This window comes from Amblyomma mixtum, chromosome 10, assembly GCF_055824585.1.
Source record: "Amblyomma mixtum isolate Tamu chromosome 10, ASM5582458v1, whole genome shotgun sequence".
Lineage (NCBI taxonomy): Eukaryota > Metazoa > Arthropoda > Arachnida > Ixodida > Ixodidae > Amblyomma > Amblyomma mixtum.
In genome coordinates, this window is record NC_143021.1 from 76,903,338 (window position 1) to 76,975,426 (window position 72,089).

Below are 72,089 nucleotides of genomic sequence, written 5' to 3' on the forward strand. Positions count from 1 at the left end.
CCATCCACAGACGAATGGCCTGACCGAACGTCTCAACAAAACTCTCGCCGACATGCTGTCTATGTACGTGGACGTTGAACATCGGTCTTGGGATGACATCCTACCGTACGTCACATTCGCGTACAATACGGCACAACAAGAGACAACGCGCATGACGCCCTTCTCTCTGTTGTATGGCCGCGAGGTGTCCACCATGCTAGAGGCCATGTTGCCCCATGACGGTCGTGACTCCGAAGCTGGTACCGAGGACTTTACTCAGCGCGCCGAAGAAGCACGGCAGCTTGCGCGACTGCGCATCCGGAACCAGCAAGGCCGAGACGCTCGGCGTTACAATCACCGCCATCGAGTAGTGACCTTCGAACCGGACGACATGGTGTGGGTGTGGACTCCGATTCGACGCCGAGGGCTTTCCGAGAAACTGCTAAAGCAGTACTTCGGTCCGTACAGAGTGGTCCGTCAGCTCAGTGACGTCACATACGAACTTCTTCCAGACGGCTCTTCTACTTCTCATCGCCGCCAGCAGAAGCCCGAAGTCGTCCACGTCGTGCGAATGAAGCCGTACTTTTCGCGCGAGCACCGCTAGCAGCCTACCGCCACGCCATAACCACATGCTTCTTGTGACCGTTCATTTTCGCACCATCCTTGCTTACGAACTGCTTATTTTCTGCCATGTTCTTGTGAACTGCTTTTCTTACCTTCTTTTCTTGCGCATGCATCGGGTCGATGTTTTTTTTTTAGGGAGGGGGGTAATGCCACGTTTCCACAAGCAGCCACTAGGCGGCTGCTCTTCGCAAGTCGCGTGCACCGCAGCCACTAGGCGGCTGCTCTTCGCAAGTCGCGTGCACCGCCGAGTGAAAGAAGAGGAAGATCGGTTCCGGCTTCCTTTGGGTGCTCTTGGCTTGTTCTCCGGTGCCGTCCACGTCAACCATTAAAGCGTTTCGGTTACGAGCCCCAACGGCTACGTAACAATATCCTTAAAGTACTCTCAAGGAAACGCTGGGGATCTGACAGAACATGCCTCCTTCATATCTACCGTTCTCTAGTGCGCTCATGTCTACATTATGGGAGTATAGTGTACGGCTCGGCAAGGCCTTCATATCTAAAAAGATTAGATCCAGTTCATAATCTAGGTCTCCGCCTTTGTTGTGGAGCATACCGAACGTCTCCGGTAATGAGCCTTCATGTTGAAGCAAATGAGCCATCACTAGAAGATAGAAGGACAGCACTTACATGTTCATACATTCTTAGAATAAGGTCGCGACCAAAACACGTGTGTTATTCAATCGTCACAATATGCCCTTCTCGAATAATATTTACAAATAAGCCCCAAGCAACCAGGCCTTTGCTAATGCGGTTTGAGGAGATCTGCCGAGAACTTGACTTATCAGAAACATTACCAAATGTGGCAGAACGGTGCGACGCATTTGGCCCTTGGTACAGTTTTCCGTCGGTCTGTGATATAAGTCTTACACAGTTCAACAAGAGACAATCTCCAGCAGAACACATCATACAAGAGTTCCTTACACTAAAGGAAAAATACGATAGCTACACGGAGTTCTACACAGGCGGATCTAAAACCACAGCCTATGTTGGAAGTGCAGTAGTGGAAGGGAACTGGGAAAAAATAGTAAGGCTTCCTCAGTGTGCATCAGTTTTTACAGCCGAGTGTTATGCTGTGTTTCTTGCTACGGAGAAAATAATAAGCAAGAACATCGAAAACAGTATTATCTATACAGACTCCCTCAGTGTACTGAAAGCACTACAGTCCAGAAATGCAGTCATACCATCAATAGGTACTGTCATACACAACATAATAAGGATCATAACACAAGGACATAACATAAAATTATGTTGGGTTCCAAGCCATGTCGGAATTGATGGTAACGAGAGAGCGGACGCATGCGCCTCTGAAGCCCACAAGGAAATACAGAAAATAAGCATGCCACATAATGATTGTATGAAGCTTGTTCAGAGCAGACTGAGAAACAAATGGCAGAGCATATGGAATAGTCAGATAAATAACAAGCTACACTTAATAAAACCAATATTAGGAGAATGGAAATCATGCACTCATCAGGAACGCTTCTTTGAAGTTATTTTATGTCGTTTACGTATTGGACACACACACCTTACCCACAACTTTCTACTAACCAAACAAGACAAACCTGTTTGCGAAGAATGCGGAGACGAACTTACGGTTAACCATATTTTAATCTCTTGTGTTCAACTAGATAAACTAAGAAAAAAGTACTTCAGTCAATTTTATAAAGAATGCATTCCTTTCCATCCAACACTGCTCTCACATTATGATGCCATTGTTAACATACCTTCTATTTTTTAACTTTTTAAAAGAAGCAGGCTTACTCGAAAAACTGTAAGCATTGAACCACTGGCTCGCTTTATTGCATGATACACCTCAGCCGCTTTCTCATTCCTGAGAAGAAGGCTGACGCTTTTATATGATTGGTTGGGACCCTCGACATCCTTGGCCAGCCAAGGATGGCCGCTGAGGTTGCCTGACCTTTTTTTTAAAGCTTTTACCATTAGCCATTCTCAAATCTCGTTTTGTCTGTTATTACTAGGTAGTTAAAATTTTTAGGCTCTTTACACCATATTTTTATTAAATCACACAGAAAACATTCCCTATTACCTTGTGTTTGGCGCATGATGGCCTTAGATGCCTATGTGCCATTAAACCCAACACAACACAGCACAACACAACGCTTCATTTTAGCCTGGACTAGGACCTGAACTTGCTGTTTCTTTTGTCGATAAGATTCCCATTTTTCGCCTATTTCCTCTTCAGATAACTGCGCCTTCTTTGCTTCTCTGTGTTCCCTTGAAGCCACCCGTCGTTGTTCGATGGCCTCCTTAATTTCCATATTCCACCAGCTTCGTGGCTTCCTCTTTCCTCTACAGCGGTTTACTCCTTTCACTTGTTTCATTTTAGTAGCGATGAGCAGTTCTAACTGATTATAATCCCACTTTGCCATGGGGCGTTTCTCGATTACTTCTTCTATTTCAGCTGCTATTTGTTCATCGTTTAATTTTGCGTTGTCTTTTTGACTTCGCTGCATTTCTCTTTTGACTAGGGCTCCCAACTGTAGACTAATACGTTTATGATCACTTCCTAGGCTGTACTTCCCCTCTTCGTCTATTTCCATTATTGCGAGCTTGCTATAGATGCCCTGCGACATTAGACAGTAGTCAATGGTTGTTTGCCTGTTACGGGATTCCCACGTGATTTGTCCCTCACATTTAGTTTCTCTGTTGACAATAACTAGGTTGTGCCGCTCACACAAATCTAGCATTAACTTCCCGTTACAATCTGTGTATCCATCCAGATCCTCGATATGGCCGTTCATGTCTCCAAGCAAAATAATATTGACACCGTCTCCAATGTGCTTTATATCGTCATTGAGGCACTTAACTAGATCCTTGTTTTCTTGCCTGCATTTGTGCGCGGTCCCTAAATAAACTACCCCTAGCCATGTCCTTTTGCCAGCAATTGTACCTGATACCCAGACATGTTCTTTGCAAGTTGATTTTATTCTTTGGCAATTTGTTCCTTCATGTATCAACATACCTACTCCTCCTCCCTTCTTCTCCGTTGTTGTTCTGTTGCACCCTTCCCAGATATAGCCATCGATTAAAGGTAGATCTTCTAGATCCCTCAGATGTGTCTCGCATAGAGCGTACACCCCCTTGCATGTTTATGTAACTGATCCTGGCGTTAAATTTCTTTTTCTTAGTTTTCTTTCTGGGCCTCTTATTGGCCATTTTGTTGGGCTCAGCCGCCATTGTTTCATTTACTACATCGCTTCTACCTACCCCTACGCCCTGAGCCACCGTGGACCCCCTAAAAAAGCTACCGCTCGGCCTCCCAGACGCCAGCCTATCTCTTCTCCTACCCTTCCACTGAAATGGATGCCTTTTCGTCAAAAGCCCTGCCCAAGCCTGCTCTGTGCACTTCCTTGTTTATGTCTACCACCTCAAATCCTTTCTCGAGGCTTAACTGCCTTATCTCTCGATTAAGATTCACAACGTCTTTAGCAACCTCTACATTCCTTCCTTGTACCTCCGGCACTGTACACACCACGATCTGCGCTTGCTGTGCTATTGCCCTTACACCGTCAACTCCCTCAGCTAATCTTTTGCCTACTTGTGCGGCGTTACCATTCAGGACATCATTTAGCCCCGCCGCTACCACTACCAAGTTACGCCTTGCAGCCTTCTCGGAAAGTTCACTTGTAGTCGCTCTCAGAACATCGTCCATTGTCCTTCCTGGAAACACCCAACTGCTACCCGCCTATCACCCTTCACCCGGTCCTGAATAGCTCTTTAGCAGCGCCCCATGTTTGAGTCACCAGCGATAGGCACTAGCCTACTCTGCCCCTCCCTCCTAACTTCAGGATCTTGCTGCCTCTTATCAGTGACTGTGACCTCATTTCCTGGAATTAGCTCGATCCCCTTCTCAGTATCGCCTTTCGACTTCCCAGCTGCCACCTGTGCGTAGCTGTTCCTGCCTGAACATGTCTGACCTACTGGCTTCTCGCTGTCCATGCCAGTGCAAGCCCCATCCACGTGGCTGGCGCTGGAATGCCCGCCATTGTGGCTTCCAATGGCGGTGTCAGCCGTTTTTGACTCCAACTGACAAAGCTGTTCTTGAAGCTTACGCTTCTCTGCCCTCTCTATCTGTAACTCTGTTTCTAGAGCATCCATCCTTAGAGCTAGTTCACTGTTCGCCTGTTCAGCCCTATCCAGGCGTGCACCTAATACGCAGAATTTGCACATAAAATCTGCGCCTTCGGCCTCCTCCACCGAATCGAACCGCGTTTCTTTTAAATTCACCGACGCCTCACACTCCGTGCAACTAACCTTCAGTAGCTTAACCATCTTAGCAACACTCGATTGCTAAGGCAATTACAGGCTCAAGACAAACACACTTGAAAACACGTGCACAAATAAAATAAAATTCTGCCTACCGCAAATGCCGATCTATCACTTAGAAAAAATAGTTATCTCTCTAAAGGATAACGCACAAAAAAGCCACTGAAAAAAAAAACCTGCCGGCCGAATATAGGTCACTGACCTAAATTCTATTCCTTAACCTGCACTTCCCCTAATATCCTAAAAAAACTAAACACGCTTTTAAAACTATTAAAGGAAAGTACTCATCTATTTTACGCAGTCGCTCTCGCAGTCGGTCCGGTCCCGGTCTCCACGCGTGATCCGAAGAGCACCTAAACCTACGTCCGCACAGCACGGCTGTCAAATCTCAGTCAGACCTTATGCAAAATTCGGAAACGGAAACGTGCTTATGCGCGCTGCCTAGCAGTGGCGACAAGAACTATATTAATTTGGACACGGCCAGATGGCGCCGGTATCACGGACCAACTTTTTCCGCAGGCCTAATCCCTTGCTCTATGATCGACTCATACTCAGGTGACAGCGCCGGACGCTTCGTTGCCCCGTTTTTCGCATCGTAAAACGGCGCGCGCTGTAAATGGGTGCAAGACGGCCGTTTTGGCATTACGTGTTCTCTCGGCCCTTCAGTGATAACGGCAGGGTTGCAGCAAAGAGGGGGGCTCGGCGGCAGGCACTCTCGCCGCGCGCGGATAGCCAGGGGTGTCTTTGTTGTGCTGATAGATGGCGCTTATATGCAGTTTCTGCTAGCTTGGCCGCCTTTCGCGTGCTCCATATTTTTCTGGCCGCACCTGTACTTTCCTTTTCCCAAGTATAATTTTCATTTTCTTCATTACGGCCCCTCTATCTCTTTCTTCTTTACCTCCCACTTCCTCTACAAACGGATGACGGGTGTCTACCCAGATATGTGACCCAATTTTCATTTGTGAATAAATCATGCTTCGCCCTGACCAGACGGTGTTCCGTCGAACCTTGGACTATATGTGAGACAGTTACTGCGTAATTTCCTTTCGTCAAATACAATTTTGATTTTCTTCATTATGGCCCCTGTTTCTCTTTCTTCTTTCACTCCAACTTCCTCCCTTCCTATAGGGTGTGGTTCAGGTGTCCACCGAGATGACAGAGAATTACTGCTCCTTTCCTGAAAAAGCGTGGCGTTCAAAGGGCAAGGCATCGCGCTGAACGGGTGGTGGCGTTCCGTGGACACCCTGGCAGCGTTCGCTGTCGCATTACACTCCTAAAGGCGGAGCTTAAGAGTCATTAATTAGCATCTGAGGACAGCGGGTGACGTTAGTCCCCTTTTGAAAAAAAAAAATGGCGGAAAAGCATTGATGGCCTTCGCAGTGACTTCGCACTGACAAAAAAAATGTATGAACAATAGAAGCGAACAAAAAGAAAGGGTGATAGGAAGCACAATTGCCCCTGGCAAAAAAAAATTCACAGGGCACTTAAGAGGGCACTTAAACGTCCCCCGCTGTTTTACTCGCTGTTTTACTTCACTCCTGCCGTAACTCGAAATTGGCCTCAATTTCGAGACTCATATCCCAGCCCCAGATGTCCCATCTGCAAGACCCTAAATACTGATGCCGATATTCATCACCTGCTGTGGCTTTGCCCGGCGCTCAAGCCAACGAGAATCCGGCACCTGGCGGCAGCGGGTCTCTCCACGATCAATCCATCATATGCCGCTTGGACAGAGGGTCCGCATCATCGCTCACTTCATTAGATCGACCAACGTTTTTTTATTCATTTAACCATCCTTTTCCTTCAACCGTTATTGCACACCCACTTTTTCCCTTGAGGAGATAAGTACCGCTAGTGTTGAGAAGTGGGTGGTGTGAGCAGCGCTGAGATTATTACAAGAGAACTCGGTGCAGCAGAAGTGAGCGCCTGTACGTAGCGTACCTTTGGCGCCGTACTCTATGTGACGGCGCACACTGTAAATGCACTGTGTTCTCATTTTAATGGGCCTCAGTTGTTAGCTACAGCTCGTACCACCCACTTCTTAGACTAAAACTCCTGTCTTAAGTCGCAGTTGCTTTTCTTCTCTAAAACAATCCAACATTCGCTGTGAAGAGAGCAAGAGCTCGAAAACATAGGGTCTTCGTTGGGGCCTCCCGCTCGCTCTGCCGTTTTCCCTTGCCCCTCTAGACGAAGGAGGCCCTGCACGTTTCGACCTTTGGCCCCTCCCCCTCCAGTTCACAGATTTCGCGTCGCCCGGGACAAGCCGCCGCTGCAGCTATGGACAAGCGACTGGCGCCTTGGGTTCGTCTCGCGCAGCAGACTTAAATATATGCGTTACAAAAGAACACACAGGCAAAACATGTAAAGAAACCGAAGATTCAACAAACATCTGGTACCAAGTGTTACGCTGCACGTCGACGTACATTGCGAGAACGTCTGCGATTGGCTTTGCTGAGTCACTGTGTGAGTCCATCTGACACTCGGTGATAGGCAGTAGTCTTGAGATGGCTCGTCTGACGCAGTCTGAACAGCTCGTAAAATGCGCTGCAAATGCGGTGCCTCTATCGGTGAGCAAGTAAAGGACCGTGCCCCGAGTCCTAAAAATAAGTGGTTCATGAAGAACTGCATAATCTCAGATGTGACACGCGGGTCCGAATCGGCTCTGCGTAATGTGTCAAGTCGTCAGTCGCAGGGTTGGGCACGGTACTTGAAGAAAGCATCTTGGATATCGATATCCGATGCCATAGAGAAGTTCCGATAATGATACAGTATACAGAATCAAAATTATTTCAGTTTGAGTTTATTAAAACGTTTTAGTTTTGTCTTTACAGAAAAAATAAAGGCCGGGGACAGGGCCGGGGACAAAAGCCACTAACCGGTACCTGGCAGGGTCCCCTGACCCATCAACAATGTTGACAGCGATGCTTGGAACATCAAATGATTGGAAGCAACCGAAATCAGTGGCGGAACAGAAAACAAAAAGCATTTAAAAAGAACAAAACTATTCAAAATCATTTCTTGGACACGTTACGCAACGTTCGTCACATTAATTGAAAACAAATAAAATTAATTTATACGAAAACCACTTATTACAAGAAGAAAAGACTTGTGCTCAACGCAGTGCGCGAAAAGAGCAGAGAAACAAGAAAGACAACTATGGCCAGCTTTTTCTCGATATAGAGAAGGCTTAAGATGGAATTGACTGTGCCACGCTTTGGCAGAAACTCATCGAAAAAGGCCTACCCACGTGATAGGCTCAGGGCGCTGTATTCGGCGGCGTCAGTGATGGTAGAGTGGCAGGGCCTTCAGTCAGAGCCGGTAACAATAGAACGTGGCATGAAGCTGAGATGCCCTCTGACTTGGACACGTGCGGAGCAGGTTTCAACCTGTCACACATGGTTGAAGGGGAGGTCCAGTGCCAAAGTCTCCCTGCTGTGCGCCGACGATATAGTGCTGTTGGCGGACTCGAGGGAGGAACTGCAAAAGCTGCTAGACGTGTGCAGCCTACAAGCCAGACATCTAGGACTCCTGTTCAGCGCCCGCAAGAGTGCAGTAATGACATGGGGACCCTGCGAGACGCAAAACGTTGGGCAGCCACTTATTGAAGGACAGGGTGATGCCATCAGTGTCTTCGTACAGCTACCTTGCCGTGCAGTTTACCGCGGTTGGAGACTGCCTCGTCGTGCATAAAAACAAGTACGTGAGAAGGCGCTGACAGGTCAGAGGGTACTAAAAGCGCGGGCGTTGTGGGCTTTCAGCCGCATGGAAGTGGTTCTGTGCCTGTGGAAGGCAGTAATAGTACCTGGACTCACCTTTGGCAATGCGCTGTGCTGTGTCTGTCGTCTTCTACCCGGGAGTTCTTAAAGCGGCGGCTACAGGAGGTGAGAAGAGAACCGTTGGGGGCCCACCAATCCACACCCAACGAGGTGGTACAGGGCGACGTCGGGTGGTCCGCGTTCGAGGCCCGGGAGGCGGTGGCGAAGCTGGTCTTTGAAATCCATTCCTGGGCCCTTGGTCCAGAACAATGGGTGAATCGGATGCAACGCTACATGGTATAATCGGGGATGACCACAAGATGGAACAAAAGAGTCGTGGCTTAGCGATCAAGTTCGAGGTCCCTTTGCCGACTTTGTGCGATCGACAAGAAGGGAACAAGCTTGAGCCGAGGTCAACTGAAAAAGCTGGTGTCAGTGGCCGAGACGCAGCGTTGGAGCGTATTGTGAGGGGAATACAGACAGCAAGAACAATTGTACGAGCACTCAGTAGGAAGTTCGCTGCTTTTTGAGGCGCGTGCTGAGGTGCTACGGACAAAGCTTTGGTGTTCAAAATACAGCGGACGAAACGCAAACGAAACAGGCGTGACGTGTGTGGTATGCCAAAAAGGAGAGACAGCACGCGTAGTTGTGACCTGTGTCAGTCGTAAGTTGTCGTACAGAGGCACAGTAACAGATTTAAGAAGTTTAATTTAAAAAAAAAAACTGGATTATATGGTTATCGATGTATTGAGATACACGGCGCTCGCGGAATCTGTGACGCTCCTATCTTGACCTTCCCGTCTCGTGATCGCCGACTCTCATCCTCTCTATTATAGTCCGCTCCTCGTTTGGGCGCTTCTTCCCAGCCGGCGCTGAAGCCCATAGATCCGGGGACCGTAGCCGGCGCTAGTTGTCCACGAAGCGCAGAGACGACGGAGCGGCTGTGGCGGCGGAGAGGTGCGCGCGCTCAGGCTAATACCCTAGCTACACGGCCGCCTTAACTATAGTTCAGTTTGCCTCAGTTAATACTAACCACAGTTGTGCGCTGTTAGACGGAGAGCCTAATCTCTGTTATGTCGCTAACCATGGTTACTGTAAACTGAGGCCGGCCACCTCAGTCAATAGCCTTGCTAACTGAAAAAAATGGCTGCCTCCATGTCGGTCGAGTGTAGTGCCACGGCGAGTGAAGCGTCCTCCCAGAAGCGTGTCAACTGGACTATTGCGACTACAGAGGCGTTGACACGAATCTGAAAGGACAACCTTAGCGCACTGCGCGCATATATAGCGCGATGGCGGACTTGTTGAACGGGCGCTTGCCGGCTGGCGAAGGACCGTACTCGGCAAAGCAAGTGCGGCAGAAGCTTGAAAACTTAAACAAGCAATACTGGTAAGCACGAAATCTTGTTTTTCCTTCTCAAGTAATGATGTTTACAGGCTATTTTGGTTTCGCGTGTAAACATTAGTTTGTGCGTGACGCGCGGCGACCGCTATCGTAGTAATGCCTAGCTTGTCCGGGTGAATGTCAACCTCGTCGCGTTCGGCAGAACACACAAATTAGTACGAGTTGCGTGTCCTTTGGTACACGTGATGCTGTGTCGTCCTGAACTAAGCTTGGCTGCACTAACCGCGTAGTACATTTCCTTTGCACCGTGTGTATTTTTGAGCCGCCGCGATGGCTCAGTGGTAATGATACTCTGCTGTTGACGCCGAAGACGCGGGTTCGATCCCGGCCGCGGCGGTCGCATTTTGATGGGGGCGAAATGCTGTGTGGTGTCGAAATTTCCGGAGCCGTCCACTACTGCGTCTCTGATAGCCTGGGCGCTTTTCGACGTGAAACACCGTAAACCAAATCAAAGTAAACCGTGTGTATTTTAACGTTTCATCGTCAGCGTGCGAAGGACCGACTTCTGCACTGGCACAAATGACTTGCGCCAGCAGCACGCGCGTTTCCTTCTTGATGTCACCATAGCAGGTGACATCAAGAAGTACGAGTATTCTCACCTATAGTAGGTGCTCAACAACGTACCTTTCTGATAGCTGAAGTTAACGTGCTTCATTTACACGTGCCAATACAGGTGCTACCGGAGCCATACAGCTTCATTTGCTGAATGTGTTCAATAGCACGAGCATCACCTTTCCTCTATGTTTCTCTCTTAAAAGTATGTGCACCTTGTGTATTTTTGTAATGCAGTTTCGTGGACTAAAACACCCTTTCTTTCTAGGAAGCTGAGGCAATCTGGGTCCACAACAGGATCTAAAGGAGTGGAGTGGCAATTTTAAGGCGGAAGCCTTTAATGCCTCATCATTGTAAGCAGGAGTTGTCGACAGAAAATGTCACGCTTTTCAATTGGTCGAAACGGCCGTGACGTCACAGGGCGCGAATTTCAAATGGGGCCAATTGTACTTTGGCTAGTAACCATGCAACCAATTAAAGGGATCGTATAGTGATGCTCCAACTAAGAGGGACTGAGTTTAGTTAATTGGTTAATTAAATCAATTAGCCTACTAAGATAGAGAAGAATAAAGAGGTCAGAAGAGAGAGGAAAAGAAAAGAATATAAAGAGCCGCGTAGCAGTAACAACCGCGTCCGCAAAAACAGACGCTGCCGAAAAAAAAAAAATAACCGGCCGAAGCCTCGTTCGCTCCACCACCACCTACTTCTCCACCCTGTTTCTCGTTTCATATACATTGTGTGGAACATCCCAGACAGTTCCAACATTTGAGAGGTGAATGACAGAACGCGATGGATAGAATTGCAATAGTACAAATATCAAATAGCTTAATTAACCTTTCTAGTCAGACCACATAAATCAATAAAACCGAATACGGAATTGATAGAGTTGGGGAATCGAACCAGGGTCTCCGGAGTGCGACATGAGCACGCTAGCCACTCCGCCATGTCAGCTGAACGGTTTGGAATGAACAAAGGCGCGTCTAGCTAACGGCGTCTTCGTTCACTCCCATCTTCCCCCCTTCCCTTACGGCGAGGTTCAGGTGTCCACCCAGATATGCGAGAGATAGAGATACATTTCCTTTCCTCAAAATAAATTTACCCTCCAGCAAGGCGTAGAACCGAATGGGCGATGGCGTTCTGTGGACTCCCTGGCAGCGTTGCAAGACGCTGTCGCCTTCCACTCTTAGAGGCGAAGCTCAACATCTTAACCACACATCAGTGACACAAGCAGACAGCCAATGGACGCGTCATTCGCTGGCAGCACTTGAATCATCATTCACAACCACATTCGTGGCAGAATGTTGTACTCAGGCTTTCGCCTTGCACCACTTTAGTCGCCAAAGTGGCTCCTAATTTTTACTGGCAGCTCCACTCCTTTCTTGGCACACTGCCAGTAAACGACAACGATCTAGTGCAGGAGAGTGTGCAGGTAATCTTTTATTGTTATCTCTAGCACAGGCTAGCCTGATAGAAGTGCAGTGAATGCTCTGTGCCTGCTTTCCATTCCAATGTGGAAATACCTTTTAGAAACTACTACATAGTCTTTCAGAAATGGCATGGAAAAAGGAATAAACAGAGTCGAAAGCAATATCATGCATGTAAACATGCCTTTGTTTTTCCATATGTGTTGTACAGTGTCGGGGCTTACAAGGATACAAGAAAGGCTAATTGATGTCCATCTAGTTTGCATCGGAGCACTACATGACACCAAAAGCAAACGACACAAACAATGCGAAGACTTACGTCACTCAGAACTTGATGTGTTTTTATTAAAGAGATGAGCACGCTCGAAAGAGATAAGCATATGAACATAACAGCAAAATATATATCAGCAAGAATACATGGAAGAAATCGTACTTGTCTAAAACCCAACAAAAACATTGAAAACCAAAGTGACAAATCAACAGTTGATAAGGAGGACCTTGAGCATAGTTCTGTAAAGTGTTTTGAATGCCTCCTTACAAAACGGTTTTTGCGCTAGAACATCATCACACAGAATAGAGAACTGAGCCTATAGGCACAATGTGCAATGCACCTCGAAATGTGACGGCCCAAACCCTTTCAGTGAAGCTTCCTATATGCTCTTTGAGGAGAACAGTCGAAGTACAAAAAATTCATTGCGGGGATGGGACAGCGCACTACCGACATATGAGCAGCATATGTAGCAGCAGGTCACAATGAAGCAATCTGGGTCACGACAATTCATTTTTGCATAACATGTGGCAGCCGTGTTGTGTTCAGTGTAAACCTGACATGGTATTCCAGCACAAGGATTTGCTCACATTCAAATATTAATAGAGGTGTTCTACAGAAGGACAAGAGGCAATGCAAAAATTGTACGCCGTAAGACAGAGTTTGTTTTCACAAATGAGTAGGAAGCTCTTGTATCCTCCTGCGATTTCTATTCCCGTGGTTTTCTAGTCTGTGATCGAGGCTTTACTTGCGTACTAGCCATCATATTTAGTTTAGTGGCTGACATATCTGTGCCATTTTCTATCTTGTTTTGCTCCATTCACAGATGCCAGACGATCCACCAGAAAATGGAGACGAGGTTTTATACCTTGAAGTCAGCCAGCCAAACTCGCACCTTACATCCGAGCAGTCTCCAATTCCCTGCGCCCCGGAAGAGACTACTGAGAGTAGGGCAGGCACCGAGCAAGCAGGCATTGAGCAGGGGCCGAGTGGAAGAAGCAATTCTAACATTCGCAGAAAGCGGCCTTCCAGCTCACTGCTTCGTGAACTCATGGCTGTGAATGAGAAGGCCGAGGAACGCGCAGCCAAGGCTGCGAAGGAAAGCAGCGAGCTACGAAGGCAGCTCATCGAGCTTCAGAAAGAGAGCAATGAAGTTCAGAAAGGGATGCTACAAGTGATGAAGCAGTATTTCGCCTCAAAGGAATGTACAGAATAATTTATTCCGTCTTCTCTGTATTCAGGAGCAGAGACCTTTGGGCTAGTTGGTTCATAGCAGACATGTACAAGCGCAAAAAAACACGGACAGAGAAAGAGACTTGGACAACACGAGCGCTTAGTTCCAACTGAAGATTTATTGACACACAAGCCCAATTATATACACCTTGCTGCATGACGGCGAACTGATAGCCCTACCGACATCACGTGGCCGCTCCCAAATACGTTATTTCCTTTTTGGTCAGTGTGACAGATGGTGCGCTGACGGATCCTGCGTCAGCGCACCATCTGTCACACTGTCCTATAGTCAAGAGCCCCTCTAATTCAGCAGACACAGTATATATGTATATACACGAGATGACTTCACAAGACAAGAGTACGAGACAATCCACAAAACCGAAACAAGAACTGAAACAAGCACGGAAGACACATAAACCACAATACAACAGACCCCTTCGGTCTTTAGGAATGTCGTAAAGGCTGCACTATGGATCACTCAAGACGGTTCACTCTGCAGCAAGGTGCTTCGCCAGGGCGTTTCGTACAGCCGCACCCGAAGGCTCCTGTTGACTGCTTGTGCAGGAGGGCTGTGGTCGTCGTCTGTCCGCGACGTGCACAGCATCCAGCCAGTTCATGTTGCACCTGTCGTTGAGCTCTTCACACATGTTGTGGAGAACGCAGCCGCAACGAATGACCTTGTTGACGTTGACTATGTCGCATTCAAGGCCCTTCAACAAAATCCGGAAACGAGCTTTGAGCCGCCCGAAGGCATTTTCGACTACACGCCTGGCACTCGACAGGTGAAAGTTGAATGCCTGCGCAGCAGAATCGGAAGCACCATAATGAGGGTATGGCTTCATTATGTTGTGTTGTAACGGAAAGGCTTGATCAGCCAGGAGGAGAGGACCAATCTGTATTTCTTTGATGATTCTTGCTTCCCTCTTGAATATGTCGCTTTCCATAATTTTCGGCAGCTTGGACTGTTCAAACACGCCTGCGTCATGGTTCCTCCCAGGAGACCCGGTGTTTGTATATAAAAACTTGTACCGGTGGTCTGCAACAGCCAGAAGTATGGTGCTGTACCAACCTTTATAGTTGTAGTAATCGATCGCATGATCGGTAGGTGGACACACTTCAATGTGGCAGCCGTCCAGTGCTCCAATGCCTTGAGGGAAGCCTGCCACTGCACCAAATTGTCGCAGGTGTTCGGCCACTTCGTGCGCCCTCGGCATTCTCACGAACCGAGGTTCTAGGAGCCGCACAACTAGTTCGCAAAACTCCTTAACAATTATGTTCACTGAGGAACGACTCACTCCAAAGACATTCGCAACAGTTCTTTCTTCAGCGGAGGTGGCAAGGCGATAGATGGCAATCGCCACACGTTTGTGTAGCGGTATTGCTCTCCGCATGTTCGTGTCGAGCCGCCTCATGCTCTCGCACGCATTTAAAATGTATTGCAATGTACATCTCGTCATCCTGAAATTCTCCCTGAAGCCACTCTCTGGGAGGTGCGGGAGCGTTTCCTCATACCACGACGTCCCGCGGGGGTAGGGCCACACACTGCGCTCACGGGAGCACAGCCTTGCAGCCAGAGCTTGGAGGCGCCGGCACGTACTCTCGGCTTGCTTTTCCTCTAGTTCGCCTAGAATGGCCGGCTGCCACAAACGCAGCTGCCGAACTTGCACTTGGTAAGTTGTTGTTGTTGGTGTCCGGCACAGGCCTGCTGTGAGCCATCGCGGTATGCACGACTTGCCGCTGACGCACAGCACATTCAAATACACTAGATATAGTAAAAAAAAACACTTGACACAAGAGAAAAATTGATAAAAATAAGAGATGGAAATACACTTAAAATACACTTAAGACACGAGCAAAAAGATTAACTGGAAGAGAACAACACAGCACGGAGCGACGAAGCGAAGCAAAACAGGTGGATTGACTTGGTTTTTGCATCGGCTGCGGAGTTGACTGCACACAATGTTGTAAAACTATTTTCATGTTCTGTTTGAATTTCAGCAACCTCCGGCAACAAATGATGTTCCACAGACGACACCAAAGTTTATTAGTAAAAGAACTTCCTAGCCTTGTGTTTCCTTACAATTTTTTTATATTGCTGTCACAAAATGAGTCTTATAAATGTTTTTTGAGCAGCAGCCACGTGACCAGCGCCACTGCACAAACTGAGGACAGGTTTTCCCGTGTAACACCGCCGAACTGAGGTTCGTGACAACCATGGTTAACTCCGCCTAACCATAGTTACGCGTAACAGTGGTTAAGCCGGCCGTCTAACTAGGATATAACACGACCGAGCCTCGAAAACATTTTGCATCCTCCCAGTGCCGTCGATTCACGAGGCGTTACTTGAGGACGTAGTCCTCGAGCTATTTTGAAGGGTTTCTTGACCGTCTTGCGAGATCTCCGGTGTCGTGTGAAGTCGTGAGCCTAGAATTTTGTATCGCATTTGAGCCTTGAATGTATCGCACTTGTCCCTTTCGTGCGGCTGGACGGTAATTGCTGCGTAACGACGTTTCCTTCTGTTTACTTCACGAGCTTCTTTGGAATCCACTCCAAGCTGTGGACGCCATTTGTACACGGTTCAATGTAATCATACGGTATGCATTCGCGTCAGTCGATTCCCACTACTGCGTTGTAGGGAAGGTTTTTCACGACTTTGACCACGATTGTTGCTGAGGCTGCACCGATCGTGATGCTTGATTGCATGAGGTTCCGAAAGGTCCATATATATAGCAGAATGTCTTTTTCTTTTGCCGCTTCGAGGTTGTGCTATAGACCAGAATCCAGAGCCGCTCCTGGGCGCGGCCATTTTCCGCCGACTGGTAGCCGCGGTGCGGGCGTTTCTTTGGGGACTGCGGGGCTGCGGCAGCTCCGCGAAAAACATTGCCGATCATACTTCCGCAGCGTGGCTGTGTTGCAGGAAGTATTCACGTTATCAAAGGGAGCACATTGATGCGTTTTAATGATATTTAGTTTGACATTCACGTGAACTGTGCTGACGCTTAGAACGCGCTCGTGCTTATATCGCTACCTTGTTGGTGCTCCACTGCAAAAAAAAAACTTTTTTATTTATTTATTTAGCAAATACTGCCGGCCTGTACAGGCCTTAGGCAGGAGTGGGGTACAAACATATTGATAAAAATGACAAGCACATTGCAAAAGAAGCAGATAGCGAACAGAGCAAAAACCAGAACATACAACATAAAATCGATTACAAAGACATAGAACATATGATGACATAGAACATGGGCGCAGGGTGCCTCTCAAGCTGCATTCAAGCAGCTTTTTTTCCCTGCGCCCTCTCCACTCCTGTACCACTATGAGCGAGAAAAAAAAACATCGAACCTGGCAGCAAACGAAGGCATCGGACTTGGCCCAAAACAAGGATACATAAGAGCCCTATACATCCTTCAGAGCGCGTAAAAATAAATTCACCGATTCGCAATTGACAACATCAGCAGGTAAACCATTCCACTTAATTATAGTATGGGGAAAGAACGAATACTTAAAAACATTAGTTTTGCATGAAAACGCGGCAACTTTCTTAGTATGGTAAGAGCGTGTAGGGTGTCGAGATGTGTGCTCAACTCAATATTCCTTTCTCTATTGTTAGTTTATTGTGATAATGCAGGTAGAATAACTTTAATTTTCCACGATGACGACGCATGGCCAGGTGTTCAAGTCCTGCGGTTTGCAGTAGGGCTGTTGGGGAAATATTCCAACTGTAACCATTAAAGATAAACCTAGCAGCTTTGCGTTGGACATTTTCTATTTTAAGTTTGTTACTTTCGGTCCAGGGATCCTACACTGCCGCAGCATATTCCAACATTTGCCGAACAAATGTTTTATAAGCTTAAAGCTTTATTTCTTGTGTGCTTGTGCCAGCGTTCTTCTCAACCCGCCGCGGTGGCTCAGTGGCTATGGTGCTCGGCTGCTGGCCCGAAAGACGCGGGTTCGATCCCGGTCGCGGTGGCTGAATTTCTTTGGGGGAGAAATTCGAGGCCCGTGTACTGTGCGATGTCAGTGCACGTTAAAGAACCCCAGGTGGTCGAAATTTCCGGAGCCCTCCACTACGGCGTCTCTCATAGCCTTAGTCGCTTTGGGACGTTAAACCCCATAAACCAAACCGTTCTTCTCAAGTAGTGCAGTTGTCTTAGAGCTTTTTTTTCTATATACGATATGTGCTCGTTCCATCGAAGGTCTGAGGCTATCTGAATTCCTAAGTATTTAAAAGCGTTGACAACTAAGAGGGGCTCATTGGCTAAGCGGTATGTAAAACTAAAAGGATTATTTTTACGTGTCACAGTCATCGCTACTGTCTTGTTGGAATTCAAAGTCATTTGCCACGTGGAGCACCATTTTTCTACTACAGACAGTGAATCGTTTAAGAGGAGTTGATCTTCAGGGCTAGAAATTTCTTGATAAAGTATGCAATCGTCTGCGAAAAGCCGTATTTTAACATACGTTGTGAACTATGTCATTACTAAATACTAGAAAGAAAAGGGGACCCAAGACTGAGCCCTGCGGAATACCGGATTCTACTGGGACAGCATCAGAGAGGACACCATCAACAACCACACTTTGACGTCTATGCGAAAGATAGGCTTCGATCCATGAGAGTAGGCACTCGTGTTTCAGTATAAGTTTTAACTTCTGCAATAATTTTTGATGAGACACACGATCGAATGCTTTCTCGAAATCAAGAAAAACAATACCAACTTTATTATGCCTATCTAGTGCTGCCGCTAAATCGTGGACTGTTGCAATAAGCTGTGTTACTGTGGAGAGACCGCGACGGAACCCGTGCTGGCGGTTATCAAGAATGTGGTTCTCCTCGAGAAAGTTAGTCAAGTGTTTTAGATGATGTGTTCAAGCAATTTTACTGAAGTGCCCAAAAGAGAAATTGGCCGGTAGGAAGAAGGTGCTGATTTTGTTCAATACCAAGTATTAGGTGTGCGGCTAGCATGCAGTTACAATTCCCATGCACTCTTAATCCTTCGGCCATAAAATGTCACCCACAAACAGGGCTTTCTTGTCGCATATGCGTGGTGCGCCAGTTTGTCAACAAATTACCGCTGTGAGTTTAACTGAGTCGCAGCGCCAACAAAAAACAAAATTTGTCATGGTTTATGCAACCTGGTGCAAAAAAACGTACTTTTGCTCAAATTATCAAAGCTTGAATAGGTATTAGCAGCGAATCCAGCTTTCATGAATTCTGAGGTCCGAAGTCACGTTCATTCGGTAGCTCTCCAAGCGTGTGGCAGCGTTGCTTAGGCGTTTGGCTAAGTGTGAATGAATGTATTAAAATCCCGCATATTTTCCTATGATTAAGGTAGATAGCAAAAGCAGAAAGACACTAGGGTAAACCCTTTACCCCCCCCCCCCCCTTGATCCCTATGACATGCGTGCGGAAAGAGCAACTGAAATCGGTAGCGGTCGTGCTTACATCCTGTGCATGAAATGTGTTTAATGGAAACTAGAGCAAGCTCAGCGCAAGGAGTTGATCGAAAACACGCGCTTCGTCGGGACAACCTTCAGTCTGCACCACTGATTCAAATCAATAAATCCACATTCCTGCGCCTAAAAATATCATAGATGATAGCGCACGTAAAAGACGGCAACAAACGACACGCCTGCGCAGAAATCTGCTTAGATGTGCCGGTTTCCAGTCCGTACGCTACCTGGCCGACTACTCCGCAGGAAAAATCCTTGCTGTTTGCAATACTATTCCAGGATGGATGGATGGATGGATGGATGGATGGATGGAGCGCCCCCTTTGAAACGGGGTGGTGGCAATTGCCACCATGCTCAGCTTTTCTTTATTTATTATTTTTTTTGTTTACTGTGTTGGCAATGCTCATTAAGATTCTCCATCACCTTTGCCTACGGTTTCCTACAATTCTAACCCTATGCCACATCTCTGCTTTTCAGCCACCAATCCTCCAGAATTTCCCTGAGCAGCGCCGCCGCACCAGAGGCTCGGTGGAGCAGCGTCGCCGCTGCGGTGCCAGCGTTTAGAATCCTGAGCCAGCAGAATATCATCATTGAAAAACGTAGCGCGAAAAACGAGACACAGAAAACGTGATGACAGGACACGAGCGCTAATGATCAATATCATCACGGTGGGCACAAACAACGCGACAGACGCGCACTGCCTCGCCGCACTTACATCCAAATGAACGGAAAAAAACTCGGAGATGTCATGTTAACGACTAACTGCGCGGAAGATAACCGCAGTACTGTCTGGTAGAGGGAAAATGTGAGTAGTGACGCACAGCACATACCCTCATACGTTATGATGAAGCAATACAACGACATAAGCGAACACGTAAACATGCATTCTACGCGCGGCGTCGGCGCGACCCGCAGTCCATCGGTCCGCGCGCGCCGATAGATGGCGACTGGTGTCGAGAGTAGGGGCGCGCCAGCAGCCTGCGTGTGAGGTAAAAAAATCTGTAAGGAAACTGCTGAACCAGTGATTTTTACCAGTAAGGAAATTATTTTTCCTCGCGATTCTGCACTTGCTCTTGCCTCATTGCGACGTGCTGCAGATTTTTTTTTTTTCGCTCTTCAGTTCTCGTGTCTGGTTGGGAGCAATCTTTGGCGCGTTATGTCCTTTCCGATTTGCACCCTGCGCAGATGTCTAGCGGTAGACGTTGGTGCTTCGCATACCTTGTGCTCGTGGCTTCCGTTGAATTTTTGTCGTGGAATTTTAAACTCTTAGCGGATGCTTCGTGTTTGGTGTTATCCTGTGATAGTCCGGCATCTCGTCGAACAAGCTGTTGAACGTAGTGCAAGAACTCACTTATCGTTCCGCGGCGGAGATCATGGAAGGCTGCCAGCGTGGGCTTTGCACTGTCCGATCGCACACCCTAAATGAGCCAGTCCACCCCATCGTCGTCGGAAAATCCATTTGAGCCACGTTTGATGTGTTGGACACGGGCCTACATGTGGTCAGTCATGGTCTCGTTGCATTCTTGCGTCTACTGAAGCAAGCCACCGGCAAAATAGTAGTGGTTTATCGAACTCTTCCTTCAGCGCTGTCACCCAGGTCGTCTTACTCGATTGTGTGTGGTTTGATGCTACGATGATGGGTGTCCTCGGAGTGGAGATATTGTCACGTTGTAGTGACGGCAGTCCAGTGGTCAGGAAGACACCAGCCAGTCTTGGAAACGAAGCTCTTTATTTGGGCTGACTTGCGCCCGCAAAATAACTGAATCACTCGGCGGCGGCGTAAGCGACAAACGTGCTTGTCGGTCGTCAAACTACGAATGTCCGCCGCTCGCGGCATCGCTCAATTTAAAGCCGGCAAGGAAACTTCCAGGTAACAGGTCAAGATTATCTACGGTAATCTGGAAAAACCTAGATGCAGCCTTTCATGGCTGCCAATAGTCGAGATTAGTCTGGTCGCTTCTCGCATCACGAACAAAAGTGATAACGACCCTTTCCTGCTGCCTTGAGCGTGAACGAACAAACACTGCAATGATACGTGGCATTACCCCCCTTCCAAAGAAGCATCGTCTCGATGCATTAAAATGAAAATAAACACGGACAATGAAAACTTCGAGTCCTTTAGCGTTCATAATATTGTCACGTTGTAGTGACGGCAGTCCAGCGGTCAGGAAGACACCAACCAGTCTTGGAAACGAAGCTCTTTATTTGGGCTGACTTGCGCCCTCAAAAGAACTGAATCACTCGGCGGCGGCGTAAGCAACAAACGTGCTCGTCGGTCGTCGATCTACGAATGCCCGCAGCTCGCGGCATCGCTCAATTTAAAGCCGGCAAAGAAACTTCCAGATAGCAGGACAAGATCATCCACAGTAATCTGGAAAAACCTAGATGCAGCCTTTCATGGCTGCGATCAATCGAGATTAGACTGGTCGCTTCTCGCGTCACGAACAAAAAATGATAACAGCCCTTTCCTCCAGCCTTGAGCGTGAACGAACAAACACTACAATGATACGTGGCATTACCCCCCTTCCAAAGAAGCATCGTCTCGATGCTTTAAAATGAAAATAAACACGGAAAATTAAACTTCGAGTCCTTTAGCGTGCATAATATGGCTTCAGGCGTACGACATGTACGACTTCCGGGCGTGGGCGGCGTCTCTGAGATGCTGTCGTGGCGTCGGGGATGACTTCATAGTCGAGGTCACCGATGCGACGGAGAACCCTGTACGGGCCAAAGTAGCGTCGCAGCAACTTTTCGCTCAATCCACGGCGGCGAACTGGCGTCCATATCCAAACCCGATCGCCTGGCTTGTAATGCGTGTCTCGTCGGCGCAGATTGTAGCGTCGGGCGTCGGTGTGCTGCTGGTCTTGAATGCGAAGCCGCGCAAGTCTTCGGGCTTCCTCAGCGCGATGAAGGTAGGCGGCGACGTCGAGGTTGTCTTCGTCGGAAACGTGCGGGAGCATTGCGTCGAGTGTTGTCGTGGGCTTATTTATTTATTTATTTATTTATTATACCCTCAGGGTACAAATGTACATTATAGAGGGGAGGGGCGGATGCAGAGGCATACACAATTTACACAAAAAAGTTATTAGTAAAAAATATATACAAACTCTGTAAAACCAGTACAAAAACGAAAGTAAGCATACAAAAAGAATGAAAAAGAACAAAGATACAAAGAGTAAACTACGACATCAGTAACGGTGTTAATAAATACAGAAAAATATGGCAAGGAAAACAAATAATAAACAAGTAATGCAGTTCCTAATAAACAAACAATCGTATTGGGAATATGAACACCATCTATGAACGCCATGATGATGATATGAGCACTAGCTATGAAAAGAAACTGTGTAATGCTGATTTAAAGTTCTCAATTTCAGATATACTTGTTAGTGATGCTGGTAGGTTATTCCAGTCATTGCTTGTCCGAGGAATAAACGAGTATGAATATGCAAGCGTATTTGAGTGTGGAATATGTACCTTTTTGCTGTGGTCACGGCGAGTTGAAATGTATGACGGTGGTTGAACCCAAAGATAGCGCAAGGTTGTGTTATGATGGTATATTTTATGAAAGAGAGACAGGCGAGATAGCTTTCTTCGTGTCGATAAAAGTGGTAGTTGTAAGTAGGTTTTCATATTAGTAACACTAGCGGTCCTTTGGTAGTTGTTTAAGATAAACCGGGCTGAGCGATTTTGTATTGCGTCAAGAGAATGTATGAGTGTTACGTGACCGGGATCCCAGACAGATGACGCGTATTCAAGTTGTGGACGAATGTAAGTTGTGTACAATAGTAATTTTAATGATGATGGTGCAAGGCGGAAATTACGGCGTATATATCCAAGGGTGCTACTGGCTTTAGAAGTGATATAACTGACATGCGATTTCCAAGATAGATTATTGGTAATGAGAACTCCCAGATACCGGTATGATGTCACCGATTCTAATGAGACGTTATTAAGCATATAAGTGGGACTTATGTGGTTAGTGCGAGATACCCTCATTGATTTGCATTTGTTAATATTTAATTCCATGCACCATGTATTACACCATTCCACAATATTATTGAGGTCATTCTGAATTAATAAAGCATCTGAAGCATCAGTTAGTTTACGGTATAACACACAGTCGTCTGCAAAAAGACAAATTTTGGAAGAAACGTGAGAAGGTAAGTCATTTATATAAATCAGGAATAAGAGAGGACCTAGAACCGACCCTTGCGGAACGCCGGATTGAACTGGGGCCGAGGGCGAGTTCACTTCATTAGTGGTTACAAACTGAACGCGGGATGCGAGGAAAGCATTAATCCAGTCAATTATTGCAGGGTCTATGTTTAGGAAGCATAGTTTATGAAGAAGTAGTGTATGGTTAACTTTGTCAAAAGCTTTGGAGAAATCGAGGAATATGCAATCAATTGAAAAACCACTGTCTAGATAGGCATGCAAATCATTAGTGAAAGAGACTAGCTGAGTTTCACAGGAGAAATTTTTACGGAATCCATGCTGCACACTGGAAAAAAAGTTGTTATCTTCAAGAAAGTTAACTAGATGCGTGTATATAATGTGTTCCATAATTTTACATGGTACGGATGTAAGGGAAATGGGCCTGTAGTTGAGCGGATTATGTGTTGGACCTGACTTGTGGATGGGGATTACTTTTCCAGTTTTCCAATCATGAGGTATACTGCCAGAGTTATACGACTGAGAAAAAATGCACTGTAGTATGATTGAACAGTATTCCACGGTATGTTGCAAAAATTTAACATTGATCTCGTCGACTCCACAAGATAATTTGGGTTTTAATTTGTTTATTATGGCTTTGATGCCAGTTGCTTCAAATATTATGGGTTCCATGAGGTGATAATTGGTAGTATTTATAGCTGGCATCTGATTGGTAAGCACAGGGGATGAAAATGACTGAACGAATGTGTTGTTAAGTACTTTGGAACAAAGGTGAGGCGGTACTGATTCCCCGGAACTTGTGAGTAGTGATAAGCCGTCCTTATTAGTACTTCCTCGTATAACATTCCAAAAACGTTTTGGATTAGTCTTTAATAATTGTGGAAGAGTAGTGTTCAAAAATGAAAATTTAGCTGACCTTAAGGAAGTATTATAAGACTTTGCCGCTTTTTTGTACGCTAGCCAAGCTGTCGGTTTTGAAGACTGTTTAGCTGAACGGAATAAACGCTTTTTTTTGTTGGATAACCTGTTTAAGTATGTGTTATACCAAGGGGCTTTACTGTTGGTGTAGGCGGTTCGAAGGGGGACGTGTCGGCTGATTAATTCTGAAATTTTTTCTTTGAACATGCGCCAGTTAGTTTCTATGGGCCGATCCTGACAGAGCGGCAAAAAAAAACATCTAAAAAAGAGCAGAGTTCACTGTTGATGGTGGTGTAATCAGCTTTGTTATAATCACGAAATTTTCTTTTCTGTCGGCTAATTTTTGTTTGAGTCACAGTTAGCGTGAAGTGTAATATATCATGATCGCTCAGCCCAGGCAGGTGTGAAACCGCGGATAAGTTATCCGCTGATGACGTAAGAATAAGGTCAAGCAGTGATGATGTATTTTGCGTTACACGTGTGGGAAGACTAACAATCTGTGATAGGCTGAAGTCTGAACAAATGGAAAGAAACAAGTTGGATTCAGCGGACGAAGGGGTAGAAAAGGGATTATGTGACCAGACAATATTCGGAAAATTGAAGTCGCCTAAGAGCAAGATTTCAGCTGCAGGGAAACGGGTGATAATCTGATTTAAGGAATCGTGTAGGTTATCGCAAAATGATGTGTCCGTCGAGGGGGATCGGTAACATGCACCTAGGATTACTTTTTTAAAATTAAGATTTATGCAGCACCAGATTAGCTCTAAATTCGTAGCAATAGGTACTAGAAAGCAGTCAATACACTCATTAATAGCAATTAGGACACCGCCACCAACTCTGCCTGTTCGGTCACTCCGGAAGACAACATACCGCTTTTCACATTTAAACAATTCATTATTCGTTATTTTGCTATTTAGCCAAGTTTCTGTTAATACAATGATATCAGCGTTGCAGTCATCGATCATAGCGCATAACTCATCCTTTTTGGGATAAAGACTACGAATGTTCGAGTACAGGAGAGAGTAGTCGAAGCTTTTCGAAGCGCCTCCCCTCTCGTGGTCCTATCTTTTCGATCGCGCGCGACCAGACCGGAGAGGTCGGTCATGAGCCTCGCTTGAGTTTTCAGTAGTGTTTTCAACTGTGTCTTCAGTTGTGCCTTCAGAGGAATTACCGATTTCGCGGATAGTACCCCGATTCTCGTCATATGTGTAGCATTTTCCACCCAGAAAAAGTTTTTTATACCCAAGTTTGAAAGATGTGCTGCCCTTGGAATTACCATACTCTATTAATTTTTTTCTGATATTGCGCGTGGCTTGGCAGAAGTCTCCACTCATTCCTTTTCCTGTATTCTTCAACAGATCACGTTTTGAAAAGACTAGTTCTTTTGTTTTGTAGTTTTGAAAACTTGCTACAAGCGGACGGGTTTTCCCGGTTACGAAACGCCCAATTCTATGCGCGCGCGAAATGTCTGACTGACTGATATCAGTGTTCATGGTATTGTTTATTAAGTCTAGAAGTTGTTCCTCCGACTCAGACCACGTTTCTTCTGCGCTGTGAGATATACCATAGAAAACCAGATTGTTCCGCCGAGATCGGTCTTCTCCGTCATCAAGACGGGATCGAAGTGCGATATTTTCATTCTCGAGGCGCTCTACTGTGGCACGCAAAGCGTTCATGTCCTGCTGCCAGTGCTCGAAAACTGATGTCTGATTTTCCACTTTTTGCAATCTTTCTTTTATATCTGACATCGCTTCTGAAACGGATTGCTGCTGTAGCTTGAGCTCCGACATACTTTCCAACATAGTTTTTTGCGCTACTTCCACTCTTTTGGAACGTTCGTTCATTTCCTTCATGGTTCGTAAAATCTGCGCAAGATCATCAGGACCAGGATTACTCTCGACGTCCCCACTGAGAAGGAGTAACAATGAGCACAAGGGCAAGAACACTGCTTCTGGGCACGGAAGCACGATGACAAAGCGGTCGTCTGACTTCAAGCAGGGAAATGGTAATTTGGAAAGATAACTAACCTGCAGGACGAAGAAAGGTGTGCATAAGCTTTTCATCCTTTCCTTCATCGCGCCTCCGTGCCCACTGACGAGTGAATGCTCGATGCCCGGTTTTATCCGTTCTGAGGGTGATGACGTCGATGTTGCGGCTGCGCAGTGTCGGAGGTCCAGGGGGCGTGTGGTGGATCCGGACTGAGCCGCGAAATCATTTGGCAGCAATGGCGGTTCTGGAGCACAGGCGGCGTCGCAAGATCCGTCCGCCATACCAGCTGGAATGGGGTAAACCTGGTTGTCTCCTGGACGGCAGTATTATAAGCGAAGATCACGTAGGGCAGGATGGAGTCCCACGTCTTGTGTTCGGCGTCGATGTACATGGAGAGCATGTCTGCAATGGTCTTGTTCAGACGCTCTGTGAGTCCGTTGGTTTGTGGATGATAGGCAGTGGTCCTCCGATGGCTTGTCTGGCTGTAGTTTAAAATGGCTTGCGTCAGCTCCGCTGTAAACGCCGTTCCTCCGTCTGTGATGAGCACTTCCGGGGCGCCGTGTCGCAGGAGAATTTGTTCGACAAAAAATTTTGCGAATTCTGTTGCGGTACCACTAGGCAACGCTTTTGCTTCGGCGTAGTGGGTCATGTAGTCGGTGGCCACGATGATCCACTTGTTTCCTGATGAAGAGGTCGGAAAGGGGCCGAGGAGGTCCATCCCGATTTGCTGAAAGGGCTTAGTTGGCGGTGGTATGGGGTTCGCGTTTTGCGTCGCTGACACTCACGGCACGTTTTCACGTAATGGCAAACGTCGGTAGCTAGCCGCGGCCAATAGCGCTTCTCCTGGATGCGGTGCAACGTGCGAGCAATCCCGAGATGTCCTGCAGTCGGCTCATCATGACATGTCTCCATAATTTCTTGCCTGAGATTTTTGGGCACGACAATAAGATGCACTGTCCTGTTCGGCGCGAAGTTCTTCTTCAGGAGGACATTATTGTGAAGGAAGAAGGACGACAGTTGCCGCTTGAACCCTCGGGGAGGCGATGCGGTCTTGCCTTTCAGATAATCAACTAGGCTTTGCAAGTCAGGAGCCGAGTGCTGCTGCTGCGCGAAACTGCTGGCGCTTATCGGTCCTAAGAAAGCGTCGTCTTCTTCCTCTTCGAGTGCTGCGTCGACAGGAGCTCGTGACAAGCAGTCTGCATCGGAATGCTTGCGGCCAGATTTGTAGACTACAGTTATGTCGAATTCTTGAAGACGCAGGCTCCAACGAGCAAGGCGTCCGGAGGGATCTTTCAAATTGGCCAGCCAGCACAGAGCATGGTGATCGCTCACAACCTTGAATGGTCGTCCGTATAGGTAGGGGCGAAATTTGGACGTGGCCCAAATAATGGCGAGACATTCTTTCTCTGTTGTCGAATAGTTGGCTTCGGCTCTCGACAGTGAACGGCTAGCGTACGCGATAACTTTCTCCTGTCTGCCATTTTTCTGAACGAGGACCGCTCCTAAGCCCACCCCGCTTGCATCGGTATGAACTTCGGTTTCGGCGTCTTCATCAAAGTGCCCGAGCACAGGAGGGGACTGTAAGCGGCACTTCAACTCGTTGAAAGCTTCCTCTTGTGGCGTTTCCCATTTAAAAGGCACGTCAGCCTTGGTAAGTTGAGTCAAAGGTTCAGCGATGCGCGAAACGTTTTTGACGAATCGTCGGTAATAAGCGCACAATCCAAGGATTCTGCGTATAGCCTTCTTGTCATTAGGCTGTGGAAACTCTGCGATCGCAGCCGTCTTCTGTGGGTCTGGGCGAACTCCATCCTTGCTTACGACGTGACCAAGGAGCAACAGCTCCTCGTAGGCGAAGTGGCACTTCTCTGGTTTCAGTGTAAGGCCTGAAGACTTGATCGTTTCCAGCACTATCCGAAGCCTTCTGAGGTGGTCTTCAAAGTTTGAGGAGAAGACAACAACGTCATCTAAGTAGACTAGGCAAATCTGCCACTTCAAGCCTGCGAGCACCGTATCCATTACTCGCTGGAACGTCGCTGGGGCAGAGCAGAGGCCGAATGGCATCACCTTGAACTCGAAGAGTCCGTCTGGCGTGATGAACGCAGTCTTCTCGCGATCTCTTTCGTCCACTTCAATTTGCCAGTAGCCGCTCTTCAGGTCCATAGATGAGAAGTACTTAGCGTTGCACAGCCGGTCCAGTGTATCGTCGATGCGGGGGAGGGGGTAGACATCCTTCTTCGTAATGTTGTTCAGGCGGCGGTAATCGACGCAAAAGCGAAGGGTGCCGTCTTTCTTTTTCACTAGGACGATCGGTGCTGCCCAGGGGCTCCTGGATGGCTGTATGACGTCGTCACAAAGCATTTCCTCAACTTGCTTGCGGATAGCTTGGCGTTCTAGCGGCGATACGCGGTAGGGGCTCTGTCGGAGTGGTCGTGCGTGTTCGTCTGTGACAATGCGGTGCTTGGCAAGCCGGGTTCGTCGCACATTCGATGCTGATGAGAAGCAATCGGTATACCTTTGAAGAAGACTGCGTATTTAGTCTTGTCTGCTCCGGGGTAATGCCGGGTTGATGTCGAACGTGGGTTGATGGCCTTGGTCAGATGGTTCTGCGGGTTGGTCGGGTAGGGCAAATACGTCTCTGATGTCTGCCAGCTCGTCGAGGAAAGCGATCGTCGTACCTTTGTTTAGATGCCGATATTCTTCCGTGAAGTTGCTTAGCAACACCTGGGCTTGGCCATTTCGGATTTCGGCGACTCCCCTCGCGACGCCCAATCCTCGATCCAGGAGTAACTGGGTGTTCCCCTCGATAACGCCTTCGGCATTTTCGATGTCTCCAGTACCTATGCCGACAAGAACACTTGATCGGGGCGGCACGCTCAATGCTTCATAGAGGACGTTTAAGGAAACGTGATGAGTGGCGCCCGTCGCAACAGGTACGGCTTTTTCCGTGGAAAGCTTGATCGACTTAGATCGAAGGTCGATGATCGCCCGATGTTCGTTCAGGAAGTCCATTCCCAAAATCACGTCTCTCGAGCATTGCTGTAGGACCAGGAAAGTTGTCGCATAGGTTCTCCTATTTACAGTAACTCTCGCGGTGCAGCGTCCTGACGGCGTAATCAGGTTGCCACCTGCGGTGCGGATCAGCGGGCCATCCCAGGTTGTTGTTACCTTCCTGAGTCGGACAGCGAGTGGGCCACTCATGACAGAGCAGTCAGCTCCCGTGTCCACCAAGGCAGTAACCGCGTGACCGTCGACCGTAACTTCAAGGTCACTTGTTCGCGTTCTCGTATTGTACGTTGTCTTCGGTGTCCGATCTCGGCTTCGTCGAGTAGTGAGGCTGCGGTGGGCGTACTGCGACGTTACTTCACTGGACAGCGGTAAAAGCTTCAAGTCTGGCCGCGTCGTCGTCGTCGTCGTCGTCGTCGTCGGTGTCGTCGTCGTCGGTGTCGTCGTCGTCGGTGTCGTCGTCGTAGTTGAGGCATGGTCTTGAGTACTCGTCGATTGAGGTTCTTTGTCATTGCGCTTAGAAGCAACCTCACCTCCAGAGGCTGCTTTATTTAGTTTAACCTTCGGGGGCTGGGGGAGCGTCCACGCACGGCGTAACCTCGGCTAGGAGAAACAAAGCGCGGGGACGATGGCGACGGGGAACGTGATAGGCGGCTCGGCGATGAGTATTCTTCCCGACGTAAAAACTCCTCGATTTCGGCTGGTCGCTGGCCGGGTCGGGGTCGTGGAGCGTCGTAAGAGAACCCTCGGATGCCCAGTCTTCTGTATGGGCAGTGCCAGAGGACGTGACCGACTTCGCCACAGTGGAAGCATAGTGGGCGGCGCTGGTCGGGAGTTCTCCACTCGTCGCATTTCCTCGGCTGCGCACGTCGCTGTAGGATGGGCGGGTTGTGGCGAGTGGGCGGCTGTCCAACGCAGCTGGCTGAGGGCGATAGGGGCTTGGGTCCCGTCGTCGAGGTGCAGGACGGAGCACAGCTGCGGCGTAAGTCATGGCTTGGGGCTGCAGAGGCTGAGTGGGTGTCGGCGACACACCCAAGGCCTGTTGAACTTCGTCCCGGATTACGTCAGTAAGTGATGTAACCTGCGGCTCCGTTCCATTTGGCAGCAATCGTCGGAGCTCTTCTCGTACAACTTGGCGAATAACCTCCCGCAGGTTATCGTTGTTAGCGGCGTCCAGGCAGTTTGCTGAAAAAACGCGCTGCTGGCGCTCATATTGGCGGGCTCGGGCGTCAAGAGTTTTTTCCATCGTGGAGGCCTCTTCTATGAATTCCGCCACGGTTTTCGGTGGGTTCCGTACGAGGCCGGCAAAGAGTTGTTCTTTAACTCCTCGCATAAGCAGCTTGACCTTTTCTTCTTCCTTCATATTCGAGTCGGCACGCCGGAAGAGACGCTTCATCTCCTCAGTGTACACTGCAACGGTCTCGTTTGGGTGTTGTATGCGAGACTGTAGCAGCTGCTGGGCTCTCTCCTTTCTCACGACGTTTGTGAAAGTCTTGAGAAGCTGCTCTTTGAAGGTTTCCCAATTCGCGGGGCTGGCTTCCTCATTCTTAAAGCAGACTCTTGCTGGTCCCTCCAGGGCAAAGAACCTAAATTTCAAGGCATCGTACCAGTTGTTAAAGACAGCCACAAGGTCGAACTGCTCCAGCCATTCTTCGGGGTCGGCACCAGGCAAAGCGTCGAAGGTTGGTGGTACCCGGGGCTGCTGCAGAATGATTGGGGTCGTCGTCTGGGGCACGCTCATGGTGGACGTTGCTGCTGGCTTTCGCTTCCGGGTAGGGTCCGGCAGAGTCCCGAACTCAGGTGCGTCCCCTAGCAGACGTCGGCTTGCGCGGTGGACTGGAGTCAGGTCTTGCGGTGAATGACTCAGAGGGCTTGCGTCACGACTTGTAGGGGGTGTCCGGAACATGAAAGGCTACCCAGCACCTCCACCAGATGTCACGTTGTAGTGACGGCAGTCCAGTGGTCAGGACGACACCAGCCAGTCTTGGAAACGAAGCTCTTTATTTGGGCTGACTTGCGCCCTCAAAAGAACTGAATCACTCGGCGGCGGCGTAAGCAACAAACGTGCTCGTCGGTCGTCGATCTACGAATGCCCGCAGCTCGCGGCATCGCTCAATTTAAAGCCGGCAAAGAAACTTCCAGATAGCAGGACAAGATCATCTACAGTAATCTGGAAAAACCTAGATGCAGCCTTTCATGGCTGCGATCAATCGAGATTAGACTGGTCGCTTCTCGCGTCACGAACAAAAAATGATAACAGCCCTTTCCTGCAGCCTTGAGCGTGAACGAACAAACACTACAATGATACGTGGCAATATGGCTTCAGGCGTACGACATGTACGACTTCCGGGCTTGTGCGGCGTCGCTGAGATGCTGTCGTGCCGTCGGGGATGACTTCATAGTCGAGGTCACCGATGCGACGGAGAACCTTGTACGGGCCAAAGTAGCGTCGCAGCAACTTTTCGCTCAATCCACGGCGGCGAACTGGTGTCCATATCCAAACTCGATCACCCGGCTTGTAATGCGTTTCTCGTAGGCGCAGATTGTAGCGTCGGGCGTCGGTGTGCTGCTGGTCTTGAATGCGAAGCCGCGCAAGTCTTCGGGCTTCCTCAGCGCGATGAAGGTAGGCGGCGACGTCGAGGTTGTCTTCGTCGGAAACGTGCGGGAGCATTGCGTCGAGTGTTCTCGTGGGCTTCCTGCCGTATACCAGCTGGAATGGGGTAAACCTGGTTGTCTCCTGGACGGCAGTATTATAAGCGAAGATCACGTAGGGCAGGATGGAGTCCCACGTCTTGTGTTCGGCGTCGATGTACATGGAGAGCATGTCTGCAATGGTCTTGTTCAGACGCTCTGTGAGTCCGTTGGTTTGTGGATGATAGGCAGTGGTCCTCCGATGGCTTGTCTGGCTGTAGTTTAAAATGGCTTGCGTCAGCTCCGCTGTAAACGCCGTTCCTCCGTCTGTGATGAGCACTTCCGGGGCGCCGTGTCGCAGGAGAATTTGTTCGACAAAAAATTTTGCGACTTCTGTTGCGGTACCACTAGGCAACGCTTTTGCTTCGGCGTAGTGGGTCATGTAGTCGGTGGCCACGATGATCCACTTGTTTCCTGATGAAGAGGTCGGAAAGGGGCCGAGGAGGTCCATCCCGATTTGCTGAAAGGGCTTAGTTGGCGGTGGTATGGGGTTCAGGAGTCCGGCTGGTCTAGTCGGAGGCGTTTTGCGTCGCTGACACTCACGGCACGTTTTCACGTAATGGGAAACGTCGGTAGCTAGCCGCGGCCAATAGTACTTCTCCTGGATGCGGTGCAACGTGCGAGCAATCCCGAGATGCCCTGCAGTCGGCTCATCATGGCATGCCTGCGTAATTTCTTGCCTAAGATTCTTAGGCACGACAAGAAGATGTACTATCCTGTTGGGCGCGAAGTTCTTCTTCTGGAGGACATTATTGTGAAGTACCAAGGACGACACTTGGCGCTTGAACCCCCGGGGAGGCTAGGCTTTGCAACTAGGATCAACTAGGCTTTGCAACTCAGGATCCGAGCGCTGCTGCTGCGCGAAACTGCTGGCACTTACCGGTCCTAGGAAAGCATCGTCGTCTTCCTCTTCCGGTGCTGCGTCTACGGGGGCTCGCGATAGGCAGTCTGCATCGGAATGTTTGCGGCCAGATTTGTAGACTACAGTTATGTCGAATTCTTGAATACGCAGGCTCCAACGAGCAAGGCTACCGGATGGATCTTTGAAATTGGCCAGCCAGCAGAGAGCAGGTGATCGCTCACAACCTTGAATGGTCGTCCGTATAGGTAGGGGCGAAATTTCGACGTGGCTCAAATAATGGCGAGACATTCTTTCTCTGTCGTCGAATAGTTGGCTTCGGCTCTCGACAGTGAACGGCTAGCGTACGCGATAACTTTCTCCTCTCTGCCATTTTTCTGAACGAGGACCGCTCCTAAGCCCACACTGCTTGCATCGGTATGAACCTCGGTTTCGGCGTTTTCATCAAAGTGCCCGAGCACACGAGGAGACTGTAAGCGGCGCTTCAGCTCGTTGAAAGCTTCCTCTTGCGGCCTTTCCCATTTAAAAGGCACGTCAGCCTTGGTAAGTTGGGTCAAAGGCTCAGCGATGCGCGAAAAGTTCTTGACGAATCGCCGGTAATAAGCGCACAATCCAAGGAATCTGCGTATAGCTTTCTTGTCACTAGGCTGTGGAAACTCTGCGATCGCAGCCGTCTTCTGGGGGTCTGGGCGAACTCCATCCTTGCTTACGACGTGACCAAGCAGCTTCTCGTAGGCGAAGTGGCACTTCTCTGGTTTCGGTGTCAGGCCTGACGACTTGATCGTTTCCAGCACTATCCGAAGCCTTCTGAGGTGGTCTTCAAACTTTGAGGAGAAGACAACAACGTCATCTAAGTAGACGAGGCAAATCTGCCACTTCAAGCCTGCGAGCACCGTATCCATTACTCGCTGGAACGTCGCTGGTGCAGAGCAGAGGCCGAATGGCACCACCTTGAACTCGAAGAGTCCGTCTGGCGTGATGAACGCAGTCTTCTCGCGATCTCTTTCGTCGACTTCAATTTGCTAGTAGCCGCTCTTCAGGTCCATCGATGAGAAGTACTTAGCGTTGCATAGCCGATCCAGTGTGTCGTCGATGCGCGGGAGGAGGTAGACATCTTCGTAATGCTGTTCAGGCGGCGGTAATCGACGCAGAAGCGAAGGGTGCCGTCTTTCTTTTTCACTAGGACAACTGGTGCTTCCCATGGGCTCCTTGATGGCTGGATGACGTCGTCACGTAGCATTTCCTCAACTTGCTTGCAAATAGCTTGGCGTTCTAGCGGCGATACGCGATAGGGGCTCTGTCGCAGTGGTCGGGCGTGTTCGTCTGTGACAATGCGGTGCTTCAAGCCGGGTTCTTCGCACATTCGATGCTGATGAGAAGCAATCGCTGTACTTTTGAAGAAGACTGCGTATTTGGTCTTGTCTGCTCCGTGGTAATGCTGGGTTGATATCAAACGTTGGTTGATGGCCTTGGTCAGATGGTTCTACGGGTTGGTCGGGTAGGGCAAATATGTCTCTGATGTCTGCCAGCTCCTCGAGGAAAGCGATCGTCGTACCTTTGTTTAGATGCCGGTGTTCTTCGGTGAAGTTGGTTAGCAGCACCTGGGCTTGGTCATTTCGGATTTGGGCGACTCCCTTGCGACGCCCAGTCCTCGATCAAGGAGTAACTGGGTGTTCCCCTCGACGACGCCTTCGGCAGTTTCGACGTCTCTAGTACAGTATTTTCCGGTGTACAAGACGCACCCTTGTATAAGACGCACCCGCCATATATGCAGGGCGTCATTGAAAAAATTGGTATATAAGACGCACCCGTGTATAAGACGCACCCCCATTTACCCAGTTAGGCTAGTGAGGCTTAATTAAACATGCTTATGCGACCATTACGCCATACCAGCCCACGTTTTAGCACAAAAGAAAAAAAAGCGAAAGAACTCTTTGTCCATAACAATTTATTTTTATATAAAACCTTCAAAGTCTTCATCTTCGGATGCGCTATCGAAAATGCAACGCATCTCAAGCATTCTCTTCGCACTACGTACTTGGAAAGGGTGACTAAAAAAAACATCGGCTTCTCTTGGCTTGTCTTGACAATGGCGAGAAGCGCGACTGTCGCTATGTTTTGTCATTTCACATTACCTTTGCTTGGGGCCTCCCAAACGGCCGCGTGTTTAAGATCCCGGAAGTGGTCAACCACGCCGTTTCATGATAAAGTTCACCTAAAAAAGTTGCGCACGGCGGTCCCCGTATTGAAGTATTAACCATGTTACAACCGCGTTATTGGTAGTAATATTTTTTCGGTGGAAAAAGCTTGAACATGAATCTGAGTAATTTCTGAGCTCGCAAAAAAAACCCGGAAAATTCGCATATAAGACGCACCCTTGTATAGGACGCACCAGCAAGATTTTTCTAAAAGAACCGCGTCTTATACACCGGAAAATACGGTACCTATGCAGGCGAAGACACTTGATCGGGGCGGCACGCTCAGTACTTCGTCAAGGACGTTTAAGGCAACGCGATGAGTCGCTGTCGTCGCTGCAGATATGGCTTTGTCCGTAGAAAGCTTGATCGACTTGGATCGAAGGTCGATGATCGCCCGATGTTCATTCAGGAACTCCATTCCTAAAATCACGTCTCGCGAGCATTTCTGTAGGACCAGGAAGGTTGTAGCATAGATTCGCCCATTTACTGTAACTCTCGCGGTGCAGCATCCTGACGGCGTAATAAGGTTACCACCTGCGGTGCGGATCAGCGGGCCATCCCAAGTTGTTGTCACTTTCCTGAGTCGGACAGCGAGTGGCCCGCTCATGACTGAGTAGTCAGCTCCCGTGTCGACCAAGGCAGTAACCGCCTGACTGTCAACCGTAACTTCAAGGTCACTTGTTCGCGTTCTCGTATTGCACGTTGTCTTCGGTGTCCGATCTCGGCTTCGTCGAGTAGTGGGGCTGCGGTGGGCGTACTCCGACGTTACTTCACTGGGCAGCGGTAAAAGCTTCAAGTCTGGCCGTGTCGTCGTCGTCGTCGTCGGTGTTGTCGTCGTCGGTGTTGTTGTCGTAGTCGAGGTATGGTCTTGAGTAATCGTCGATGGAGGATCTTTGTCATTGCGCTTAGAAGCAACCTCACCTCCAGAGGCTGCTTTATTCAGTTTAACCTTCGGGGGCTGGGGGAGCGTCCACGCACGGCGTAACCTCGGTTAGGAGATACAAAGCGTGGTGACGATGGCGACGGAGAACGTGACAGGCGGCTCGGCGATGAGCATCCTTCCCGACGCAAAAACACCTCGATTTCGGCTGGTCGCTGGCCGGGTCGGGGTCGTGGAGCGTCGTAAGAGAACCCTCGGATGCCCAGTCTTCTGTATGGGCAGTGCCGGAGGACGTGACCGGCTTCGCCACAGTGAAAGCATAGTGGGCGCCGCTGTTCGGGAGTTCTCCACTCGTCGCATTTCCTCGGCTGAGTGCGACGCTCGTACGTCCGGCGGGTTGGGGCGAGAGGGCGGCGGTCCAGCGCAGCTGGCTGAGGGCGATAGGGGCTTGGGTCCCGTCGTCGAGGGGCAGGACGGCGCACAGCTGCGGCGTAAGTCATGGCTTGGGGCTGCAGAGGCTGAGTGTTTGTCGGCACCACACCCAAGGCCTGTTGAACCTCGTCCCGGATGACGTCGGTGAGCGAAGTAAGCTGCGGCTGCGTTCCCGTTGGCAGCAATCGTCGGAGCTCTTCACGCACAACTTAACGTATAACCTCCCGCAGGTTATCGTTGTTAACGGTGTCCAGGCAGCTGGCTGAGAAAACGCTCTGCTGGCGGTCGTACTGTCGGGCTCGGGCATCGAGAGTTTTTTCCATGGTGGCTGCTTCTTCGGCGAATTCCGCTGCGTTTTTCGGTGGATTCCGTACGAGGCCGGCAAAGAGTTGCTCTTTAACTCCTCGCATAAGCAGCTTTACTTTTTCTTCTTCCTTCATGTTTGCGTCGGCACGCCGGAAAAGACGCTTCATCTCCTCAGTGTACACAGCAACGGTCTCGGTTGGGTGTTGTATGCGAGACTGTAGCAGCTGCTGGGCTCTCTCCTTTCGCACAACGTTCGTGAAGGTCTTTAGAAGCTGTTCCTTGAAGGTTTCCCAGTTCGTGAGGTTAGCTTCTTTATTCTCAAACCAGACTTTTGCTGGTCCCTCCAAGGCGAAGAACACGTATCTAAGTTTCGTGGCATCGTCCCAGTTGTTGAAGATAGCCACACGGTCGAACTGCTGCAGCCATTCTTCGGGGTCGGCGCCAGGCGAAGCGTCAAAGGTTGGTGGCACCCGGGGCTGCTGAAGAATGATTGGAGTCATCGTCTGGGGCAAGCTCATGGTAGACGTTGCTGCTGGCTTTCGCTTCCGGGTAGGGTCCGGCAGAATCCCGAACTCAGGTTCGTCCCCTTGCAGGCGTCGGCTTGCGCGGTGGACTGGACTCAGGTCCTGCGGTAGATGACTCAAATGGCTGGCGTCACGACTTGTAGGGGGTGTCCGGAACATGGGAGGCTACCCAGCACCTCCACCAGATGTCACGTTGTAGTGACGGCAGTCCAGTGGTCAGGACGACACCAGGCAGTCTTGGAAACGAAGCTCTTTATTTGGGCTGACTTGCGCCCGCAAAATAACTGAAACACTCGGTGGCGGCGTAAAAAGAGAAGTTTATTTTTTCTGTTTTAACATAGAAAATACAAAACAAAACAGATGAACTTAATTCTCTGATCAGTCAAGCACATGCGCAGTGACGCATCACTGAGCACGTCAGTAATGCAGTAAAAATGCCGATACTCGACCGCCGCGCAGGACGATAAAGTATGTCGACCATTTGCGCAAGAACTCAGCCTCGCTCATTGACAGAGCGTCCATGCATGCTTGTTCAAAGAGGCGCGTGCGCAGGCGCTGCAACATTGGGAACATTGTTCTTTGCGGACGCCCATTTAAGGATGCCACTCCACGCTGGCGCCACAAAACAAACATGCCGACACACAAGAGCATATTTGTGAACAGCTCGCGTGAACTAGTGCGCGCTTCGAGGCGGGTTAAAAACATGCGTGACACTAATGTCCAAAAGGTGCGCGCAACTACACACTCAAACATTGCGTGCTGCAAAGTTTCAAGCAGACCGCACTGCGGGCATCGGGCGGAGGGCGCCACGCCCCACGCCGCAAGGCGGTCTCTTGTGGGCAGGACCCGCCAGCCTCGCAGCCAGCCGAAGTCTCTGACATCTGCAGGAAGCGTAGCTGAGGTCAGTTGGCGCCAGCGTGCCCGTCTCGTTTTCTGGAGTTGTTCGCGGGTCAGCACAGCGACCGTTAGTGCTTCACACATTCTGGAGGGCGGGGTTTCATCAACATCCAGATCGGGCACGCTGGCAGTCAACGATGTCAGTGTGCGACGCACATTAACGAAAAAGGCCGGCGGCTGCTCGGCTGTAGGGCCAACCACGTGTTGTGAAAAAAACACGTTACGCGCTGTACCCAGAAAATATGTGAGGAGTGTTCTCCCGGGATAGTCTGGGTTGCGTACAAGATCTCGTACCCCTCGCAAGGCGAGCACATTGCACATGGTGCGGATACAAGGTATACCAAACCCACCCATGTACGATGGAAGGCGCATGAACATTCGTGACACAAGTTCGGTTTTGCCCGCCCAAACGAAAGAGCCACAGGCCGAGGTTAGCCTGCGCGCAAACGTGCGCGGTGGGTTTGCGACGCGGGCGACAAAAAAACATGCGGCTAGGATTGTGGACTTAACTATATAGCAGCGCTCTGCCATTGAAAGGCGGAAAGTTGACGCTACCGAGAGGCGTTTCTCAGCGTTCGTGCGGAGGTTAGTCCAGGTTTCGCGGGCTACTTCTCCGCTGGCGAGGAATACTACTCCCAGGACTTTCACTCCCTGAACCCACTCCACCTCACCCGCAAGGTTCGGTGTGAAGGTGCCAAACCTTAGTGCCTTGCTCTTTCCCCTGTTCAATAGGGCCCCAGATATCTTGCTGTACTCGAGAAACAGCCGCGAAAAAGCGGCGTAGCTATCCTCGTCCTTGAGGAAAAGCGACACGTCATCGGCGTAGGCCGATACCTTGATTTGGCCCTGGCCAGGCAGAGGGAAGCCGCGTATGGATGAGCTGTCGTTAATGCGCCGGATGAGTGGATCCAGGCACAACACGAAGAATGTTGGGGAGAGAGGGCATCCTTGCCTTATGCCCCTGGTGACTGAGAAGGGAGCGCTCTGGTGGCCGTTTACGGAGAGACGAGCATTCAGGTCTGCGTAAAGTAAGCGCAGCCTGCTGACAATTTGCGGAGGGAATCCGAAGGCTTCAAGGACTCCGAACAGGTACGAGTGTTCCACCCGATCGAATGCTTTCGCCTGGTCTAGTGAAACAAAGCACCCGCTGAAGCCCGTCCTGCTGGCAAATGTGAACAGGTCTCTAGTGAGTGCCAATGCATCAAACACAGAGCGGTCAGGGACGCTGCTGGTTTGAGCCCGGTGGATTAGGTGAGGTAGGATCGTCCGCATTCTTGTGTTCAGTAAAGATGTGACTATTTTGTAATCTGCGTTTAAGAGGCTTATGGGCCGCCATGCTTGCGGGTCGGAGGGGTCACCGCCCGCTTTCGGAATGAGTATGATGCGACATTCGCGGAAAGAGTTTGGACGTAACCCATCCGAGAGGAAGCCGGTGACCATCTTCAGGAGCGCTCCTTGGATCTCGTAAAAAAAGTTTGAATAAAAACTTGTTGGAATGCCGTCTGGACCGGGGGCAGAGGCTGCATTCATACTCTGCAGGATGGCGTGCAGCTCTTGGCTTGTGGCTGGTGCGCAAAGGTTTTCATGCAGCTCTTCAGCTACTCGTGGCAAGTTTCCAAAAAAGCTTTGTAGAAGCCCGTCATAAGCATCTTGAAGATTTAGCCAACTGTGCGTAGAGAACAGGTTCGAGAAGTGACTTGCAAAGATCGTGCAGATATCGGACGCGGTTTTGCTTTTGGTGCCGTCTGGGAGTGTCACGAAAGGCACAGTAGCGGGCGCTAATTCCTCTGCCGTGCCTGCGCGTACGTGTCGTAGCACAGCCGGGTCTGATATAGGCCGCCCGAGCTGGTGTGCACGACTAGCTGCCCGTGATGACTGGCAGAGCAACACGTGGTAACGTGCTTTAAGTAGACTCAGGTAATCGCTCATGGCAAATGTTAAGGGTGCTCCCCTTTGCACTATACGGATGCGCTTGAGGGTGTCATTCAGTGCATGAGTTACCCGGCGTCTGCGGTCTTGACCGGCCGCCACCAGAGTTGCCTGCCAACGAGCCTTGAGTGTGTCCCATGAATCAGTCGCAACGAAGCTCTTGCACGATGCTGCCAACGCCGTACGCAGCGACGCCACGCTTTCCGGGTCCGCCAGTAGGCTCGTGTCCATGCGCCACGTAACAGTACGTGGGGTGTCCTCACCAAAGTCGAGCCTGACTGACAAGGGGTGGTGATCGGAAATCACCGGCGTGCCTGCAGGGAACGCGGGAACTTCGCAGCTAACGACAAAAGAATCGAGCTCTGGTGGAAAATAGAATTTGTCTATCCGACTCGCTGACTGTGCTCTCTCAAACGTCGCTCCAAAGGCATCCCCGTGAAGCTGCACCCACGCGTCAGACAAGCGGAACTGAGTCACGAGATCGCGGAGCGCGGGGGCACCGCAATAACGGCGACCGTGACCCTGTCCGCGGACGTCACGGTCGATGTTAAGTACACAATTGAAGTCACCGACGATGAAAGTGGGGTAGGGATCAAGGAGGAATGAGTCGAGGCGCTCAAAAAAATCAGAACTACTAGTCTGCCGTGCTGGCGCATATACAACCAACGCACGTACCCGCCGCTGGTTTAGTGTGAAGTCGACCGCAAGAGTGCGGCCGTCCAGCCCGAAAGTGCAATGAGCACCCGCGCGCAGGCAGGGGTTTAAAAAAACGACACCAACACCGCACATATGAAAATCAGTCAACGAAAAATAAGCAAAAACAGAAAACCGGGTGGTGAAATTAAGCACATCAAGTGAAGTACGGAAGTTGCATTCCTGTAAAAACAGGATGTCGACGCCCCTAGCCCTGGCAAAGTGCATCACCTCTCTCTGTCTGTCTACGGATTGAAATCCCCGAACATTCAGGGAGAGGAGATGCACAACCGCCATGACTGCCAAGAGCACCGACGGCATAGCATACAACCTAAAGAGCGCTGCCATGGGCGGCGCTTGGCGCGCGCGGCACTTTTTTGCTAGAACGTTCGTTAACAGTCCCTTCGGATTCCGATGATTGGGGGTGGGCACGTTTGAAGTCTGGTCGGGAAAAGTCCATGTTTTCGGGGCCGTCGGCGCTTGTGGCCTCGCTCACCGGTTGCTGCGTGGTCTTGGCGACGCTCGCAGCTGAAGCCGATGCCGACGCCAGGGTCGCTGATGGGAGGGTGTGGCTGGCTGGTGACGGGAAGCGCGCGTCGTCCGCACCTCCAGGAGTCGTCGGTCCTGACACCTGGCCGCACGTCAAGTCGCCTGTCAGGCGAAGCGGCGTGACTTTGTCCGGTACGTCCACCAGGTCGCCCGACGCCACGCTCGACTCATCGCCGCTGCTGCTCTCGGTGTTGAAGGAAGCTGTGCGGGGTAGCGGCGGCAAGGGTTCCGCGAAAACAGCACCGAACGGCTCCACCTCGTTTGAAGGCGTCCCCTCGAGCTGCTCCTTCACGGGCACCTCCGTCGCGGGGGCGGGTTCGGGCTCCCTCGGGCGGCTGGTCGTTGGGTGCTCGTCGGCAACAGGCGTCCGGACGGTTGGTGGGCTCCGCGTTTCTGCGGCCACGTTGTCCTTACTCGGTTCCTTCCTCGAGGCGGCGGCCGCCGCATAGGACCGTGGCCGCAGGCAGTCCGCTGTGGCGTGGCTTCCACCGCAGCGCCTGCAAGCCGCTCCGCATCCGGCCGTGTCGTGGCCGAACACCTCGCAGCGAGCGCACCGCGGCGTTCGACACGCCGCGCCGATGTGGCCGTCCTGCCCGCAGCGGGAACACACCTTCCGGACGCCTCGGTAGTCAAACATGACGCGGTGGCCCTGGACGGTCAAGAAGTTCGGCACCGCCTGCTTCATCTCGATCCGGACCACGCGCGTCCCGTTGCCGACGTGACGACGGCCCTTGAGGACGGGGTGGGTGATGTCCAGCACCTTGCCGAAAGAGCTCAGTGCCGCTGCCAGCGCCGCGTCTCCCACGAACAGCGGCACACGAAAAGCCGTCACGTGGACCATGGCAGGACCCACGCAGGCTACTGGGACGGAAGTGCCGTTCACGTTGAAGGCGCCTTCCACGAGCATCTTCTCCGCCGCCGCAGCCGAGGCCATGGCGACGCAGAACTTCATGCCTCCATGGTGCTGGAGGCTCTCTAGCCCTTTCGGGCCGACAACCAACTCGATGCCGTCGACGATGTCGTCAGCTGTCGCGTCGGATGTAACTGTGAACGAAAAACAGTGCGCCTTTGGGGGCGGCGCACGGAACACCGGAGGGGCAGCAGGTCCCGGGCCTCCCATGACGTCACGGGCGGCCGACTGGGCTGCTGCTTGAAGGCCAGGAAGTTGCCCGAGCACCGGCAAAGGCACGGCGCCTGGGCTGGGAGGCTGGTTGCGGATCCTCGGGGTCGCAGTGGATCCGAGGCCCGCCTGCACTTGTCAAAACTTCTCAGCAAGCCAGCGCCGAAAAAACTTCGCTGGTTCTGGACGAGCTCGGGCAGCAACAAACGTGCTCGTCGGTCGTCGAACTGCGAATGTCCGCCGCTCGCGGCATCGCTCAATTTAAAGCCGGCAAGGAAACTTCCAGAGAACAGGTGAAGATCATCTACGGTAATCTGTAAAAACCTAGATGCAGCCTTTCATGGCTGCGAATAGTCGAGATTAGTCTGGTCGCTTCTCGCGTCACGAACAAAAGTGATAACGATCCTTTCCTGCTGCCTTGAGCGTGAACGAACAAACACTCCAATGATACGTGGCAATATTATTCCTGCGTTCAAAGTTGCTGCGTCAGTCCATCGACTCCACTGCGATTTTCTAATCTTGAAAGTTGTCGCTTTCAGCTACGGAGTAAGTCGGTAATGTTCCTGCTAAATCCGGCGTTGTCGTGATTTGAAGCGTCGTGCTGTCGTTAAGCGCAATATATGATGTTCCCATTTGTCGTTCTAGGAGTCGAGCCATCATCTGTAATGCAGTGTTGAGCACACGAGCTCTGTCGTTGCACTTATGGATCCGGCTTTTATAGTTCTCGTTTCTGTGCGCGGTGAGTCTGGCGGACTCGAGAGTCCGATTCCGAATGAATCTGCACGCGGGGTTTTCATTCCGAAAGTACCCCGAGGTCGTGTTGCCTGCAACTTGTCTGTGCCGCTTCCAGCTTCGTCCGGTATCGGCGTGGAGAGAGAGAGAGAGACAGGGAAAGGCAGGGATGTTAACCAGAAAGGATTCCGGTTGGCTACCCTGCACAGGGGAAGGGAATGAGGGGATTAAAGAGGGAAGAGAGAAGGAACGGGAAATAATCACAGTCTGTCAATCAAGGCAGTCGCTCTCAAAAAGCGAAAGAGTGTCTTGTAAGCCTTTATTTATTTATTTATTGTTTCCTCAAGGGTCCACAGGGGACATTACATGAGCGGTGGGCAAACAAAAAAGTTAATACGACCACGGACCGAGGATCTTGGCCTCTGTGAAAGGGCGAGGGTCCAGGCGGTCCAGAGCACATCGCAGCTTATGTCTTTCGGCTACAAAGGCAGGGCACTCACACAAGATATGGGTGATTGTCTCATCACAGGTGCAGTTCAGGGTTCAATGTCCTGAGGCGACGGTTGCACAACTCTCCAGAGTTCCATGCTGAAAGTGTGAGCTTCAGCCTCAAGGAACGAAGCCCACACGCTGCGTCAGCTCTCGTTACGGGGATATTAACGGGGATTCCGTCATTGTGGGCAGAACGGGCAGCTTCGTCAGCCTGGTGATTGCCATGAATGCCGCAGTGGCCCGGCAGCCACTGGAAAATTATGTCATGCCCTTTCAATGTGGCGTCATGGTACAGCTTGCGGATTTCGGCAACGAGTTGTTCGTGTGACCCACGGCATAGTGCAGTTTGCAGGCCTTGAAGGGCTGCTTTAGAGTCGGTGAAAACTGTCCAGTCATGTGCAGATTCCTGACTAATGAACTGAACTGCAGCCCGTAGGGCAGCTAGTTCTGCACCAGTTGCAGAGGTGAGATAGGTAGTCCTCACCTTCATTAAAATAGACCTAGCCGGTATCACCACAGACCCAGCAGAGCTTGTTGAAGTCACTGAGCCATCTGTGTAGACATGTATGCGGTGTTTATGGTTAAAATGCAAATGATGCAGTGTCAGTTGCATGAGAGCAGGCAATGATAAATCAGATTTCTTATTAATTCCAGGAAAAAATATGGCTGAGGCTTAGCTAAGGTTAAGCCTAGTTAGATGCGAAGCATATTGATGGCTAGGCTTGGTAATACACGGCTTTCCTTGGTTGAATACTTGGTCATTTTAATACAACCACTAGAAGTGTAGCAAGGATTGCCGTGGCAGCTATATACGGGATCATCGGTGAATTCAATGCAGAGTGTACAACCGCTGCCCCAGCACCGGCTACAACAGCATTCTTGGCACCCATTGAAAGTACATTCGAAACACCCTTAGTTATTCCACCACCGCCACCATTCCCTATAGACTGCATTGATGTACCCCCAGCAGCAGCAGGCAGCGCCTCTGATGTGGAGCCTCCACCGCCGCGGCCGACCGCGCGAGCCGGCAGCCCATCTCTCCTCTGCTGTGACGTCATGTTGTCACGTGGTCAGCCGCCGCGCCTCTGATGTGGAGCCTCCACCGCCGCGGCCGACCGCGCGAGCCGGCAGCCCATCTCCCCTCTGCTGTGGCGTCATGTTGTCACGTGGTGTCACCTGGTCACGCTAAAGGTCAATGGTAGCTCCACCGCCGCGCTCGACGGGCTGTAGTGTAGCTCTAGTAATATGCTTCGCATAATAGATAGGTGCACCCGGGGTTCATGGAGACTCCATATGGGTGAGCATGATCTTGATGGGTGGGCGAACTGCGAAGGAAGATAGGCACGGTGAGCTTGAATTACATTTGCAAATGCAGTATGTGGTCTGAGTACGGGAAGAGCTGCAAGATGATGACTCGGAACTCGCGTGAGGTGCCGAATGTGTCTTCTCATGGTTTCAACAGCAATGTATGAAGTAACAGGATGGTCCCCAGCGACAAGAATAGTGGCTGCCGTTGAGCCACATTTAGGTAGCCCAAGGCAGATTCATGGAGCTTGCGCTTGAACCCTTTGAAATGTCTGAAGGTTTGTCTTTCTGATATTGTTTAAAATGGGAAAGCTATACCGCATGTATCCCAGGAACAGCGAACGGTACAGTTGAAGCATCGAGCGTACAGATGCACCCCAGGACTTTCCCCCGAGGAAGGAGAGAAATTGAACAATCGGTCAGTTTCTTTCGCATGTCGTAAAGATGGGGACTCCACGAGAGGTTCCCATCGATAACAACGCCAAGGAAGTGATGGTTTTTCTCATAGAGAATGGCGTTGCCATTAATATATATGGGGTAACTTGTCATTTTTTTCCGCGTGAACGCCACGAGGGAACATTTCTCGGTTGAAATATTTAGGCCCTGCTGACGAAGGTATAACGTCCCTGTTGAAAATTCCAGCAAAAGTCTTGCTGCATTTTACGCTGGTCACGTTGGAGAAAAGGTGGGTCGATTGGAAGTGTTGGTTTCCACGTTGGAGAAAACGGTGGGCCGTATGGAAGTGTTGGTTTCCACGTTGGGTGCTGGTGGAGCGAATGGGAGAGATGGTGGATGCACTGATGGCGACGTTGGGCCACCCTGGATTGAGTGGAAATTGTGGTGGCTGCACTGGCACTTTCAGTAAACAATATTGGGCTGAATGGAAACCTCGCTGAACACTTCAGTGAACACGATGGGACGGGATGGGCTTGGTGGTATCGATCGTGATTATCTCGATGGGCCTGGCAGGCAACACTGGACTATGTGGAAACCACGGTGGGAGCCTATGGATGTGTACAGTCGCGAGCAAAGAATATTAGCACAGATCACTGGCGATCAGAATTCGTATATCTCACCACGCGGCGCTGCGGTACGCAGAACTGCCTAACGGGCCGTTTCCATGTTTGCAGCCTAGGGGGGAAGGGCAGGAAGTAAGCTTTATCAAGCGTGCACCGCCCGAGCGTTGAAGTGCCGACCCTACGTGACTGTGCTTGCGGAATTTATTTTGGCTCGGTTATCATGAGCAAAGATGGCTTCTTTTTATTACTGTTTTTTTATGTCCGCGAAGGTTTGTCAAAAGGAACTCGCGGGAACAATAGATGATAGCGCTACTTTTAGTCAGTAATTTTGCTGTCCGTGGCAGTCCGCTAATTTGCTGTCCGTGGCAGTCCGTGGCAGTCCGTGGCAGTCCGTGGCAGTCCGCAGTAATTTTACTGTCCGTGGCAGACCCCCTTAATACTGTAGAATGGGAACGGCCCGGCACTCTCGTTATCAGCCTCTCCGCCACCCGCAGTGCCAGGCGTTGTCATTCCGGCGCTCTGGTGTTCCGTCATGTGTGCTAATCTTTTTTACCCGCGACTGTACCTACTTGTTTGGCATGGCACAAACCATGGCTGCATTTGAATGGTCGATGCTGGGCAGCAGATACTGCATGCATGTGCCAAAATGAAACTCATCAATGCACTAACAATCTCAGTGGGTCAAATCCATCAAACGTACACTTGGCACTTTATGCTGTTAGAATAAAAACTGCAAGACAAAATTCTCTTTTTTACACGTGCATTTGTTGACTTGACAATTTCACAAATTTTTTTTTAAAAAGTAACGACTTATATACTTGGGCTTAGATTATCATTAGCAAAATATTTGAGAAAAAGTTTAACTTCATTGTTCACAAAATAATTAATTGCAGGTTTGCAGAGCCCTGCATGCCTGAATCCGAACACTCAATTTCATTCAGAAAATTTTATTGAGCGTGCACTTCAAGACATTACTAATTCAATTAACAAATTGTTAACCACATAGCTGGCCACACAGAAGCTTCTTTGTAGAAGGGTTACGAATACAAATATATACACAGAATATTTCTACAAGGCTGATTACAGCCCTCTTATACATGCACCTTGGTACACAATTACCAGTACGACACTGTTTTTCAAAATAGAAATGCAGATATATATAAACACAATATGAGGATCTAAATTACACACCATATTTCATACTAAGAATTGATTTGGTTTTTACGTTGGATGAGAGAACTCCACTATAGAAAATGCACACCTTCACTGTAGTCTCAAGAAAGCATATACCATGGAGGTTGTTCTGTCGACGCGCGTTTCAACGCTGCCGCCTCACACGTCATGCTGCCGATCAAACAGCGTCACCATGTTTTTACGACAACCTACTCTCTACGACTGCTACGTTGGGTACTTTGTTAGCCTTGCTGATCTCCCATCAATATAAAAAAAAACTTCCCCATACAAACAGAAATCGGCATGTAATTTCGTGAATGAGCAAAGGAGCAAGCGATACTGCCGTGAGAGCTCATGCATTTTTCAACCGCAGCGCAAGCAACAGGTCGTTAATTCGCGCGTTTCTACCAGTGGTAATTGCTCGCAATCGCTGCAATTTCTGTGGATGCCGATACGGCCGAATACCTAATAAAAATACCAAAAATAAAGTAAAAAGTAGGATACAAGCTTTTTCACAACGAAACCGAAACAGAAACTGGTTATCACCGCCAGGTGGCTGCCGGTAGCTGTTTTTCTGTATAGCCCTCATGGCGGTTCCGGTGCTGCGTCGCGTGCGTCGCGCTTCGGCGCTTGCTACAATAGACGATATGCGAAATTGCCTGGCGGTCTGGCAACACCGCGCCCACAACTTCCGGTTTCCATCTTGGCGCGGTCGAGCTCGTCAAGCTGGTGCATCGTTTGCTATGCGTACTTTCTTCTTGCGAGTGGAATTTCAACAGGCAAGCTTCAGCTGCTGCGTTGTTTTCACAGCTGATCTTTGAATTAATGTAGGTGCTTTCAATAAGCGCCAGCTTACTCCTACCGCGTCCTGAGCTTCGCTTGAAGTCTGGCGCTGATGATCGCAATAATCGGCACTCGAAAGTGGGTTGGAAAGTCGAACCGTGACCGTGTGCTGTTGTCGTTTTAATGCTCGCATTAAAGCACCAGTTCAAGCATCACGCATTATCATGGCTATTTTATTCCCAGGTGGACGTGAATTCATCCGGTAGGGTAGCGAACGGTTATTTTGCGGTGAGTGCGCACGTGTGTTGACAAACTTCTGTGATAGTGCGAACTTTCGTTCGCGCCGACGCCAGGAGCTTCGCGCATTGCAGTATAGTCACACAAGACCCTCGACCAGCTGCGTAATTCGATTCCTTTACTGTAATGTGCAATGCGCATCTGCGGTTTTCAACGTCACCGTTTCAGAGCCCGGCGTCGGTTGATATTCGCCGCAATTCGTTGAAACCGCGTCTTGCTTAAGACGCAGTTGAAGCGAGTATTGCGATGTTGTCAATCGATATTACCAAGAGGAAAGTGAGCATATATAATTAAAAATGTAAGCAAAGACGCAGTTTTTTTTTTCAGATAAGCACTGAGCTACCGCGGCGGCTTGATTAGAGAAAGATCGGTTTGGTTTATTGGGGTTTAACGTCCCAAAGCGACTGAGGCTATGAGAGACGCCGTAGTGGAGGGATCCGGAAATTTCGACCACCTGGGGTTCTTTAACGTGCACTGACATCGCACAGCACACGGGCCTCTAGAATTTCGCCTTCAAGAAATTCAGCTGCCGCGGCCGGGATCGAACCCGCGTCTTTCGGGTCAGCAGCCGAGCGCCGTAACCACTGAGCCACCGCGGCGGGGCTGATTAGAGAAAGAGCGTACAGCTGTAGGTGCCTGCACGGACTCGATACGCTGGTCAAGTTGTGTGTGCAGGGGCGAAATTAGCATGTTCGGTTGCTTCCGAAACTTAATTAGCTTGCTCCAAAACTTGGACAAATGGCTTTGTTGCGAAGCAAGCTGTTGAAGCTTGCCACAACGATAATAAAATCTGATGGCCTGAAGCGTTTTCAGAAAACTGTTGCAGGAACTTTCTAGCTTAGAAATGCGTCCCTCCTTCATAATAAAGTAGCTATATTATTCGCTTCTTTTTTTATTTAGATTTTCGTCGCCGCAGATATGGAAGGTATAGGAATCCTCAAGAAATAAAGCATTCGCACCTCAGTTTTTATACGTAGGGTGTATTGCTTCACAAAGACTCCTTAACGCGCATAATATATGCGTATGGTCCAGAGAGTTTGCTCGCCCTTCTAAAACTAATTGAACACGGGAAAAACTTAACTGAACACGTAGCAAACTAAGCAGTAATCGGCATATGGTTCTTCGAGTGAACTTATTTCGCCACGGCACGAGCGATTGGCCCGCTCAAAAAAAATTACCTTCTCTATTACGTTGTTCAAGTATGCGTCTATATATATTCACGCCCGACCGGGGAGTTGATAAATGCACGAAATCGGCTTCTAATTTTGATAAGAGACAAGAAAGACTGTGGTCCTTATTTTAATTTAAACGCAAATCACCTCGAGAGATTTGTCAAAAATCAGCGCAGAAAGCGAAAGCTGCGCACTGATCCGCGTGCTGACATATGATACCTCGCATGGCGTTTTGTGTTACTAAAACGTTGGGACGGAGTAAAAAAATAGAAAAGCGAAAAGCTGGAACGCACCTAGTTCTGGCACGCATCGTAGTGTCTTTTCACAGTGGAGAGGGTAGCGCAACACTGCATCGGCATTTTACTTTTCAAACGAAGCGCAGCCGTTTTAACCCAACGCTGGGCAGCGGTTTCGTTTTCTGTACCGTGCCAACATGGAGGACTTAGTTCTCGGAGCGTCGAGAGATGGCGCTGCGCATTTCGCATATCGTCTATTCGCTACTTGGATTGTGAGCCGTTGTGAACTGTGTTGTGGTTTGCGTGTGTTTCTTCTTGCACAAGGGTGCACAATCGCGCAGTGCTGTCGGCGTAGCCTATTCGAGGCAAAGGGTCATTTTTCTGGTCTCTCTTAACTTTTCAGTCTGTGCGCTTCTTTGTGTAGTCCAGGATGGGTATCCAGGCACAAAGACGCGCGGCCAGTGTCGCGGTTGAAATGTTCCAAATAAGGCCTGGAATATTTTCTTCTGTGTGACTACGTGGTAGAGTGTGCCGGCTACGCAGCACTCGTGCAGCACTGGTTGCTGTAGTGCCCGTGACACGAAGGCAAACAGCGTTCTGCACGACTACGCAATCATCTGAAAAGGTAAGCAGTACTCGTGCATTATCCGAAGCATATAATGCTGGAACGGTGACCTGTCGTACTGCTGCGGTATTCGTGTTCAATGCTATAAAAAGTGTTTAAGGCGCTTTTGTTGTCGCCGCGGTGAGTTGTTCTGCCAAGAATTGTCGCAGTCGGTACTAGTTTTGGCAAGAGTGATTGTATACGCACGACGTCGTGTTCGCCAACCGGAAGTTTGTACACGCACGATGTGATATGGTTACGCCATCTGACGAGACGAATATCAACTTTGTTTCTCCGTTGCCTCCGTGATCGGCTCCGGATGCTCGCCGCTGTTTTCTGTTCTATCGCGGAGGCCACGGTCCCACCGCTCCGTCCCAGCCAGTCATATGAAACTCCACACACTTTGCAATTACGTAACGTCCTTGCGCTCGCATTTGTGTGGGGTTTTTTTTAGTTTTCTTTTACCTAACTGCGGGCCCGAGAGGAAAGGCGGAGGGAGTGGTGAAAAGTCGTCCGCTTCTACGCAGCGCGTTTGAACTTGTTTGTTTATGTCAGTCTTGCTTACAAAATTGTCAGTCCAATGTTTCCACTGCTACCACAGCCTTGCTGCGTCCGCACTCTAAGAACTGCTACTCCTGCATTAAGAGTAAAAGAGCCTCGCTACTCCTGCAGGTCTCAATCTACTCTCTCTACAAACGAGAAAGAGTGAAAGGTCCTGTTCACTCCTGTTGACAAAAGAGTAAAATGGCATTTCCACTCCTGCATACCCCAAGGGAGTTCAGTGCTTGTTTTACTCCTCCGCCCTTACAGCCATACAATCGTAAGGGCGCGCTAGCTTCTCGGGGCCGACCTGCCAGCCTGGATGCCAGCGTCAGAAAAATGCACTGGTATTGTTTGTTCACGACCAAAGCTCTGGCATAGAGTATCATTAGCCAATGTCGAGTTGTTGGTAGAAGCGATAACAGCCATACAAATTTCCTCCCATAGCCGCTTTGCTGCTGCTCTGGAGTTCGCCTGGCCTCTGCTATAGCTCCGCTCCTGAAGGGGTCGCGGAAACCGAGCATATATTTATTTCCCTATGACGCGGGGTTCAGAGTAAAACGGTGCCGAGGGTAGCACCTAAGTGCTGGCCAGTTTCGAAGCGCATTCAGCTACAGCATCTATGTGAAATCGGCTAGGTTTAGCGACGACAAGGGCAGCCAGCGAGCAGCGCACAGTTCGTCGCCCGGCGCGATCGCGGGCGCCGTCGTTGCCGAAAGCTCGGCTCGCTCAATGATTCGCTCCGTAGCTTGCGAATCGCGCACGCAAGGCTGGAAAATCGAGCAGCGACTGGCCTGCGATTGAGCGAGCCTTTATGCCCACGTTTGCAGCACAGGTGAACAAATTTAGCACACATGTATGCATGGAATATCGGCGGCGTTGCGGCGATTCTTAAGCTCGTCCTCGACGCCATCATCACCGTTCGGGTGGACCCGAACATATCTTTATTTCACTACGAGACATAGTTCACAATAAAACGTACTTACAATGCAAAGAGTAGCACCTCAGCGCTAGCCAGTTTCAAAGCGCTCTCAGCTCTGGCATCGAAGTGAAACCTCCTAGGCTTAGCTACGAATACGGCAGCCAGGGAGCAGGCCGAAGCTCGTCGCGCGGCGCGCTCGCGAGCAGCGTCATAGCTGAAAGCTCGGCTCACTCAAAGATTGGCTCAGAAACTTGCGAATTGTACTCGCAAGGCTGGCAAATCGAGCAGCTAGCGGCTGGCCTGCGACTGAGCGCACGTTCGCAGTACAGGTGAACAACAATTAGCGCACGAATGCTTGGGATACCGGCTGCGTTGCGGCCACGTTAAGGCGATTCTTAAGCTCGTCCTCGACGCCATCGTCACCGTACGTGACACACAGGCTGAGAACTTGAATTTGAGTACGTGCTAAAGTAAGCTGCTCGTATTTCTCGGAACAATCTGAACTCGAAAAGACAGTTGCTTCTGTCGGCTTCCATGCATGTGGGCTCTTGCTAGTGAAAGTACACTCGAACAGGATGCGGCGAGTGCGGGCCGCTGTTGCATATAAGCTAAAGTGTGAAGCAAGTATCGTCGTAGTTCCGTAACGCAGTTGATATCACAGTAATCCGCTTGTACGGGTCACATTTAAGCTCTGTTTCATGTAGATCTCCGTCGACCATGCCAGTGTCGCGTAGAGTAATGCATCGCAGCTGCTCTTTGTCCTACCGTTCGCGTCGAACATATCCTTGATATGGACCAGTTTGCGATACGGTGCGTTTCTTTGCCTTTTTTGTCGCATTTAAGGGATTTTCGCTGCCGTCAATCGAAATTGCATTCCGTCAACAGCGTCGTCTGCGCCGTCGTCTGCTAGGACACCCGGGGATGGGACCACAGGATCGCAGCTTCTACAAACGACATGTCAGCAAAAGTATCTAAAAGCGCTTTGGTATTCGCATTTAATAAAGAAATAAAATGAAAAAATATAATTTGTTTTTGCTGCGAACACAATTTAAATATTAGTAATAAAAAAAGCGCATTTGTAGGTTTTTTCAACGAAGCAAAACTGCAGCCGTCGTCACGTTTTGTGTTACTTGGGTTTTCGTAGCATTGTTTGAGTGCTCGTGCGGTGGACGTGTATGAAGAACACAAGTGTGCTTTGGAAACCAACGAGGAGAATTACGCCCTGTCAACACTGGTGATTTTGAACGGGTAAAGCCCTGAAGAAAGGTAGCGCTACGACTTCTTGTCATCTGGAGAGGCAACGAAGAAGAATGTGCGGTTTTGCTAAGCCTTGATGAGCCGTCTGAACGGTGAGTCCCGTGTACGTTTCTTTACTTCTGATCTCTATTCGCACGCGTTATTAGTGTGCGCCTATATAGGGATGGCAGTGCAGGCAGTCTGCGTGCGGTTGCCTCAGCTATAATGCGTTAACGGCGATTCACACGACGGTCCGTTCGCCCGCGGCCCGCGCACTACGTATTCATGCGTCACCACATTGAGAGGCGCGCTGTCGGCCGCGGCAGCGGGCGAACGGAAAATCGTGTGAATCGGCCTTTACCAGAAAAGAACGGGCGTATAGGCCGCATGGCAACTGTTGCTGCATAGTCTCTATCTGCGTTTAGTACTCGGGTGCCGCGGTAAATAAAAATGCCACCAGTTATCACAACAGAGTTATGCGGTCGCTTGCTAGCGCTGCGAAAAACAACAATGTTTACTACATTCCAATAGCATAGATTTGTGCTACATAGGAGAGGATGATGAGCGTGCAGTGCCACGTTAGAGAGCGCTCTTGCTAGGCCAGCTGCGGACAGACAAGGGGACTGACAACGGTCGAGTTGCCTCGCGGCTGGTGCCCGTCGGATTGATTTGTGCTACTTAGAAGATGACGATGAGCGGCAGTGCCGCGCGACAGAGCACTCGCGCTAGGCCAGCTGCCAACAGACAGTGCTCAGTGTGTGTACTCGTGGGATTAGTGCTTACGCCTTAATATTTGTCATACAATTTTTTCGGGGACAATGATCGCGTGTAAAAGGCTGGGGCATATCCCTTGCCTAGTCATTTGTAAATTTTTATCTGTGCTTCCCCATGGAACAGAATTTGACACAGTATTATGTCAAAGTTAGATCGTTCTTGCGTCTGCCCTGAGGTGTAGGTGTCGATGCTTCCTCGCCTTCAGATTTTGAGAACTGTTTGGGATGCAACTGCGCACTTATTTAGGATTTCAAGCTTTTTGCTATATCCCTCGTTTGTGCGGCCCGCTTTCAAGTCGTTCACTATATTGGTGATGGTTTGTTATTGATTTTCCCTTTCTCTTATTTATTCTTGGTTGACTGCCACCAGCTGTGCTGCCGGCGATTCTCCGCGCTCGGAACTATTCCCAGGCACGAGACCCTACCCACAGACCTCCCTGCACCACACTCACCAGTTTTCTTCGGTATTTTTTTCCCTTGCTCTTACTTGCATTGCCACTAGGCAGTTTTTATTTCTGTGCAGATTTGTTAAATGCAATACCAATTTTCGTTTCATGCTGTGATGTGAGATATCGTGCTTCTTGCTAATGAATGCATGCCTTTTCCTCTCATCATTTGTGCAAAGCAGACGGGTCTACTGGTCGCTACGTTCAATTTAAAAATACCTTCGGTGCTGCTGCAAAGCACCCTAGTAGTAATAAAATCCTGTGCATGCTATATTCGAATAGTTACGCTCTTTTCATCATGCATAAAAATAGTGGTATTCCAGCCTGCTCATCTTTCTATGCGGGTGTGACAGTCATGTAAATCTACTGAAAAAATGTATATCGGTGTATCACATAAAATCTGTTCATTTCTTTTGTCATGGGCCCTCTCATTGCTTTTTGTGTTCCTATGTTACTACCTTATTCTAATTTATGAAGCAGTAGACAATTTCTTCTCTTGTCATTCATGACATTGTTACGGCCACTGACAACAGTTGCTCTGACATATTTATTTGCAGTTGCCAGCTGCCAGTATCTACTGGGCCATTCGTGCTTCCAGCTTTTGGCTGTGCTATCTCTCCTCAGCTGTTTGTGGTAGGTATTGTTTTCCAGTGATGCATACCTTACCTGCCTATTTAGAAAAATTTCGTAGACATAGGCTCACAGCCGGGTTTAGAAATGCATGCAGAGCTCTACGTGCACTTAGCAGCAGTACCTCCCTGTATAATCACATGAATCTGATCCTGAATTACGTGAATGTAATTACATGATCTGTATGAAATAGTCGCTCATGAAGCTTTTGACTGCTGCTGTTAACATAATGGAATTTACACTGCTTCAGGTGCAGAGACTATTTCACACATGTTGCCTCTTATGCATATGTGCCCTCTGAAAGGGCGAACATATTCCTTTATCCCTTTAAAAAACATTGTGTTCTATCATGATGCTTTACCGGTATTTCTGGTGTATAGACCAAAATGTCACTCAGTATTGTAACATGAAGCGGGAACTCAGTTTGTCCAATGTTTTAGAGGTAACATGAAGCGGGAACTGAGTTTGTCCAATGTTTTAGGGGTCCTAAAATATTGGACCAACACAGTTCCCACTCGAGTTATTGATCACTTCGCTCTCGCCCTACCATAAGCTTGCCGTCCAGGTTGGACAAATTGATAGAGCGACTGCTCCAGTGAAGTGGTGGTTCTGAGTTCGAACACCGGACCAGGACGAATCTTTAACTACGAAGTTTCTGTGAAAGCTGTATAGCTTTCCTTTGTAGCCATTTGGCTGTGCTCGAGCGGATGTCAATGAGTAATTACTCCTTATTACAGATCTTTTGTCAACGCCAAACTGATTCAGTAGCAACAAATAGTAGAAGGGTAAAAGCATGCTGCTCCCAAAAATTCGTTAAGCATGTTATAAAATGTATGCTGTATTGTTTTAACTGCTGCAAAGAAATAACTGTGATGTTAGATGCCCAGCCCCTATTAGGTAAACATAGCTCGCAATTAACACAGTGGATGGAAAAGAAATATGGACTTCAACCCTCACGACGACCCTCACCCCAGTAAAACAAAAAGTGCCAGTGTTGCCATACTTGAGAGCTTTGCTCTTTAAAATTGCAGTAGACTGCTACTCAAAGTTGACAAAAAAATGAGTCGTTTTCTGCATGTGCATTCCACAGTGCTGGTGCCATTTTCACTGGCCATTGACATTCAGTCGCATGATGTGCACCCCGCTCCTCGAGTTGATTTTGTTTGTCTTGTGAACCTGCCGTCAAAATCAGTGCAGGATAATGCTTCCCCAGTTGATCTGCAGTTAACCTTGTCCTTTGCCAGCTGCTGTCACCCTTTCTCCACAGAGAAGGGCGGTGGGAGTCCAAGCCAGGTGGAGTTGAAATATTTGACTAGTAGTGGACAGGGATTCTGCGGTTTGTTGAGTACACAGGCAAATTGGAGACTTATGGAAGAATTTTTTTACCAGCCAAAAAAGACGCATACACAAGAGAGAACCGCACAGGACAAGGGCTGGTAAAAGCCGTAGTCCTCTGTGGTTCTCTCTTGTGCATGCGTGTTCCTTGGCGGGTAAAAAAATTCCTCCGTAAGTCTCCAATTTGCCGGTGTCCTCCACAGATTGGAGGATCCCTGTCTGTTACTACAGGTTTTCCCACTGAATTTAATCCTAGTGCCAGCATAAATAATCTGAGCGCCGACAGATATAATCTGCCTGCCATGTAATTTAATCTCAGTGCCATGCACTTAATCTAAGCGCCAGCGTATTTAATCCAAGCGACAACTCGAGCAATGGCATCGCCAGCCAATTTAATCCTAGTGCCAACGCAAATAATACAAGCGCCAGCTGTTTTAATCCAGGTGCCAACCAATTTAATCCGCATGCGGAAAACGAATGCGGTAGAAGATTCCAGAGCGCAGAGCACGAATGCCAGAAATAAAGCGAAGTTAAGATAATTTCTGAGACAATGCAAGCCTGTGAGTCACATCTTCTTCACCTCTTTATAATGGCACATACCCACGTGGGGGGATTGGCCAAGGTGTAGTGGTATACATAAGAAAATTTTCATAGGATTAAACATGAATTTTGAAAAATGTATTCATGAAAAACGACAGAAGAATATTTGAAGTGAAATAACAAAGAACATTTTGGCGAGAATAATAATAATTAAAAAAAAAACAAAAAAAAACTCCGAGACTTTTAAAGGAGTTAGCAAATCAACCTACCAGTTGCAATTATGTAATCATGTAGATTCCCACAAATTGAACTCAAAGCAAATCCTTTGGCGCTCGCTCCGAACGATAACAACACTGGCATAGATAACGGGAGCCCTAACCTGGAGAGAGGGACCTCCAGGTAAATCTTTCTCTGAAGTGCGAACTTTGGACAGTAGAGCAGGAAATGGTCCACAGATTCAACGACCCCGCATGAGTCACATAGGTTTGTTGGAGACCACCCACATCTGCATAGGTATAAATTTAAACTGGGAATCCTGCACCGCAGTCGCGTCATTGATACCTCACACTGCCTGGTTTTACACGAACGGACGTTCCATTTATACGCTAAGTGCTGATAATCGGCAGTATTTAGTAGGGGATCGCGTAACCTGGCTGATATGTGTTGGAACCGCTGAAACCTGGAGATCGCCAGCAGACTGAAATTCGGGACGGGATGCGTTACTGGCCCGTCAAGAGCTGACCTTGCTAAATAATCAGCCACCTCGTTGGAATGAATGCCTGCATGACCAGGAACCCAGACAAAACGGACCTCCTTTAAAGTGGAGTCACATTCTTCTTCTTCTTCTTCACCTCTTTATAATGGCACATACACACGTGGGGGGATTAGTCACATTCTCATGAACGATTTCGTTTTCTTCGCATACCTTGCAACATCAAAGAGCCACTGGCAGCTGTTAAACCTCAGTATTTGATGCAACTCTTGGGGCTTGTGACTGTCGTGTATTAATTAGTTGGGTAAGCACCGCTGATTATGGTTTGGTTTGGTTTTATGGGGTTTAACGTCCCAAAGCGACTAAGGCTATGAGAGACGCCGTAGTGGAGGGCTCCGGAAATTTCGACCACCTGGGGTTCTTTAACGTGCACTGACATCGCACAGTACACGGGCCTCTAGAATTTCTCCTCCAAAGAAATTCGACCGCCGCGGCCGGAATCAAACCGCTGATTATGGGTTGTCTTATGCGCTGAATCTGCATGCTAGTTACAATTACGGCCTTCATACTGTTTTCATATTACCGGCCGTTTTCATGCAACCGGTGCGAAATGTTTTCGGGAGGCTCTGATAAAGATTCAACACCACTAGCAGAAACAAAAATGGAGTAGTGTAATACAGAGTTCTTCCAGGTGGGACGAGTCATAGAGCCGGAGTAACGGTTCTTCACTTTACGGTTTATTTAGTTTTAAAAGGGAAAGTGAGCGAAGCTATACCGGAGCTTACAGCCTAGGTCAAGAATAGCTACTGGCGGCTGCCTTATAGCGGTGTTAACAATCTAGGTAGTACAAGCACAGAAGGGGCCGTCTTTGAAATGCAGTTTTATTTTCTGTAGGACATTAGGTGGCGCAAAGTGTGACCTCACACTTTTTACATGTCATCTTCACGCAAAGCTGCTGGTATAAAAGAAAAGTTATGGCGGTCGAAAGCAGCGCACTCTTCTCGTTGTACTTGCTGCATACAGTGTCGAGCAGCGTCGAGCAAAAAACTGCGCCGGTGCTCCCTTTTAGTCAGTCCGGGCGGAGTGGAGAGCGCCAAGTCTCTCCGCTCGCTGAGGAAAGATTTGACTTCAGACTTGAACTTCGAAAACACTTCCTCTATAGGGTTAAAAAATGGGCTGTAAGGAGGCAGCCTCTTGATTGAGTGCAGCTGACTGGCCAGGATTGCCTGTTCCGCATGGCTGTGAGCGGGGGTATTATCAAAAATAAAAACGGCTTCTGAACCAGGCTCTTCACTTGCGACACGGGCTGATATATCGCTCAAAAATTCGTTAAGAACGACCCAGTGAACCTTGTCGACAGCCGTCCAATGTATGACACCATTTGCTGACATACAGGCGATAATGTTAAGGTTTGCGCCTCTGGTGCCAGTCGTCGTCTGCACTGTAGGTTGCCCCTTAACCGCACGGCCGAAGCACCTTGAACACCATATGTTATAGTTGGTCTCATCAACGTAAAACCTGCACAAGTGGGGTCCTTCAGACTGCAGCCACTGCGCATATGCTTTGCGGGTGCGTTTCACGTCATCTCTGTTGCGGTCGATCGACCTCTGAGTCACCAACTTCATAGAGTAGCCATGCGCATCCAGTAGGCGATCAATGCTGCTTGGGCTGATGGCAATTCCGGGCAATTCTTCCACCGCCTGCTTTATTTGCTTTAGCGTGAAAGCAGGGTGGTTGTCCACAATATTTTTGAGAGCCGCTACAACCTCATTTCCGAATTTCTTCGACGTTCCGCCTTTCTTCAGCACCTCTCTATCGGTAGCTGCAATGGACCTTGCTGTCTTTAAATTGATTCCCAGCGAGTCGGCCATTTTTTTTTCACATCTCCTCCACGCCTTGACACATCGAGAATTCTGGCCCTGTCATGTTCAGAGACTTTGCTGTTCTTTCTTCTTGGTTCATCTGGGGGCTTCAATGGCGGTCCTCGTTTTCGGTGTAAAATTATGACGTAAGAGCACGGCTCATCGGCTTCCATGGAAGAAAATACTGCGCGTTAATATCCATGCGAGATCAAGAAAAAGTCATACACTATCACCTGCTTATAGTATACGAGTGCGTACCACCACCGTTCGGCTCTACTCCCTTGTGCAAATTCAGCCACAATGCGGCACACACAAAGCCGTCTGCTTTGAAACTTTCTTGTCTTCTGTGTTTTTAACAATGCTCTTTTACGTGCCTGAGAAATAAATCTTATTTCTTGAATGAGCAGACGACAATCCACAGGAAATGAAGGCGCAAAACTTGCCATCTGCTTTAGAACTTTCCATCATTGGCTGTGTACCTTTATTTCACACGAAACTACGTAGGGCTAATCTAAGGTACGGTTTATTAACACTTTCTTTGACTATCTCACAAAATAATCGCATCTTTTATTGAAGACAGTGGATTCAATGTTCCATTATAAACAGTGTGTGCATTTGTGCCCTCCTCCGTTCTATGGTCCTAATAAAGAGCCAGTAAGCCATAGCACTGAGCCCCTGTGCAGCTTTTTAATGCTGATATTGTGCGCTTTAAACGGCGCTTTAAAACACTTGTATCAAAGCAGTGTTGGTTATAATATTGATGAAAGCTATGCAATATGTGGAAACTTCGCGCAGGCATCGCATGGTTTGAAAAATTATCTCATCTTTATTCCTGGCATTCGTTTTCTATGCTTTGGAGTCTTCTACAGCATTCGTTTTTCGAGTGTGGATTGAATTGGTTGGCACCTGGATTAAAACAGCTGGCGCACGTATTGTTTGCGTTGGCACCGGGATTAAATTGATTGGCGCTCGCATTGTTTGAGTTGGTGCTTGGATTAAATACGCTGGCGCGTCGATTAAATGTTTTGCACTCGAATTAAATTCATGGCAGGCAGATTATATTAGTCAGCGCGTAGATTATTTCCACTGGCACTAGGATCAAATTATTTGGGAAAACCTGTAGTCAAATTTCACTACTCCACCTGGATTGGACTCCCACTGCCCTTCTCAAACTTTTGAAATCCTGTTGCCCTAGCAGATCATCAGCTGTCGGTTGTATTACTTTCGCTTCAGTGAAATTTGACATGTAGCGGACAGGGATCCTAGAATTTGTGGAGTACACAGGCAAACTGGAGACTTATAGAATTTTTTTACCAGCCAAGGAAGACGCATACACAAGATTCGTTGTCTGTGTTTCACAACTGAAAGTTCTAAATGCGTGCAAAAGTGTATCATGCATTCGCACGTATTTTGAAAACTCAATTTTTGCAGCATTAGGTTTTCGGAATTGGAGCTGTAGCATTGCCGCCACAGAATCCCGCTCGTTAACAAAGCGCACACTTATTTGCTAGGTATATATTCGGTATACCGCAACCAGTACACGTCACTGTTTGGAAGGTTCTGTCGTGAAATTTCTGATTGTGCAAGGTAGCTTTTCTTTTAAATTCAAGCGCTCTCTATTTGCGTTTTCCTGTGCATATTCATCGGTCGTTTCAATTCGGAAGTGTTGGTGCTGCAAGACGTGCATACGGAAGCTACGTTTGTGCACAAAGCTCCTGAATTTTTGAAAGCGCAGCTCTGACAGTTCTCGTTGTCATAAATAAGTACAAAGCAGCCTAATCTTTTTGGACACACCATTTCATGCTCTTAGCTGTTTCTGAGAAACAGGCTGCCTTTTTTTCTGTTTTTGGTGTGAAACATTCCTAACAACTTCTTTCTTTCTCGATGCACAGATAGCCTATGCATACACCGGCAGCTTGATTGCAATATTTAGGGCAATATTTATAACAGGTGCAGTGAGCCTTGGTGCATGTGGACAGAAATTAAGCTAGGGTGGGGTGGGGTATTTTCGCACAGGGTAATGTTATGCGGAGGGTTTGGCGTATTGAAACCGAGTCTTTCTGAGCTCTTATTAGACGTCCCAGCACCAGGACAGTAGTTGAGGCTTTTCTTCTTTGTTGTCTAGTCAATGGTTTCCATCACATAAAATACCCTTAATTCTAGCTATCCCGTGGCCGTCTAACAGAACGATGCAGATATACTGAAGTGATCAGTGTTGCATAAAAGTAGTGAGAACATTGCAAATGCAAGACAACTTCATTGGTTTGCAGTGCACTAACGTGGCAGTCATAGAGAATTACACATTACATTTGCAAATCTAAATTGTGCATAATAGTATGGACTGGCACGTAATGTGCGAAGTAATCACAGTTATCTCGTTCATGCCAAATGCTAGTGTCAAACATTGTCAGTATTGCATATTTATAAAGAGCAGGCATGCTGCGCCTAACTTGTCGTTGGATAGATTTTATTACTATGAAAGCAAAAAGTTTACACATGGCTGTCGTGTTCTTGCGTGGGAAGTAGTATTACCTTAAATGAGTATAAACACCAAATTTTTGGTTATGTGTGTTCTTTGTAGTGACGTGCTGGGCATTCGTATACATAGAATTGTTGCATAGTATTCGTCTCCAATCGCTAAATAATTACAACCAGATTTCTTTTCTTCCCTGTTTCAATAGCATAGCAATTGCTATGACATCAATGTTCAGTATAGGTTATGGAAGGCACAAAAAAGCTATGATATCGCTACTTCATCGTTTTAATTAGTTACAATGCTAAAGCCAGCCTGCCTTAAGAGTCGGAATCACAATGAATGACGAAGCCGCAATTATATTGCAGTTTTCCTCATGCCTCCCCTGGCTTATGCCTGGCATGCCTCCCCTGGCTTTAAGGTAATACCTTTGATGCCATTGCCATTGCTCAGTTTTTAAAAGTGAAGCAGGAGAGAGAAGATATTTAATTACAAATTATTTAGCAGTCATAGGCGAATACTGTGTGGTTATCCGTGCATAGTAATGCCTTATGCATCATTAAAAACAAAAAAAAAATGTGCAACTGAAATTTGCTCGGCTGCTGACCCAAAAGACGCGGGTTCGATCCCGGCCGCGGCGGCTGGAATTTCTTTGGAGGAGAAATTCTAGAGGCCCGTGTACTGTGCGATGTCAGTGCACGTTAAAGAACCCCAGGTGGTCGAAATTTCCGGAGCCCTTCACTACGGCGTCTCTCATAGCCTGGGTCGCTTTGGGACGTTAAACCCCATAAACCAACCCAAACCAAACTGAAATTTGTTGTCTGCCTCTTTGAGATGAAAAATTTTGAATTTTTCCTTCACTATTTTAGAGCATGAAATTCAGTTAATGGTATCTGAGAAACAAAAATTGCAACAGCCATTTCTCTTCAGCAAGAAAACTGTCATTGGTCTAAGTGTTTTCCCGATTCAAGGTTACCCTATATTTTAAACTGCACAATGTATTATGTGACAAGAACCGTCAAGCACAATAGGTGTGGTTTTAGAAATGACTGGAAGTGATAAGAGAATACATTTACTTAGAGCAGGTAGTGACCGCTGATCCGGATCATGAAGAGTAATAACTAGAGGAATATGAATGGGGTGGAGTGCATATGGCAGGTTCTCTCAGATCATGAATGGCAGTTTTTCAATACCCCTCAAGAGAAAAGTATACAACAGCTGTATCCTAGCGGCATTCACCTATGGGGCAGAAACGTGGAGGCTAACGAAGAGGGTTCAGCTTAAGTTAAGGACAACGCAACGAGCTATGGAAATAGAAATGATAGGCGTAACGTTAAGAGATCGGAAGCGGGCGGAGTGGGTGAGGGAACAAACGCGGGTTGAAGACATCCTAGTCGAAATCAGGAGAAAGAAGGGTGCTTGGGCAGGGCATGTAAGACGAAGGCAAGATAATCGCTGGTCCTTAAGGGTAACGGAGTGGATTCCAAGAGAAGGCAGGCGTAGCAGGAAGCAGCAAAATGTTCCATGGGTGAAGGTTTGCAGGAACACGGTGGACATAGCTGGCGAAGGACAGGGTTAATTGGAGAACATGGGAGAGGCCTTTGCCTTGCAGTGGGCGTAGTCAGGCTGATCATGATACTTGCAGAAGAGCTTGCTCATGTTAAAATTTTCATTTGGTAAATATGTGCTTGTTTTACATGCACACAGCTTTTGAAAGGACTAGCATAGTGATAATTGTATTGGGCTTCATAAAATTGTAGCTCTGAATGAAGGTTTGCAATGAAAGGTGTCTGCACTTGGTCACAATATAGGTACACACTAGTGGCGACATGACACACACGATCAGTACATTCTAGTTGTATTCTTTCTTTTTGTTCATGGGGTTATATGCAGGATAGTATGAAAAGGGCATTGGAATTGACTCTTACTTGCATTATTTTCATTCATGTTTGCAGGCACCCGGAGAAATGCACGCATAGCCAAAGCTCCTTCACTCAGCCGAGCAAGCTACGGCATCATCCAGCATCTTAGTTTCTTTTGAGCGCTTACAGCTCACTGCGGTGGATTTGGTAGATGGGTTTACTTTGCTTTTGGCAGTGTTCTTGGCATTTAATGTCAAGTACACCCCAAAAACAAAGCGGGCTTGTCTGCTGCTTGAGACACTAATGGGGCTTGATCCTAGCGAGCGCCTCCCGAGCGTGTTTTGGGCAGCCACAGCAATCACAGCAATGACTTGAGAAATAAAAGTTATCAGTGTTGTACATTTGTGTCATTATTTCTTGAACCATTGTTATTCCCAACGCAGACAGAGCACCATACTAATGTGCAAACTGTAGTGTAGCCATAAAGTAGTTGTATGAGCAAAAATTATTCTACTCAAAGATTATAATCCCTTTTGCTCATTACTCTTTTGTAGATGCAGCGCAGGTGGATCCTGCAAAACATATGACCAACTTGCTCTGAAGAATATGTGAAATAAGAAAATTAGTACGATACATTGAAAACACGTGAAACTCCTTTTGAAGGAGTAAAATAAGATCTGGGCTGATAATCCTTGAAGGAGTATAGTCACTCTAACAAACGGAGTCCTGGAACTCTACCTGAAAGAGTAGTAGGATGCTGTTTCAATGTGGTAGCTTTACTCCCTCGGAGGAGTGCCTGTACTCTATTGCAGTAGTAGTACAGTACTCCTTGAGTAGGTGTTGGATCACTCTTTGTCCAGAGGGAGTAATTTTATTCTGGAAAAAGGAGTGGAATATGGGACAAGCGAATACTCCTTCAAAGTGTGTTCTGGGCACTCCTCTGCACTCCTTTAGTTCTAAGAGTGCCGAGCAAAATGTGTGTGTGCGTGTGTGTGTGCGTGCGCGCGCGCCTGTAGCCTGTACAGACGCGTGTTCCAGAATTACAAAGGCGCTAATAATCGTTCTTGGCCGCCTAGACGCAGGCTCATTTATTTGGCGGCAGGGGCCTCGGGCGCGACCGCGAGCGCCCGCACCCCGCGCGCGAGCGCTGCTTCGTTTTAGAAGTTTCAATGATGGGCGAAATACGAAACAGAAAGAAAGCAAGCAAGCGCGCACTTATGCTGCCGCTACACATGTGTAGCAGCAGCTCCCAAAGGCGATGCGCTCGATGGCAGGCTCGACTACGGAAAGGGACGCCGAGGGTGGCTGTAACCGTTGGGAAGGGGTTTGAAGCTCCGCTGCGGGACGGGCGAACTATAACGAATGTGGTGAGGGGAAAACCACTTGCTTAGAAAAGCAAAAGGTGCACGAAGGTCTGCAGTACGGGGGCCGGCCAACCGGCACATATAGCTAGTTCGCTTGCCAAAAAGCGCTGCCGAATGCCGCGCGGTATCTACTAGAATAGTTTAGAAGAGGCAAGCGGTGTACCATTACGAGAGCGCCTAGGGCCCGCCTCGAAAGAAGCGAAAGACGGGAGGTGGCGGTGAGGGAAGGGGAATGGTTCAAACAACGTTATAACTCTGTCGTCTAGCACTCGTGAAAACCACTCAAGTTACAAATTTCCGAACTTAAGACTCGCGTCATGCAGGCAAGCCGAAAAAGTGCTCGTTCAGAACGCTGTATTTAGTCACGAACAGTGTATTCGTTCTGACTCGGAAAATCTCTGAACGCTTGTTTCGCGAACTTCGCAAAGCTGTCATACTTCTCCCCTAAGCAGATCTCCATCACAGCAACACCGAAATGCCTGTCGTCCACGCTAAGCCATTGGCGATCTGGTGGAGGCCGTCGAGCATGGATGGGGAGAAAAAAAGAAAAAAAAAGCAGCACGCGACTACGCGCGGCGAGAGCGAACGCCAATTTTCTTCGCTAGACGGCGCAAGCGACCCACGTCGTGCGTGTACAAACCTCCGGTCGGCGAACACGATGTCGTGCGTATACAATCACTCATAGTTCCACTCAACGGCCAGACTGCTACTGCAAGCAATGCTCGGCTCGGCTCAACCATGACTTCAACAAAAAAAATCACCAGATGTGACGTCGATTTGAAAATAAGGCTTACGTTATTTCGATCTTTTTCTAATCACTTATACCTTGAGCAGAAATCAAAATTTTCTGCGTCATTATTACTTAATTCAAGTTCTATACATGGTTTTATTATGTTTTTGTTGTATTAAAAAATTCCTCACTCCAACCGTGGCATGGCGGTTGGTATCAACAATCGCACAATCCAATCCAAAAAAGTACGCTGTGTTGCTGGTTGCGCCAGTTCCGACAACTGTTGCTTGACATATTCGATTTTGTGTGTTTTCAGTCTGTGAGTAGAAGATGCTTTGGTGAAGGAAATATATGTGCCTACAAAGCAAGGATAACTTTGTGTGAGCCGGTAAACGTCAATTTTGCAGCGTGTGTGTGTAAAGACATGGTCCGTCTTTGTGCGCGCGTTCCCAAATGTCACCCCGCAGTCACGAAAGATTCGGGCTTATTAGCGCCTTTACCAGTTACATTAAAGCCGCAGAACTGTGTAACCACAATATAGACAAATATGCTTCCGTGAAACCTGCCGGAGTTACTCCCTTAAGCCTGCTACTTCAACGCTTGTGTCTACAGGGATGTAGACGCAATAGGCTGCAAAGATGTAATTGGCATTAATTTATGAAAATTCATATGACGTGTGTTTTCAGCTGTGTTTTCGGATGGGGCGTGTTTTGTAGTTTTTTTGTGTGTGTGCGTGTGCTGTGCCTTTTTTGTGCGTGCTCGGTTTTGCAGGCTTTGGAAGAGCACCAGTAGCAAGGGGAACAAGGTTCCAGCGGAACTGCTGCCAGCCTGTGCCTACCTATAACTTGACGCTCCTGACCTGTGAAATATGCAGGGGCGTTAATCGCAGGAGGGAACAGGGGTTCCTGCCCCCCCCCCCGCTTCCCCCCTTTCGCTTAGCGTGCTTGTGAATATACCCCCCCCCCCCTCCGACATTCGTCCTGGGTCTCCTCGGTCGGCATCGAAAGATGCGAGCAGACAAGCAATGCGGAGAAGCAGTGGGAGCGAGGAGGCCTCTTCCCTTCAGCAGAATGGCTGAGTCAAGAAACAGTCCTGAAACGTCGCTGAAAGGTCGGCGACGTTGAACAGAGACCGAAAGCAACAACTTAAAATCATATAGGCCATCGGGAGTGACGAAGGCAGTTTTTTGCTGTTCATGTTCATCAACCTCCATCTTCTAGTACCCGCCGTTTAAATCAATCAAGGAAAAATATTTGTCCTGGCGAACTCGATCAATTGCAGTCTGCCATCAATCAATGGACATGCCATGACTGCATGCGATTCCTTTTACTTTTACTGCAAGCCTCCTCTTTTTTGGCATTGAGTCAGTCTGTGATTGCGATAGATGTGAACGGGTAGACGCGCCTGCGTGTTCGGGGCTCGGCACCGCGCAAACCCTCGAAGGTTTCTTAGGGGTTTTTCTCTTCTTCGGACTTGGCGAATGTTTTACCAGTGCGCAAGACAGGCGCTGATGGATACCACATGGCAGCATACGTAAAACTACATGTCAGATGGCCATCTTTATTCAAAAAAAGGAAATAAGTTTAATGCTGAGCAGTGTCTGCCGCCGTCACTTTCAGTCTCTTAAAAATGCTTGTCCGATTAAAAAATTGGGAATGCCCCTTCCAATATCTTGGGTCCATGCCTTCTCTGAGTAAAAAATAAAGCAGCATGGAGGCTGTGATTATGGAGTGAGAAAGCGATGCTGGTTAAATGCTGATGAAATAGCATAACTGCTGTATTGTATTGTGATGCTTAAATGGCACAAAGCAGGCTTTTGATTCGAGGAAAGCTACAAAAGATAACATTATACTCTGTGCTAGAGGTCTGCACAAACCAATATCACAGACGACTTCGTACTCATGCTGGGCACAACCCGAAAAATCAGGCTATTATAAGAGCGCTGCATGTTCTTTGGCTCGTGAGGAAACACATCAAGAGAAAAATGTCTAAAAACAATGCATTTAGCACGCGCGTAGCCTATTCCTATCTTAAGAGCACTAGGATGCATAGCGTCCTGACGCACTATGAGCGCACTGTTACGGACCTAGCTTTACTTACATTGCGAGGAGGTTTCGTACAGCATTGAGAAATATAAAATCGTAATGCTTTCAAATAAATAGAGAGTCCCCTTCAAGCTGCACTGGTAGATTTATAACGGCCGAACACTGTCCAGTTCCCAAGAGGGGGATTAGCAACCCCAAGAACGATGTCCGCATTGGTTACGAACGCGTTTTTGGTCTGAAACTTTTTGGGATAGGCTTCTGCCCTGATGTCTTCAATTCCATTTTCCAAGTTTTATAGGCCATATTTTCAAGGTTAATGCAGATAAGTGCTATTTCACCTTTATGCCAGAATAAGATAGCTAATGTATGAAAGAAGCCAACAGCCACAGAAACCGAGGGGCACAGGGGATTTTTTAAAAATTTATTTATTTGTTTTGTGGTGTTGATCAATTTAGAATATTACTGAATAAGTTATCGCTTAAAGCTAATTGATTAGAAAAGCAAGAAAAAATAACCACATGCCGCCGGTGGGATCCGAACCCACGACCTCCGAATTACGCGTCCGGTGCTCTACCTCTGAGCTACGGCGACGGCTGTCAAATCTTCTGTTTTCGGGGGTATTTATGTTTACAAGTAACCTAATCTTGAGAGTGTTCATCAGCGCCACCCACGTTCATAAGTGGCGGACGTAGAACGTCCTGAGTTACCGCAGGTGTGACGTAGAACGTCATCGAACGAAGAGGGTGGAAGCTGCGTGAGAACCCTCTTATGCTCCCTATGGCGTCAAGGCTGCCAGAACCGAGGCCCTCGTTAAACAATTAAGCAAACAAGGGAAGGGGAATGAGGGGCTCGTTATAAATATGAGAGAAGCCAACAGCCACAGAAACCAAGGGGCACAGGGGATTTTTTTTATTTATTTGTTTTGTAGTGTTGATCAATTTAGCATATTGCTGAATATGTTATCGCTTAAAGCTAATTGATTAGAAAAGCAAAAGAAAAAACAACCACATGGGTGGCGCTGATGAACACTCTCAAGGTTAGGTTACTTGTAAACATAAATACCCCCAAAAACAAGATTTGACAGCCATCGCCGTAGCTCAGAGGTAGAGCACCGTAATTCGGAAGTCGTGGGTTCGGATCCCACCGGCGGCATGTGGTTGTTTTTTCTTCTGCTTTTCTAATCAATTAGCTTTAAGCGATAACATATTCAGTAATATTCTAAATTGATCAACACCACAAAAGAAATAAATAAATTAAAAAAAAACCCTGTGCCCCTCGGTTTCTGTGGCTGTTGGCTTCTTTCATATTTGTAACGAGCCCCTCATTCCCCTTCCCTTGTTTGCTTAATAGCTAATGTATGTTTCACAAATGATGCAGTGATTGCAAGTCATCGTGGTGATATGCACTCTCAACAGCACGGAGGAACTCGGCAGCAGCATGGAGAGACTCGGACAAAGCCACCGGCTCTTTACTGGACCCGCATAAAGTTAGCAGTGGGATTGGGACAAGATGCCGCCTTCCTAGCTTCCGCGGAATCCTCTTATTCGGTCGGCCACAGAAGTCGCCAGCCTGCCTCGCCCTCAAGTACCCTTGGTCGCAGCAGTAAATCATTTGTCCACTCTGCTGTCTGCAGACTAGAAGGCATAAAAATTGAAGCATCAACCATTGTTGTGAAAACACGAATCATAATATGAGCCTGAGCCCTGACTCACTCATGACTCGGGTCGCAATCTGAATTAGAGTCCAGATCCAACTCGCTCAGCAATCAGATAACCATCTAAATATGAGCCTGAGTGAGTCTACTCATAACTCAGTCGATTGATCTGGGACTGAATTTCACGTATTCAGTACACAAACCATGTAAACAATGCAGTGGAGGCCTTGGAGACTTCTCCTTACTCTACTACACGTTGTTTCAAATTGTAGGTTTGAGAAGCATTATTAGGAGGATATAGAGTACATGCTTGAGGAAGAACCTTTGAATGCAACCTACTGCTATGAACATATGCAGAACCTTGCCAAGAGAACTATCCAGACCAACTTTGCTAAAAGTATCACAAGCGACATTCCACTTTAGCTGGTAGAGAAGATCAGTTTCCAGAATTTACCCGCTGTGGTGGCTCAGTGGTTACGGCGTTCGGCTGCTGACCCAAAAGACACAAATTCGATCCCTGCTGCGGCGGGCGAATTTCGATGGAGGCGAAATTCTACAGGCCTATGTAGTGTGCGATGCCAGCGCACGTTAAAGAATCCCAGATGGTCAAAATTTCAAGAGCCCTTCACTACGGCGTCCCTCATAGCCTGAGTCGCTTTGAAATGTTAAACCCTAATAAAACCAACTAACCAGTTTCAAAAATTTGTACTCCCAGTTTATAGTAGATATCCCTTGCACTTCTTTATCCCTGTCCATATCCTTTCACATTTTGTGCCTGCAGGAGTAAGAAAACAGCAGAATATGTAGTCGGACATGGATTTTGTGCATTCTTGCTTCCTTGTGCATTGCCATTTGCTCAAAAGCACACAGACCCCGCTGCTTGTGGCATTTGTGTATGTTTTATTGTGGCACTTGTTTTTTCGCTTACATTGCAGGCCATCATTGACAAGCCAATGAGTACAAGATTTGAGAGGAAGAAACCTTCAATACCACACCTGACAACCTTGCATGACTCCATTGCTTGATGCTCATAACCTGGAAAATTGTTGCGAAATGATCTCAGTGCATTGTGTCTGTGTACAAAGGGAGATGGAAGTGTTTTAAATTATTTTGCTTGAATTAGAGGGATTTAAAATAAGAAGAATGGGGACCGCCCTCAAAACAAAAATTTATTTTTTGAACTCTTTTTGAAACATTAGAATTATTTTCACCGGAATGTCGGTAGGCTTGGGATGGAGAGTGAAGGAGGGGCTAACGGGAACAAAAATAGGCACCAAGTTCTTTTCTTCTTCTTAGCTAAAGATTCGTGTAACAGCACTGACTGGCGTGCAATGGTTGAACAGTCTAAATTAAGCTCTCATTGGGATTCCCATTACAGTAGTGGTACTAACAAAACTCCTGACCAGACACATCAATCAAGTGAAGCCTGCAACGTGTGTACTCTTGTGGTGGGCAATTAGTAGTAATCATAGAATCACATTATTTGGTCACTCAGAGGCTGAATGGCTGTGGGGCATTCCAGAATACTGTGGGTCGAATTGGCACATGTTTTACGGTAGTTGGAACATTCAGGAGATGCGTATTTCTGTAAGAAAGTCTGTGCAGGTGTCAGTAGGAGATCGCATGTCACTTCGTCAAGTAACTTTGTGACGCGGAGAATTGAAAAAAAATCTGGTCCGCACCTCTAATGAAGGAGGCCCATTGGTTCCAAAATATTATGCTCAATCGAAAATACAAAATGACAGAGAATGATGCCTTTATTTTTGGTGCAAAATGGGGTGAATCAGACCCCATCCTGCTATTCAGAGACCAAAGCAAGATCACGTCTGAGGTGATGGTTATTGTTAAAAACTGCATGTGTGACATCGCATGAAAGCACGAAATGAAGTTGTGCGAGTACTTGTGTGATTTTTCTGTTATGTGGATGAATTGATTTTTTCATTATATTCAATATTCTTTCATTTTTCAATCAAAGTGGAAGCATCAAGGATGAAAATTGCACGCATTGGAACTTTTAGCCTTTCGTGCCTCTGTGTCTGCCACATCAATCTTTATCCTGATTCTTGTGCTGTATGGCCTGTAATCTGCGAATGCTTGCTTGCATCATTCAGTGTGACTTCAGCACTTCGTTCTTTGTCTCCTGGTTGGCGCTGTGTGAAGATTGTAACAATGCCAAGCGTGTGCTCTATCGTGTGGTGAATTTTATATTCTATTGTACTTGCCAATGTTTACTGGTTTTTGGGCGTTCTTTTGGCTTTGCTCTAGAGTACACTTTGTTTCCTTGTCGTTGGTCACAAGTGAGTGACCTCATTTCGTCTATGCACGTAGCATTACTGTCTCTGTCCAAACTATATCCATTGCTGTGTTCATTTAGTCTGCATCCTGACATCTTCCATTTTGTTTTGAGGCCTTTTTAAGAGCAGGTTACATTTGGCTGTGTGGAGTGTGCTGTGAAAATGTTTATTTTAGTGTTCTAACAATACTGAATGTGTATCTGCACACCTGGAATTCATAGCATATGAATTTCATTTCAAGATGGTAATAGAGGCTTTTATTTGTCTTTAAGGTGAAAAGTGTTTTATTATAATGCAAAGCCATCTAAAAAATTGGCCTATGCTTTTTTTTAAGCGGCGTGCTCTAGTGATGCTACACATTGTTGCTCAAGGTCGTGCCAGTTTTACTGGATTTACTGACCCCCATTGTTCTTTTTTAGTGTTGCCTGACTGGTTCCCTTGCATCACAAAATGTCCGTAAAACGAGTGTAGTGCTGCTATAATTTCTGCTCAGAATAATGCAACAACTGATCACACGTCGCACCTTTACTCGCTGTTTCTCACTACGTTCAGTCTGCCTGCAACGGTGGCCAAGTCATTGGAGCGTGCGTCTCATATGTAGGATGTGCTGGGTTGGATTCGCTGTGCCACTGGGTACCCACCAGTGGTACAATACGCAAGCTTTCCCCCTGGCTTCTGCTCAATGGAATGCCTGGAAATGGGTATCAGACTTCCCCTAG

The 72,089-nt window shown here is 48.3% G+C and overlaps 1 protein-coding gene and 1 pseudogene across 1 annotated transcript; one reads left to right on the plus strand and one right to left on the minus strand.

Annotated features, from left to right (window-relative positions):
• The first annotated feature begins 9,788 nt into the window (after positions 1-9,788).
• LOC149326178 (uncharacterized) lies at positions 9,789-13,580 on the plus strand. The gene is given in 5 exon segments (XM_089562534.1): positions 9,789-9,906; positions 9,909-10,032; positions 10,868-10,919; positions 11,954-12,028; positions 13,118-13,580. Coding segments are annotated over 5 exon segments (759 nt in total). The 3' UTR covers positions 13,508-13,580.
• Positions 13,581-14,012: 432 nt separating this feature from the next.
• LOC149326179 (uncharacterized) lies at positions 14,013-37,110 on the minus strand (annotated as a pseudogene).
• Positions 37,111-72,089: the final 34,979 nt, after the last annotated feature.